The sequence below is a fragment of the Chanos chanos genome, chromosome 5 (genome assembly GCF_902362185.1).
Source record: "Chanos chanos chromosome 5, fChaCha1.1, whole genome shotgun sequence".
NCBI classification, from domain to species: Eukaryota; Metazoa; Chordata; class Actinopteri; order Gonorynchiformes; family Chanidae; genus Chanos; species Chanos chanos.
This window is the reverse complement of record NC_044499.1, coordinates 18,651,744-18,722,640: the sequence shown is the minus strand read 5'-3', so window position 1 is coordinate 18,722,640 and position 70,897 is coordinate 18,651,744. Positions and strand designations below refer to the sequence as shown.

At 40.5% G+C, this 70,897-nt stretch overlaps 6 protein-coding genes across 8 annotated transcripts in view; 3 read left to right on the top strand and 3 right to left on the bottom strand.

Moving 5' to 3' along the window:
* artnb (artemin b) overlaps positions 1–7,983 on the top strand; it is an 11,984-nt gene extending 4,001 nt beyond the window's left edge. The window contains exons 2-4 of the mRNA XM_030773585.1: positions 6,899–6,990; positions 7,192–7,387; positions 7,550–7,983. Of these exons, the coding sequence (XP_030629445.1) occupies positions 6,899–6,990; positions 7,192–7,387; positions 7,550–7,983 (722 nt within the window). The remainder of the gene's footprint in view (positions 1–6,898; positions 6,991–7,191; positions 7,388–7,549) is intronic.
* A 4,440-nt stretch (positions 7,984–12,423) lies between these two features.
* On the bottom strand, positions 12,424–13,962 carry ptger4c (prostaglandin E receptor 4 (subtype EP4) c). Its single transcript, XM_030774743.1, has 2 exons — positions 13,126–13,962; positions 12,424–13,026 (listed from the first exon to the last, which is right to left on the bottom strand). The coding sequence occupies exons 1-2, from the start codon at positions 13,960–13,962 to the stop codon at positions 12,424–12,426; spliced, it is 1,440 nt and encodes a 479-aa protein (XP_030630603.1).
* Positions 13,963–27,479: 13,517 nt separating this feature from the next.
* pif1 (PIF1 5'-to-3' DNA helicase homolog (S. cerevisiae)) lies at positions 27,480–35,828 on the top strand. The gene is made up of 12 exons (XM_030774741.1): positions 27,480–28,040; positions 28,386–28,515; positions 28,645–28,770; positions 29,447–29,600; positions 30,599–30,713; positions 30,982–31,088; positions 31,501–31,640; positions 32,033–32,139; positions 32,223–32,310; positions 32,816–32,961; positions 35,015–35,206; positions 35,772–35,828. Exons 1-12 carry the CDS (start codon positions 27,480–27,482, stop codon positions 35,826–35,828), a joined length of 1,923 nt encoding a protein of 640 aa, XP_030630601.1.
* A 1,670-nt stretch (positions 35,829–37,498) lies between these two features.
* Positions 37,499–40,730, bottom strand: LOC115811772 (cytochrome b-c1 complex subunit 6, mitochondrial). Of its 2 annotated transcripts, none has more exons than XM_030774123.1 (4): positions 40,590–40,730; positions 39,438–39,539; positions 38,710–38,871; positions 37,499–38,269 (listed from the first exon to the last, which is right to left on the bottom strand). In XM_030774123.1, exons 1-4 carry the CDS (start codon positions 40,641–40,643, stop codon positions 38,237–38,239), a joined length of 351 nt encoding a protein of 116 aa, XP_030629983.1. In that variant the 5' UTR covers positions 40,644–40,730; the 3' UTR covers positions 37,499–38,236. The 2 variants fall into 2 exon arrangements, with proteins under 2 accessions (XP_030629983.1, XP_030629984.1); XM_030774124.1 differs by having other exon boundaries at positions 39,438–39,470.
* A 622-nt stretch (positions 40,731–41,352) lies between these two features.
* On the top strand, positions 41,353–44,334 carry nsun4 (NOP2/Sun RNA methyltransferase 4). The gene is made up of 6 exons (XM_030775720.1): positions 41,353–41,445; positions 41,653–42,020; positions 42,120–42,274; positions 42,461–42,621; positions 43,139–43,263; positions 43,953–44,334. The coding sequence occupies exons 1-6, from the start codon at positions 41,353–41,355 to the stop codon at positions 44,227–44,229; spliced, it is 1,179 nt and encodes a 392-aa protein (XP_030631580.1). The 3' UTR covers positions 44,230–44,334.
* A 7,279-nt stretch (positions 44,335–51,613) lies between these two features.
* On the bottom strand, positions 51,614–53,361 carry dmbx1a (diencephalon/mesencephalon homeobox 1a). Of its 2 annotated transcripts, none has more exons than XM_030775826.1 (4): positions 53,208–53,361; positions 52,879–53,057; positions 52,286–52,694; positions 51,614–52,029 (listed from the first exon to the last, which is right to left on the bottom strand). In XM_030775826.1, the coding sequence occupies exons 1-4, from the start codon at positions 53,359–53,361 to the stop codon at positions 51,614–51,616; spliced, it is 1,158 nt and encodes a 385-aa protein (XP_030631686.1). The 2 variants fall into 2 exon arrangements, with proteins under 2 accessions (XP_030631686.1, XP_030631685.1); XM_030775825.1 differs by having other exon boundaries at positions 52,879–53,074; positions 53,210–53,361.
* Between the last annotated feature and the right edge of the window lie 17,536 nt (positions 53,362–70,897).

The window sequence follows — 70,897 nt, the reverse complement described above, 5'->3', positions numbered from 1 at the left end:
ATGGGTTCATTTATGAACTTATATAAGCACTCTGTGAATCAGTACCCACATATTCATTTGTTTATTTTATATCAAACTGTCAGTCTGAAGACCATAGCAAACCATCTCTGTTCACACTCTCAGCGTAACAGTTCTACTGCTCATGTTAGTGTTACTCTGTGTTACTCTGTGTGTGTCTGTCTGTGTGTGTGGTGTGTGGTGTGTGGTGTGTGGTGTGTGTGTGTGCGTGTGCGCGTGCGCGTGTGTGTGTATGTCTGTGTGTCTGTGTTTGGCTGTCTGTGTGGTCTGAGGCTAGACTCTTGGATAGGACAGTGGTAAGCTACCAGACTCTGTCGTGAGGCAGCGGCGTGTTGAGGAATGCAAACAGTGGCCACTTGATTTGGAAAGCAAAAATAAAGAGTGCAGACCAGCATGCTTCTCTTGTCAAGGCCCAGAGCTCATGCCTCGTACATTTCTTGATTTCAATGCTGATGTACCGTGCACAAAGGAATTTGAGCTTCTTTTTTTTCTGTTAGTTCGAATGGTTTGAATCATGTATCATCTCTCCATTAACATGTCTTACAGATCTGTAATAACTGAAAATGATTTTGTTATTCAGCATGGTCCTCTTGACTCACTTGGTCTAATGACATTCTCTATCACATCACAGTATATTAAAGTTAAAAGTGAGGGTACACCTGGTCCCTCCTCTGCATCATGCTGGCTATTGTTTTTTCCTTTCAGCGTCTGTTTGTTTGTTGGTATGTTGCCTGAAACTGCTAGTCTAAACAGACCACACAGAAATGAGAGATGGATGGAACAGTAAAGATATATTAATTATCTTGTGGATAGTTGTCAAAGGGGCTGCTAGGGCAGGATTCCAGTGAAATTGTAACCACATGTAGAACTACTGTACAATGTAATATTTAAGTTTTCTTGCCTTTTTTTGACAAACAGGTGCAAATCTGGTCTTTCTGGGTCATATTGTTTCAATCATACTTTGCATATGTCTGTCTTCCTCGTGTTGCAGAGCTTAAGGATCACATATTTAATGTTAATGTGCAGATTTAAAACAGATGACAAAGTGAAATAATGCATACTCCGCCTTTCCCAGAATATGTCAACAACCACAGCAGACATTAGAGTGTAGAACATTGACATTCCCATTTTGACAGGGTAATTTTAGCCCTTTGACTTTATAATTTGATTGTTTTCAATATCAAAGCCATGTTGTGCATATGTGAGGCTGATAACAGAATAGGTCACATTTGTGCAGATCTTAGAAATCTAATGATCTGTATTAATCAGTATTAATCAGACAGGTGAAAAAGCAGAAAACAAGTTGCAGTTTCATGTAGACCATTGTGGTTTCACAAGGCTGGAAACTGAGAAAGGTTGGGTCTGGGTTTGCCAAGCCAGTCTTTTGTCAGATCTCACCGCTTTTCCAATCCTCCAGTGACCAGATCCTGACAGTAATGAGAACTTACATTCTGCCCGAACGGGATTATAGAATCATATGCTCAGATTTCATGTACTCAGGCATTCAGTGGATGGATATGAATCATAGAACTAATGTATTATTAGATTGTTGTGAAGCTAACATTCAGAGTGTATTTCAGCATTTCCATTTTTACTTTAATCAGTTTAACTACCGTGCAGAAATAAAAGATGCCTTTGAGGAATTATGGGAGTGCTTTGTGAGAGCGTGGAGTGAGAGTGTATATGACTCTGAAGTCGTATGCGTGATTTGAGAGTTTCAGATGAAGCATTGATAGATATATTGTAAGCTGTTTGTTGGACCTGAGCTCACACTCCCAGATAAAAAGCAGGTCTGGTAATGATCAGGCAGACCAGGCCGGTGGAGTGTACTCTGTCGCCCCGTTTTCACCAGGTGTCTTTTATTGCCCTGCTGATTTAGTGTGGCCTGTCCAGCCACGCTGTAGCTCATCATTAATGACAGCTAGACCTGGCACATGAAACACCTCTAATGGCTTTGGTTGAGCCAGGGCAGGCTAGGGGGGAATGGACAGTGATGTAACACAGGACCCACTCTGTTCACCACGGCAACCAATCAGTGTGGAGACCTTTAGTCAAAACCAGCCAATACCACATCCTCACTTAGAAGTCACAAGTAAAACCTGATGTTTCGTCTCTATCATCTGATTTTCAGTATCTTTGCTTAGTATTTTTTTTAGCTTACTCACATCTTGTAATAGCTAGAAATTCACTCCATATAGATGTTTGCCACACACCTCAGAAGAAGAGAGTAGCCAGGTGGCTTAATAAGAACGCTTGAACAGCATTCTTTCTGTTTGAACGTTTTTTGTTACTTCTTTAGTTTTGTTTGTTTGTTTGTTTGTTTGTTTGTCTGTCTGTGTTCTTTTTTTTAACACTTTTTACTCCTTTAAGTAAGGTAAATTTTTACAGCTAGAAATTTGAATTAACAGCTGAGTATTAAGAACTTCTGACCACTGTTGTGTAAAGCTTTCTTTGAGTTGGAGAACAGTATTTGTTAACTCCAGCAGACACAATAAAATTTGAAATTTGAATGAAAGATCACAGTTGAGGAATTTAGACGTGTCATATCTTTTCGTTTAATGTTTATAAACTCATATTTACATGAAGTCTTCACTCACCATTATTAATTTATACCATATAAACTTTTTCAAAAATTAGATTTAAATTACTCTGAGAAAATGAGGGACTGCTTCAAGGAGATAAATATTTGTCCCTCAAAGTTTGGAAAGTCCTGATATAAGTATCTTATTATTTTTGCGGAGAACACATCTGCGTGATGGTATCGGAATCTGTCTGACATAATTGGCGAAGTTTAGTCTAAGTTGACATCAGGCCTGAGCTAGTTTCCCAAATTGTACTGTATCCCTAAGTGAACATCAGGGATCAACAACACAATGAATATGGCTGACAACATGGTCAGACAAACAATCTGAAAGGGTTAATAATCCGAGAGCTAACAACACACCACACTTCTCACATCAGTGAAGCATTGCTTGTAACTGCCATTCTGATTTTTACTCTTCTCACTCTAAGTATTCTCCAGAGAAACACTGGTCACCTCCATAGGGCCGACAAACAGGGGGGTGTTCCAGAGAGCGGGTCTGGTGAAAATTCAGAGTTCGTTAACCCGGAGGAAGTAGTAAACTTCCTAAAAAACAAAGCCATAGGGCTCTTCTATTAGGAGGTTTACTACTTGCTCTGAGTTAACTAACTCAGTGTTTTCAATAAACCTGCTTTCTGGAATACCCCCCTGATGTCTCTGACATTTTTGTCTAAAGTTCACACTTTACATCAGGTGTGAGAAATTACTGTGAACATGTTTATTACATTACACTGTCAGTACACATGAGTTTTCAAGAGATACTTTAAATCTGTTTTTGATTGATCAAGGTTAAACTGAAGAATGTTGTGCTATACCATGTGTTTCCTCAGGTTCACAGAATCTGAGTTAGAGAAGTACATGTAATATTTTAAGAGTTACTCAATAAGGATGCAGCTCTTAAAGTAGAGTATTGACCAATTTTTTTTTTCTTTTTTAGTAATCTGCATTTGCTCATTCCCATTCAGACAACAACATAGTAAATTATATCTACAGGTAGTTGTTTTGTCCCAGATGTCAAGAGCATGTGCAGGTATATCTGTTGTCACGCTCAGTTAATTTGCATTTAGCAGTGTGATTCAGCTCCTCTTGCACTCCTGCAAGCTCTCTGGTGTTATCCAATGGCAGAGAATTCCACTCTGTGAGCGTGCCTAAGGGCAGAGGTGACTGTGAATGTGAAAAATGCCTTTAATCAGTTGGGCAGGCTCTGAAGCCCAGCCAGACCAATCAGCACACCTAGCTCTGCAGCTCCTCACGGGCAACGCGGGCTCGCTCGACCCCACAGGCTCCGACAGCATCTCACGGATGTAAACAGCCCTGATTCAGAAGAAATGAAGCGACAGGCCCACATAGACACCGCTAAAGACATTTAAACGCAACCAGCTGTAGTGCCAAGAAGTCTCTTTCTCATTCTCCTTCTCCTCACTCTTTTTCTGTTTCTCTCCGCTCTCTGTGGTGGGCACGAATAATTTTCAGATTAGCTGAAGGGATTATGCACAGTGTTTCTTCATGCTTAGGAATTCTCTTCGTTGTGATGACATTTTTATCTTTGATGTGTGAGTTATTTGCTTGTGCATATCTTTCTCTTTCCCTCTCTCTCTCTCTCTCTTTCTCTCTCTCTCTTCAGTTTCACCGTGTCGACCATGCCTTGTAATATCAAGAGAGTTAATGACACACATTTATACACATTTATTCCCAGTGTCTCTTTAATATTTGTTTAAGGGGTTGAAAGGCTTTGTGCAAACTGATAAAGTTTTCACATCATGAAAGCTTACTGGAACTCTCCTTGCACAATAGTAATTGGTGCTATACTCAATCTTATGTGCTTTTTAATGCTGTTTCTTGCCTTTGTGAGGCAGAAGTATTCCCATCCGGTTGATGCGAGTTGATGAAACGCCTGTTTGGCCAAAAGAACTTTTTTTCTATGTGATTCCTAATCTATATCGATTGACTGATGGCTGATTTATTACTGATTGAGGGTTTTAGACAAGTCACCTACGTGTCTTGTGGTGAGCTTGGTAAGCAGAGAAGAGTTTTATCATAACCTGTGGTGAACTTCTCAGCATGACGGCTCAGCTAACAGGAAACAGCCTGACAGCTGTTAGCCAGAGACAAGAGGCCAGGAGAGTTTATTTAGGATACAGATAGCAAAGAGCAAGCAACAGAACACCCAAACCAACACAGAACATCATACCAACATCAAATCTTGGCCAGAATATTTATGTGTCCCTTACATAGACGGACCCCTTATCATCAGCAAATAGTCCAATGAGTCTTCTCAAGCATATCTGATCAATTTATTTGTAGCGCTCATTGGCGCTGGTTTGCTGTGTAAGATTTAGGTGCTCCATAGAGTTTGGCAGGGAGCCTCAGTGTTAGAACAGCAGTCTGCCAGAGGCTTCAGAGTTTTCTTGGCAAGACACACAGATGTGTGTATTCACAAGCAAAATGTCTCATGTACATTCATGCCTACAAGAACATATACACAAACAAAAAGTCCCACAGAATTGAATAACATATTGTTTTCAGACTGGTCTCAATCAAAGGTGGCACGCACTGACCTTTCACATGATGTGCGAGTTTGTGTTTATAGAGTGATACATGTTTTCTGACTCACCAAAAGAATGAACTATATGATGTGATAAATTGTTTACATCCAAACCTTAACATGTGTGGGCTTTGGCCCCCAAAATACACAGTGTTGTCCTGCACACATTCCTCAAGTAACAATAACTCATACTTGCATATGTGCAGACAAAAACTTTGCATTCTACGCAGTTTACATATGTACAGTCTTTGACTTAAAAACTATACGGCACATGAAATCACGCGTCACACTCAAAGTGGAACATACATATATATTTGTCTGTGTCTTGTGCTGTAATGAGACAGTGTACAGTTCTTTAGAGTGTGGAGTGTGTCTTTTCACTGCAGACTTTTCTCCTTTGAAATTTGGCTGCTGACCGTCTCTCCCACAGCCATATTCTTCTTCTAGAGATGCCATAAATATGTCCTGAAAAGGTGAAAAAACATTGTTTGCCTGTATTTGGAAGATAGAATCAGGAAGGGACGGATGGGGAGAAGGGAAAGATGGGATAGCACAAATGAAAGGCAGCCCAACCAAAGCTTTTTTTTCTTTTTTTCTTTTTTACTTTTCACAGACCATTAACCACATATGTACCAGAGAGTTGACAAAAATATGACAGTGATATTCGTGAGGTTTGTGAATTATTGATATTTCACATCTGCCCCTCTGAGAATCAGCCCATAAGTAATCGCTCTGAATATCAAGGGGGGTGGTGCATGAAATTATATTATATTGACGTGAACACTGAGAATAGTTGGAGTTTGCGAGATGATGGTTGTTTCTAAAGCAACATAGGGCATTCGGGCTTGACATAATGCCCTCTGCTGGCTGGGTTTGGAAGTGCAAAAGAATAACAATATACAGTTTGCCCTCAGTTGCACATCTAGGACCTCAGAAAAAAATTCTGGCAAGGTCAAAATTTATCGGTGGTGTTGCTCCAGCTTTCCCACAGCGCTACCCAAGTTTTGTGTGGGAGGGTGTAATTTATCTCCCCGAAACGCAACGTCAAAACAAAACTACCGTCATATCTTAACTTGACAGCTACGCTCAGCAACCAGCTTCACTGTCACTTCTTACAGATCATTAGATCTTCTTCATCAATCATTTTGAGACGTTCACTGTTTGATAGACTCATGCAGTGTGAAGGATGCTAACGGAAACTCACTGCCCTGTCGGCGACCCTTATATAAATCAGCTGCCCTTACTCAGGTTATACAGTCACACACTGCTTTGAGTCAATAAACATGCGCATCGCTCGTCCTTCTTATCAGAATCTCCCAATCTCTGTGGTTTTAGACCCCCTCAGAGCACTGACTCTGCACTGTTTCCCTTTTACAAAGACTTATCTAGGCAGCGTCAAGAATGCTTTTGACTGCACTGTATGCCCTGGCTGTTTATGCAATGAACAACGGTCTGTTTCACTGACTAGCCTTTGTTCACAGACCTGTCGACACTAGCTGCGTTCCTGCGATCACGCTGGCCTTTTTCCTTCACAACAATAAACATGCTTTGGGAAAGCATTGTGCCAATGATTAATGGGACACCTTTTTAGTTTATATATCTTTGTGTGTGTGTGTGTGTGTGTGTGTGTGTGTGTGTGTGTGTGTGTGTACACGTACGTGTCACCCGCATGTTGCCCCTAAAGTTTACAGTACCCCCCCCCCCCCCTTGCGGGAAGGAACAATAAACAGAGCTTTGCCTTGTTCTACGTGCAGGTGGGAAATGGCGGCAAAAAGGTCGGGTCAGACAAGGGGCCACTGCCATGACAACCGTAGCAGGTGCTTCATGCCAACCAAGGGAATGGAAGGTATGTGTAATTAACTTCTCTTATGATTCTCTAATTTAAGACTAGTGTTATTTGAAGACTAGTTTGTGTGCATGCGTGCATGCGTGCGTGCGTGCATGCGTGCGTGCGTGTGTGTATGGTTTGTGTGTGTGTTCATGCCGTTTAGTGCTTTAGGTAAAAGGGAAATGTGTTGTCTTTCTAACTGTCTGTTCATTTTTTCAGGTGGTTCTGTGGGTCGTTGTATCTTTACTTCCTCTTGTGACTGGTGACAGGAATGTGTTAAGGGCAGACCCACAGGCAGATGTGGATTTGGACGGTGTCCTGGTTGACAAGCAGCATTTAATAGAGACTCTGGCAAAAGTGGAAGATGAGTTGGAGGAGAGGAGTGACAGCCACTCTCCATGGCACAACCTGTTTGGTGAGTGTATTTCTGAAGAAATGGTCTTGCGGGCACTTTGCATCACACTCCTCTCAACGGACTTTTGCACAAGGAAGACACGTAGTTTCTCTACCAATTCTCTCTCTCTCTCTCTCTCTCTCTCTCTCTCTCCCTTTTCTTTTCTCTCGGTTTATCTCTCAGAGCCCTCTGTGGTGGTGGAGGACGAAGACCAGCAGCGTGCCCGGTGGGAGCGCTCGCTCCATTCCTCAGACCGCTCCCAAAAAGGCGCTCGCAAGAAAAAGAAGAAGAAGAAAGAGAAGGGCCAGAGCAGCCACGACTGCCGCATGGAGAAGAAGGAGATACGAGTGCGCGACCTGGGCCTGGGTTTCGACTCGGACGAGATCATCCTCTTTAAGTACTGCGTGGGCACCTGCCAGAGGGCCCGCGGTAATTACGACCTGGCCGTACGCGCCATGCTGGCCAACGGCAGCGTGCCCAAACGGACGGCCAGGAAAATTAGCGCCCACCCCTGCTGTCGACCGACGCGCTATGAGCCCGTGTCCTTCATGGACACCTTCACCTCCTGGAACACCATCGAGGCTCTCTCTGCTGCAGACTGTCAATGCGTAGGCTGAGAGAGGCTGAAGGAAGGAGGTGGTGTGATCATCCCACTCCTCGTGGAGAAAAAAAATAAAAATAAAGCAAAACAAGAACGTGAGCCAAACAGATAGAGGAGGGATCTGAGTGAACATCCTCCAAAGTGCTGGTCCAAGAAAAAGAGAATGGTTTAGAAGCATCTCTAAAAGTTGAGAGAGAGGGCAAGAGAGAGAGAGAGAGAGAGAGAGAGAGAGAGATGAAAGGTCAACATGTTTTAGACTACCACGTCACAGTACGGTAGAGCAGAGGGAATGGTGTAAGGTCGGGAGAAACTCTTACAGAGATGCTTCCCAGGATCTGTTGAGGAGTTACAGATATAGATATTGCAGAACGCACCAGGGATGGACACGTGATGGGATTTTTCTGCAAAAATCTCAATGTGACCAACGTGAAATCACACTCTGACTCTCTTTTTTGTGTGTATCTTTATTCCATTTGTTAATACAGGATCTAAGACATCCTAATCCTTCTTACTCTATCATATGCAATTCAAACCATGTCGGAGATCAGCCATATCAGATATCAACACCACAGATAGTTAAAAAAAAAAAACATATCAGAGATCAGCCATATCAGATATCAACACCACAGATGGTGTAACAACAACAACAAAAAAACACAGCAGAGATCAGCCATATCAGATATCAGCTGATCAGACATCAGCACCACAGAGAGTGTAAAAAAAAAAAAACACAGCAGAGATCAGCCATATCAGATATCAGCTGATCAGAGATCAACACCACAGAGAGTATAAAAAAAAACATGTCTGAGATCAGCCATATCAGATATCTACACCAGAGATAGTGTAAAAAAAATCAAATTTGTATATCTTCACTGATAGTTTCTGTCACTGAGGTAAAGAAATTGGTAGCATTTTAAAGTAGCGGTGTTTTAATACTCAGTTTTGTGTGTGTGTGTGTGTGTGTGTGTGTGTGTGTGGTTGTGTGTGTGTCTGTGTGTGTTTTAATCAGTGTAACTAAAGGGTGTCTACTATAATAGGTATAGAGTATCAAGACTAAGAGTTTTCCTTTGTTACATGTTATAAAGAAGAGGCTCTGCTATCAGTCACAATATTCACTTTCACCCCACATCACTTGTCATAATTGGATTACAACTGTCCATTATGACGTAACTGTGTAGGATATGTGTGTGAAATATACATGAAGAGTAATAAGTATTGTTTTTTTATGACTCACCTTCTTAGTGCAGATCTAGAAAGTATTTGTGGTTTCCTTAATTTTTCAGAGTTCCTGGGGTAACTTACTCATTTATTTGACCATGAATTACAGGATAGTTATGTGAACTCGTGACTGCATCTAGAAGGGTATATTTTCCGTTTGCTGACATGCTAACAGCAAGGTCACATATCACTCTGCTGAAGTAGAATAGGACTCCATGTATGTAAGTTCAATGTTAAACAGAAAAGTTATTCCAGAAACATTCCACTTGACCTGTGTATTGTATTTTGTTACACAAGTAGATTGTACTACATACAAGTGTATGCTTTTTCTCAATTCGTAATCTGTTTCATTTTCATTTTACCTGAAAGATCAGTGCAGTGTGTCTGTCATTCAGGTGGAGGACAGGATAAGCAGAGATTTTTTTTAAAACTTTTGTTTAAATCCAGTTTTGTCACGTAAATTATATGCACACACATACACACACACACAGACACACACATGTACACACACACACAAAACAATCCCACCCACACACACAGAGATAAAAACTGATGCGACACACTGGCACGCAATGTACAGAACTGTAAGTTTACACAGGCCATGACAACAGTCTTTGGAGGAAAACATGTCACTCTAATGCATGCTGAGGTTATCTACTACAATAGGAATCTTTGGAATAATAGGGTCTTTTGAGTGTGACATCTGAGTCACTGGCATATTTTGTCATGGCCTGAGATAATAATCACTATGTGTTATGTCATGGTTGTCTTATCTCCACCAAAATGGATGCCATGCATCTCTCTGCATTTACAGGATGTTGTATAGGTAGTATATTTATTTTTCCATTTTTAAGTTATTTATTTATTATCATGTATATAGACGTGTCTTTCTGACATTTTATACATATTTATTAATTTGTATCCTACATTTTTTGTACATTAATCATTATTACTGTGTTCATTGGTGAGCAAGCAGCTGGTTACAGGACAGTAGATGACAAGTGAGCGACAGAGGTTCACCTCCAGACCTATGTTGCTGGAGTTTTTTGTTTGTTTGTTTGTTTGTTTGTTTGTTTGTTTGTTTCAGCTCATTTGAATCGAGTTATCTACCATGGAAACCTCATACTCATGACTCAACACCAGCTGCCTTGCTGCATCACACAATTCTCATGTGAAAAGCTGCTTTAAACAAAACGTTCAATCATCTGCCATACCAACATGTAACAGTGATCATGTTTGTATTTCAGTATTTTCAGATTATATTATTATTATTATTATTATTATTATTATTATTATTATTATTATTATTGTTGCAAAGGTTGTTTATTTTTATACACCTATATTTTTTCTATATATGAATAAATGTTTTTTTTTATAGAAAATGAGTTCATAGTTGTTTGAATTTTTTCTCATGCTGCTTGCAACTAGGCAGAGCATTTCATTTGTAGCTGATGGCATTTTGTATTTTGTTTACACAATTCTAAATTTAAGAGTATGGTTCATGCATAATCATCTATGCCATTTTGAATGATGGGCCAGTCACTTACTGAACGTATTTCATTCTGCTTGGTAATGTTTTTACATCAAATTTTCAGAAGAATAAAAGGACTTCATTTCGTGGATTTAATCCATTTGTTGAAAAGCACTGAGAACGCAACGCAACATGTAAAAATGCCTAATGCATTCATAATAAATGTAGACATGCTGATTCTTTGTAAGAGTAGGTGATGTATACATTAGTTACATATTAAGACAGAAAGCAGACATTTTAAGTTAACAGTTGTCTTTCCTATTGACCTTTAACCTTTGTTTGGCTAATGGAAGTCAGGCTTACAGCCTTCATCACTGTGTGAAAGAAGTGTTAAGAGTTCAAAAGAAACTCAGGACCTTATACGTGCCTCTCATCTACTTCAGCACAAAGAATGTTACCTCCTGTTTTGAGGCTTTTAATAAGCATCTGGCAAACACACACACTCACACAGACACACAGACACACAAACACACACGCACCCTGACACACACACACACACACACAGACACACACGCACACACAAAGAGAGAGAGGGGGAGAGAGGCCTGTCTCTAGCTCAGGGGCTTCTGTACACTGTGTGCACCTCACTCTCAGTATGTGAGGGTAATTAACGGTAAGGGAGAGGATGGGGATAATTACGGTATAGGAAACAGATGCAGACAGTGAACCGGTTTGTCACACAGTTGTTTACCGAAGGTAGATTCCAGGGTGAAGAAAGGCAATTTTTCATCTCATTAAACTGTGTTTTCAAAAAGTTTATGTAAATGTCCAATGAAATATGTTTTTTGGTTGCCAGATGCACTATACTGAAGGTATACTGAGAATAACTGTAAAACGTTTAATAGAATGTATGCATAAAGGAAATATATGTATAAATATCATCTAAACTATGAGTTACAGGGTCCTCTGCCACTGTCTGTACCTGCATTTCTCACAACAGATGCGTGATATGAAAAACAGAGCTGTTACTGTAGCGCTGCATTAGTTGTCTGTGAAACTTTGGTTAAGAAAAAGAAAAAAGAAGAAAGTGTAGAATCATCAGGAGCTCATGTGTTGTGTTGTGTTGTGTTGTGTTGTGTTGTGTTGCGTAGATCAGCCTTTGTAGCAACATGCTGAATGGTTTCGTGGTTTCTTTCTAGTCCTATACTACCCTCTTCTGGCTGTAATAGCGAGATGTCGAAAAATTCTCACCGCTTTCCACACAGAGTAAGGATGCACTGAGTCTCAGAGCAGGTACTTTTAATTAAAGAAAGAACGAAAGAAAGTCACAGCTACGTCACAGTTTTGCCGCCGTTGTTCACATTTAAGTAAAAGCCAGCATGCAACACCGGCATAATACAGGAAAAAGCAACATTTAATCTGAAAAACATCTCCAGAACAAAACAGAAACTGTGGACGTGTTCCATCTTAAAGTGCACAAAGACACCACTTTAAATGGAGTCATTTCTTATAAAATATCATTTGACCCAATAAAACGGATCGTTACCAAGCCTTCGAAAATTCACAGAATTCATGTAACAAACAAATGAAATGCGTATGATACAACATACATGACATGTCAACGCTTCCTCAGGGATTTTCTTTTTAAAATAGCCAACTTGTTAGCTCCGTAATCCCATGATATTACAATAGCCTACTACAGTTAGCTAACAGACAATCTTTTCAAAATTCATAACAATGAGGAACAATTTAATATCGGTCTTCTCATTATCCAAGGCACTTTTCGGATATGCAGGAACTGGGTGTGCTAAAAGTGCACGTGACGATCTCAACTTTGTTTTCTTGAACGGTATCTTGAGCGCAAATTGGTGGTAGCGGGTCAACGCATCTCATGGATTTTGTTAATTCGGAGCGCGATTCTATCTCACCGTCAAAACCGATTACTGTGCCCTGCTCAACGCTAAATGGATGGAAATTTGCAAGCGCCGTGTCAAATTCCCATGCGTGCCGAAGCGTAAAGTCCACAAAAGACTTTGTTTTGTTTGCTGCCCGTTTTTCTAAGTCATTCTTGTAAGTTCCCGCGCGTAAAGATGCGTAGCTGGTTTCGTTGCTGTGCACTAATGATGGAGGTGAGTGCCGACCTACCCAACCCAAATTGCGCGCATGGTTTCCCTTTCTCTGTCCAGCTGTGCGCTTGAACCGGTCACAACCTTTAGTCAACAGGTTCTTTCTACACAAGATGTAAACCCATGGGTCCAGTATTGGGTTGAAAGAGGCGAATCGGATGGCAAGGAGATCACTCCGATAATCTGGCTTTCCCCCAGCAGAAATGTGGGCAGGACCATACAGTTGATTCACAAAGATCCGCACCTGTAAAGTTAAACATGAAGATACTTAAGTCAATGACGACATTTATTTGGTAATTGGTTTGTTATGTTAGGCATGATGAATTTACTTTGAAATACTTACCACCAAAGGGATGGAACAGACAAGGAACACGATGGTCATGAGAATTAACAGCCAGAACATTTGGATCTCTGCCGCAGACGCAACTGACGGTAACTTTGGGAATCTGCGTTTCGACCCTGCTTGGCCGGATAACTCAGCTCGTACGATGCGTGTCCTCTGATTCATCACCACAAGTGACCGGCAAACAGCGAAATTGCACAGGACAGTCACGGCAATGAGCATTAACATGAATCCTCCGTATAAGAACGAATAAGATGCTCCGAGTGAATTTCTCGCCCGCCAATCTAAAAAACACCAAGTTCCAGGGAAGTGTCTAACGTGTTCGCCGAAACCAAAGCTAGGCATAATGCAAAGCACTATGTTCGCGAGATAAGTGGCCATAAGAGCGAAACGGGCCATCGTTCTGTCCACATACTGTGAGTAGAAGTAAGCGTGGTTAATGGCAAGATATCGCTCCACCGACATGGCACACAATATAGACATTCCAGCGGATCCGAAAAACAACATGGAAAAGGAGAAGAAATGGCACAATAGTGCACCGCCCGGCCACCTGCCTGCAACGTATGTTGCGATTACAACTGGACTTGTGAAACAGGTTCCCAAAAGGTCCGTGATGGCCATGCCACATACCAAAGTATAAAAAGTAGTTTCCTTTTGTTCCTTCTTCGAGATACAGAGAACCACAATCGCTACGAGGTTTCCAAGGACGCCAACAGCAAACATTGTGGCAGATGTGATGAGCGACCTAGAGTCGAGACGAAGTTGACGCGTAGTGCTGTTGTCAGAGGTCAGACTTTGTAGTAGCTCTGTCATGTTCACGTCGATAGAATCATTCATAGCTGCAGTTCTGATAATATATTGAGTAGTGACTACAAACTTTGTACTGCACTCGGTCACATTTTCCAGGTAAATGAAGTGGCCTTGAGTGTCTGTCCCTTCTTAAGTACACAAATAAAAATTGTCCTTGGTAAACTGAATAAAGAAAAGCAAAGAGCTTGATATAAGTGATGCGCCCTTATCTCTCCCTCCCTTTGGAAGAGACTACTCGGCCTTGATCGGACTAGTGATCGCCTCTGCTGGTATTTAAACTCATGGAGCGTTTAGACGCTCTGATGTCATCAGAGAACGTTGACGCCACACGCTGGAGGGAATTTACTCCCACTCCGCCCAATTTTGTAAGGTAAAATTATTCCTCGTCATTGAACAAAAGAAAAAGAATTAAATTACAACTTATGTAATATTTATAACGTTTTTATGTAAATTTTAAGATGCTGTACTATTCATATTTTTTCTTACAATATTTCTTAATGTCAAACTATTGGTAAGAGTCATGTTTACAGACCCTTATAGTCATATAATTGTCATAGCTCGAGAGCGGTATGCACGACTTAATGGCTGTCATTCTATTTTTAGATTTACCCATTAACATCAATTAATTTAATATTTGGAGAGATTATTCTTCCACTCAAGGTTCATCTGTAGACACAAGTGAATAACTGTGCAGGGATGTTCTTTCTTTCTTTCTTTCTTTCTTTCTTTCTTTCTTTCTTCCTTATGTGTGTACGGCACCAAGAGAGTCAATATTTGTGTCATAATTATTGCATTCCGTGTAAGTCTTCCTTTTCCAGTAAACCTTACTTTAAAAACAGTTTCTTTGGGTGAGGACAATGTGATCAGTAAATATGGTCTTATTTCCATAAAGTCTTGTTGAAATGGTAGACCTTGAAACATTACACATCAGTTTAATATTGTGATGTGTAATGTTAAAATAATGACATGTGACACTAAGCAGCGATTTTCTAAAATCCTCCACAGCATTTCTTACTGTTTTTGTGACACGCATATCGTGTTTATGTGTAAACATATAGCTTTTGTTTTATGTACATTGAGGATCAAAGTCTCAGATTTCTTACGGGAACAGTACTTTTCACCTGCTTCATTTTGGCAAGACACCAAAGTCTGGCCAACATCTGCCCCCCCCCCCCCATCTCCTCCTGTCTTACTGATGTTTCAAATCGGATTTTCTCAAGGCTTCTTAGCTTTTTTTTCCTGTACATGAGTCAACCAAGGTATTGTAGGTGCATGCAATTGTATGAAACAATGCAGCTCATTTTGAGTGAGTGTGAGCTGACAACCCAATGGTAAAGGAGTCTCTATTGTCTGAAGATGGCATTGCTGAGGACTACAACTGAGCCTGATCCTGAATCTGGTTACTGTAGAAACGACAGAACAAAAGCATCAATAGTCATTCTTGATTAAAAGACCTTTCCTCTAAATCAATAAAAACAATGTTATGAAAGTACAAGTCATGTGAAATGTTGCCAGTAGCTGTGCCACAAATATGCAACCAGACATTTGAAAAAGTATCTAGACCCCTTGGAAGCACAGAGCAGATGAGAGATATTGAACCTTCTATGCACTGAATTAATGTTGGGAGACATCCTTTGAGCCTGGTGGGAGATTGCAGGAACAAAAGGTGTTAAGGCCAATATGAGGGGATTCTGCTGTACTAGGACAGCATAGATGACAGTACATCCAGGGCAACACTGATATGCTGTAGGGAGTTGGCTACACTGGCTGTGCTGCCATCTACTTAAGGTATGTACCGTAGTCTTATATAGTCTAAAACGTGTGTGTGTGTGTGTGTGTGTGTATATATATATATATATATATATACTGTAAATATATACAGAGAGAGAGAAAAAGATTTCAACACACCGCAGGGGAGATAATATTGTTGAAATGTGGAATGAGGTGAGGCTTGGGCTGCTCAGTCTCTGTCCATGTAAGTAGATTTCAACCCCCACACATGGACGACTCTGGAGTGAATTCCTCTAGGCAATTGTTTGCTGCAGCCACCGCTATGTAAGCTTTATTATATCCCTCTGTAATCACCTTCCATTCTCCCAGACTTTGTAAAGTTGACATATACGTCATAACCTGAGAGGAGGTCACTGCTACATAGCAGAAGAATCTGGTCACTCCCCTCCCCTCCCCAACACTCCATTACACTCTACCCTCACACTCATTCCAAAAATCAGAATCATAGTATCTTATGATTTAAAAAAAAAAAACCCTCTTACCACTGTGTTTTCTTTGTCTCTCTCACAGACCTCCTGACATAGAGAGTTCACGAACTGAGATGGAACCTGCGTGGGTGTGTGTTTGTGTGTGTGTTTATACAGGAAAGCAAACATTTCATTTCATGTAAATATTTCCTGGGAGAACAAAGAAAGGCTACAACTGAAATACAGGATAATTTATTTCAGTTTTCAGAGCTTTTCGTGGACAGACTACGTGTGTTGACTAGGGAAACCACACATCAGAGGCTGCTCTATTTGACATAAAATGGTGTATATTCATTAACGTTTCCTTTTGAGTAACGGTCATACATAGAATGTTGTTTAGACATATAGATTATCAACATTGGGTTTATGCTCCCTCAGTAGGAAGAGATTCTGACACAGATTAATATGAAACAGATGGATGGTTAATCTCTTGATATATTTTTTTTAAATACACCATTACTGTCAAGATCATCAGGCACATGCATAGCCAGTTCAACTTTCATCTCGCAGCACATCTGCAAGTGAAATACATCAATAAACTAATCAGGAGCGTTGTGGACTGAGCGCTGTTGTGTGAGAGGTAGGTGGTCTTTCTCATCTGGAGAAAATGGACATGGGCATGATTCTCTAACGGGAGAGTCAAATCCAACATGACTGAAGATGAACGTATTTCTTCAAGCCACAATGAGACTCTCGGTTTCTGAGTGAAGATGGTGATAGTTTGGACTGTCACAGAAAAATGAAAAACTTTATACCGTTAAAAAAAAAAATCGTGGGTGAATTCTTTTATTCCTTTTCTTTTCTTTTCCTTTTCTTTATTTTGTTATCTCGAAAACCCAAGGGACTGAGAGATAATCGTGCCATTATGATACCTGTTCCTGTCCGCCCTGGTTGCCTCTTTCCCTTCTCCCCATGAGCTCATTAACTGAAATAAGTTCTTAACAAATGCCAGCCTGCATTTGCCGTTTGAATTCAATATCCCCTAAACATTTTGGTATGTCAGATCGTCATGAATTTTTATTATTCTATTACGATATCTCAATATTTTACTGCATTCATTAGCCTGGATTTTTAACAGCAGTAGTAGTTACAGTGCTATCACATGCCCTCTGCAACTGCAACAGCGAAGACACTGTGACTGCATGTTCAAGTTTCTATTCTTGTTGGTTTAGCTAAGTTGAACTACTGTTTTCCAGCATATTATCACAGATACTTACTATAAATGTTTATTTGTTGTTTTGTTTTTTGTTCTTGTAACTTCAGCTTGATACGTCTCACACTTGATGAATCCTGGAGCGACCAAATGGTTCAACTAATTTTTATTAGAGTTATAAACCAAACATTCATTATATGCGGGTGAGTTGCTGTGACGGGTAGCTGGAAAGTACACAGTACTAACAGTGCTGATGAAAACTGTGACAGGAAATATCTGTCTAATCTTTTCTCTCTCACTCTCTCTCTCTCTCTCTCTCTCTCTCAAGCTGTTTGGTGTCAAACTGGTGCAATTATTTCTGAAGGAATCATCTCCAAGGTGACTTTTTCTCTTCAGCATACGTAATTGTTTGAAAGTTCTTTGAAATAAACGTCATTTTGTATTCTCTGAATTGCTGACATTGTTCCAAATGAAACTACTTTCTTTCCACTGAGCAATCAGTCAGTTCTTTCTAAAATTTCACAGTCTGAATTCTGATCGTGGACTTTACTTAAGTGGATATATCATTTGCACCCTGGAAGGAATGAAAAGATATTTGTTAGATGTTTCAAGAACTTGGGCGGACAAACCCCATCTTAGAGATTTACTAAATTCCAGGTTTTTTGTTTCGAACCCTAATCTCATTCACCTACCTCTATTGTCAAGTCTCTCAGTAGCCCAAGCAGGTGTGACAGATAAAGTCTAAAGGAAAGTAGTGGAAGGTCAGCGAGTGGAGGCTTGGCAGGAGCTCCGGCCATGGTTCGTCAATTCATCAGTTCTTCACAAGGCTTCATCCTGCTACCAGTGATCACACTGGAATATTAAACCCATGCCGTTGTAATTTCAGCAAAGATTTAAGTCATAAACATTTAAGGCAACTTTATAATGAGCATCCAACTCATCAGAGGAGCATTAGTGAAAAATAGCAATATGACTCACAGGCTTGATGGGAAGATCAATGGCAGCAATAAAACACAGAACCTAAACCACCTCATTAGATGTTAACTTTAATATGGGGCTCTCTGGAATGCAGATTGCAGTCAGAGGACTATATGTCATCTCTGTCCATGAAGACCAAGCCCCACATCTGTTGGCATTCCCATGGGTGTTGTTTTCTCCTGTCGATAAGTGACAGACTGTAAGGTCAGACGTTAAGTAGATTTGGTGGGTTGGTGGAACTGGCACACCCGCAGAGGAAAGACCTATGAAACTGGGTGAGCGAACACTGTGACTAAAACTGTGACGAATGAGGAATAAGAAAAAAAAAAATATGTATCTCTGTGCTGTTTTGTGTCCTTTCTTCTGCTGAGACCTTAGAGACAGACAAATGTTTACAAACAATTTTAACAGACAGCATGGGTGTCGGTGCTATAACTATGATCAATACTGCTTACACTGTTATAGCCCTCAGACTCCACAAAAATGTGCTTATACACACACACACACACACACACACACACACACACACACACCCCTCACCTGCGACTTGTGATTGAAGACACAATTGATGTCAAGCTATCAGTGGGTGTGAGACATCAGGCAGCGTGCGGCTCTGGCGTAGAGCAGGGCTGGGGGGAGTTCGCCCAGCTCCATTTCCAGAGCAGTGACGTACGAGTCTTGTGACGCCCTAATGATCCTTCAGCGTGCGTTCACACATCACTGCAGGGAAAACTGATGCTCACTGTTGCTCACTGCTCTCTATACCTCCCACCCATTTACAGTACTCATTATATCAGAACCTCTCTCTCTATTTCTCTGTTTCTCTTTTTCTGTCTCTCCCCTCACTTCTCCTGCTCCCTCCTCTTACATTTAGGTGATTTCCTCTGAATTTAGCAATCTGCACCCTGCCAAGGCACATCCATCTTTGCAATGTTTATCCCACAGCGTAGGGAAATACTTATTGATCCACTTACAAAAACCTAAGGCCGTTTCCCAAATGGTAATCACTTCATAAATGAGTTTTATAGACGCTTTATTATGGAGAAGCGGCAGAGAGAGACAAAATAATGTGTGTTATTCTGTTAGGCATTAAATGAGTTGTGGACAAACGAAACAGCATGAAGATGTCTGGCTCAATTTAACCAATTTAATGTCTCAGGAATTTATTTGCTGGAAACCCGCTGCATTAGACACATGTAGCACACATTTGTAAATATTTGATAGCTCTGGGCTTAATATGGAGGTCTTAGGGAATTCACCCACTCACGGTGCAGATTTTGACATAACTTCATTGAGCCTCCTACACTCTCTCAGCCCGTAGAGTCAGACATTAACTGACATTTTGCTGTTAAGTCCAATGATTCTGAATGTTCATCCACGGCGGAGCTCAGAGAACAGGATTCACGCTGTTTTCATTGAAGACTGAGCTGTTTTTTGGTTTTTAGTGGAGTGCTATCACTAATTGTCACCATGTCTTTTAAACCTTCATTTCAGAACAAGGTCCCCCTTCACCATGTTTGTATCCGAGTTGCAGAGTGTCAGGCAAAGAGAAAATGACCGCTCCAGTTCCCTCATGAACACGGAGGCAATGACTTGGCCACCATGGATGACTGAAATCAGCCATTTGGCATGATAGCTACTTTAAAGGTTTCATTGTGAGTGCAGCAGGTGGTGAGAAGGATATTGAAAATATTCATCATGCAGCACCAGTGTCACACACGTGAAATGAACGTCGCTGTTCAAACATGGCCGACAGCTGCAGCAAAAGGCGAAAGCCCTGAATAAAACATGGGATTCATCAGAAGAAGAGTTTCAATAAGGAGCTGACTAGTTTGTAAATTGGCAGTGCTCATTTAAACACGGCGCTGACGGTGCAGTGATGGTGTTTGGTGTCATAACCAGGATAATGAGTACAGCAGTGTCATAAATGGTGTACAATAACTCTGCTGTTGGAGGACGGGAGGGAGACATTTAGCTTTGTGAGTGGTCTCTTTAATAGGCTCATTTTTCTGTGTGTGTTCAGGGATGTGCGTGTGTGTGTGCATGTGCATGTGCGTACGTGCGTGTGTGCCTGCGTGTGTGTGTGTGTGTGTTTGCAGAGTGGCTAGCACTAATTAAATCATATTGTCTCAAAACGTTTCCACTCTGAAGCATAAAAATGAAATCTAGTCCCTGGTGAAATAATGAAGCCCTACGGAAGAAAAAAAAATTGCATTATTGTCAGACGTTTGATTAAACATTACATAGATATGAGGAAGATCTCTTCAGTTGTTGCAAGGAAATTACTGAGTTGAAATGTCACACTATTTATGTGTACAAAATCCAATTATTGGACAGAGTCTTTCCCAGTTTTTAATAAAAAGAAAATGGATTACATAGGTGGCAGTAATAATGTATTTCTATCATCTATTTGTGATGCATCTTTGCACATATGTGTGTATGTGTGTGTGCGAGAGAGAGAGAGAGAGAGAGAGAGGGAGAGAGAGAGGGAGAATGCTTTAAAGGAGCCATGAGGTTAACTGCCTGTAGAGTGAGAGTAAACGATAAGATCTAAGGCTTTTATCTACAATGTCTTTTTTTTTTAGCACCACACCATGGAATGAGTACTTTTTTAGTGCATTAAGTAATCCCCTCTCTCTCTCTCTCTCTCTCTCTCTCTCTTTCTTTCTACTCATTCTATGGCTTTTGGAAATGTACCAAGGTTAAGAATGCTCCCCAGTACTCCACATCAATAAAGTCTACCTCTACTTGGAGAATGCTCTTCACCAACAAATAATGGCACATTAAAGAGAAGGCAATTAGCCAGCACTCTGTGACACAGCTGCTGAGTGCAGCGGGAGAAGGGAGATAACTTTACGTAAACCGCCTCAGGCTCAGGAATGAAAGAGGACAGTGAGAGGCGATGCCCCTGCTACATCCAGAAATATCCAGTTTTACAATTACATGGACTTGATCTCTCTCTCTCCCTTTCTCTCCCTATCTCTTTCTATCTTGCCCTAACACACGTAGGCTACACACACTAAATGGATGGTCAATGGCACATATGGGAATTGAAAGATCTATGTGTTGAAAGATGGCACACTATGAAAGGTTTTATCCAAACGACAGACTCAGCCACGGGGCGAACAAGTTCATAAATGAAGAACAAATACACACACACACACACACACTGTATGAACACTATTTTCAACCTCATCTCACTCTAGATCAAGGTAAACCAATCAGCAAGTATGTTTTGTTCTCTAAGTGTTATAAAGTCCACTTTCAAAAGCTGGCTTCACTCACTGCTGAACCAGTTAAGTTATTACGGCGTAGAGTGTTTTAGTGGTTGTCATCAAAGACATTGTTGGTGGGGTGGGGGGTTCACTGCTGCGTCTAATATTCTGGTCACTAAGGAACTGCAGCTGACACTTTCTCCCTCAGGCACTTACAGTCTTGCATTGTATTAAAAAGCAATGCCCTCAATTCCCTGTCTCTGATGTAAATAGAGGTTAATAATGAAAATAGGGGCTGCAAAGGTGGCTACAGCAAATGTTTGATTTGAGAAATAGCTGCAACTAAATAAGAAGTCAAAGCAGCCAACTGATAGGGAAAAACATTTCATTCCTTAACTAATGCTGTAAGTGCTGCATCGCTCAACTGAGTCATGCGAGAAAACGACATATTGATGTTGATGCTGGGGAACGTCTTCTTAGATTGCTTTTGAATCCTGTATGGTTGGGCTAACCAGACACAAGCTGAAATGACGAGTTTCATTTGGAATACTTTTCATGTGGTGCAGCTGAAACCTCTCATTTTGGCTCCGGCTGATCTGGTCTCAGCTCCTCTACTTCTTTGCCCTCATCTGCACACCCCTGAGCGACCCTCTGCGGTGGGAACAAATTAACCAGCTGGTCAGTTCTGTCTGTACAGAGCCAGTGCGATTGGTCAAGACCATGTTCATGAAGCAACAAACTGAGGCACATGGGAGCTTGGACAACCATTTATCAGTGCAGGGCAGGTACGGCAGTAAAAAAAAAATGAAATGAAGGTTTGCTTTTGAGTTGTGGTTCTGCTTTAGCCCTGATATCTCACATATGCTTTCCCTGTCTTCTAACATTTCTGCTTTATCAGATTTCTCTATTATCTTAGCACTCTTTGTACCTGTTGAAAGGGGAAAAATCAACACTGAGACTTGTTGACAACACCGTTGGAGGCAGAAACAGGACTTATGGTGTTTCATTTACACAGAGCATTGTGTTCAGACACTGCACACTGCTTTCAGACTGTTTGTATGCACACATCACATACAGGTCAACTTAAACAAACAGAATAACAGAAACTCTTCTGTCTAAATGAGGTATATGACTTATCTTGAAATTAGGTGTCTGCATATAGACGTGATTTCTGGCTCCTGATGTGATTCCTCATCAAACCTGATGTGATTCCTTTTTTTTCTTTTTTTGTCCACAGGATCTCAGCGATTTGGTATGGGGCATTATTGTTGGGGCATGTTTCATAGGACTTTCACAACGGACCTGCGTTGCGAACTGGCAGGTTTTGGGATTAAAATCCCAAGCATGACAGCTGACCACTCATAAAAACTTGAGCAAGGCACTTAACTTTAACGTTGTGCCAGGTTTATGTGGCCTCATACACAAGAGAGTAAGCGTCGTCTGTTGTGATAGGTATATAAACTTGCAACTACAAATAATTACATCACTTAAAAAATCTATTCTGTTTTATAAATACTAAAAAAGTTAAGGAAACCGATGTATGTTTGGATTTTGCAATGTACAACACAATGATCAAAAATAATTCTGTTAAAATTATTTACTGATGTTATACTAAAACAAACTTTTGCCCAAATACAAAACAAATGCTTTCAAGCTGTTCACAGGAGGGCAGAGAACATATCTAAATGTAAGTGCATCAGCACAGACTTGGCAGAAATTGTGGTAATGGCTGTCACGACCCTTCTTGGTTTTTACTGACAATTGAATCGCTCAAGTTAGGCTTTGCTGGTAATTGGGAAATGCCTGTCACATTTCCTGTAGTACATCTTGGCAAGACTGTTATTGCACAGTGGTTCTTGCCATGACTCAGTGAACCAAATCTGACTGACTGTTTGCACATCCCAGCGCGGTAACACACCTGTCTCGGCTCATCGGTCACTGGCAGTTTGTTGACCGAAAGGGATTCATTGCTTGTGTGCGGTTTGTACTGATCTATGACTCTGTGACATTGAGATTATCGCTGAATGAACGGCCCTGGGACGGTCACCCTTAACACCCTTATGAGAATCAGTGAAAACCCAGATGCTTTCTGAAATGGTTCACTCCTGACAACAACATGTGTTTTAAAATAAAACTCCCACTATGCAGTTCAAATGAGTGCACAAGAAAACACAGTCCATGCAGAACACCGTATATACATTCCTGTATATTTCTCATATATTACAGATTTCATATATCAGATCTGGATTGTGTATAAACAGTGTATTGTGAAATGAAACACCCTGCTTTTTTTCTGTGATTATACATACATGTTTGGTTTATGTTCTTTTCATATGGCCGAAGGAGAAGACCTTTCCACACATTCATATCTCTTATTCCACGTTAGAGTTCCTGTGTTTCCAGCCCCTCTGATTCAGCATGGTAAACATGTGACCTTTTACACAAAGGCTCTCTCTCTCTCTCTCTCTCTCTCTCTCTCTCTCTCTCCAAAAACAATAAATCTTAATATTACTGTACATTGACCAGCTCCTCACCAAATGTTTTCTTTCCATGAAATGGAATTGTTTTGTTTTTATTCTTCTCTCTCTCTCTCTCTCTCTCTCTCTCTCTCTTTTTTTTTTGAATTGCTTTTAGAATCTATCACAATATAGAAATGTTTGAATTGTGTCCCATTATCACATGTTTACAATATTGCACAACAGGTATTTTCTATCACTGAGGTAACTGCTGAAGTATAGTAAGTATTTTGTTCTCTTTTAGTCTATTTGAAAATAACAGGATGAATATTTGAAAGATTATCAGGTAGAAATGTGGGAGTGAGGAGAACTTTTTCTCTCTCCTGCTCATTAGTTTGTGTGGACTGACTGTCACCGCCTGCCCTTTCCTCTGACAGAGAACACGAAGGCTTATTTTGTCCACATTTTAATACACTCAATTATGAAAGAAAAAGGATTGAGCGCCTCTGGATCTTTTTTCAGTGACTCAGACCTGTTAAAGCATGTTATGCTTTCGTAGTCGTGCCATTTAAATGAACACGAAAATGAAAGAGATTTGAAATGCTTTGACTGAAAGTTGTTCAAAATGCTTTGGCATGTACTGATTTTGCAGATGCACCAAGAGACTGTACATGGTTTGCATATTAACTATGTGTATTTTTTCATGGTTCAGATACAAGTAACATTTGTCCAATCGCTTGTGTGGGAGCAGCACACCTATTCAAGGTACTAAACAGTTCACTGATACCAGAGAAGTAGGTTTGGTCGAAGTGAAATATAGATCGGAAAGGTAAAGGATGAATATTATTTTGCAGCTGAGGGTGTAAAAGCATCCAGAGTCATTTGAATTTTTGTTCCATTCACGGACCTCTTATGTTTGTTCAGCTGTGTGCCTCAGTTCAGTAAAAGCACAGGGATCGTCATGCTAATGTCCATCTAATTCAGCGGGTTCTTAGAAGAACAACCCTTCATTTCACCATAAGTAACATTTTGCCTTCACAACGGGATGTAAATTATAAGTGCACTTATAATCGTACCATTAAAATGCACAGTGTCCCGATACATTATTACTTGTCCCTCCACAAGAATTCTTTCCCTACAGATTTTTGCTGCTAATGTCCTGGGGGTGCCATTGTGTTTATGTAAAGCAATGAGTGTTTTTGAGAACATTCTGCCCAGATGGGTCCACAGTATGACGAGACAGTAATTATGTTTGTATATACTGGTTAGCACTGGGTTGATTCATGACCCCAGCATCAAGGATTCAATGTGTGTAAGTCACATGTTCATTTAGGTCATGTCTTCTCTCAGAGGAAAAGCATGTGGAGGCTTCTGGTTATAGTACGGACACTAAAAGAGCACAGTATATTCAAGCTAAAGCTCATTTTCTGATATAGTAAGTTAAACAAAGAAGCTAACAGCTGAGAAGGCACTGTAAATGACCACTGTTCACTTAAAGGCTAGGAACATAACAGCTTCTGACCGTTATCTGATCAATAGTTAGATCTCAGATCTGCAGAGAAAACAGAACCCATGCATATGTAAATGCAGACTATTCTTAGTAAAACTCTCTCTCTCTCTCTCTCTCTCTCTCTCTCTCTCTCTCACACACACACACACACACACACACATACACTCTCCCTCCTTCCTTAACTACAGGCCACTTCAATGAGCTGTGAAGAGCGAGAATGAAAGCGTAAGCCACATCTCTGATTGATGACTAGATGCCATCAGCCTTTTCCCAAACACAGTCATAATTCACTTCACTGTTGCTAAGCCAAGTAAATGTACCATGGTTAATGGTATTTGACAGTCACCTATTCCTGGAAATTTCTCATTCTGCATGTACAGTTCTCATTCAGCTTTACGGAAAAGTGCGTCAACAAAAGATCAATGGTATACTGGGCACACGGGATTAAGAAAGCCTAAATCATGAGAGAGACAGTTTCACAGATCAAACAGAAGATTGGTGATAAAGCTATTCAGCTCAAGTCTCAGGTAAATCAGTGGTTAATCAATTATTCATTGACATATTGGACTTGATTGTGAAGACCTGGCATGTTAGCTGATAGATCATTGTGGCACAAAAGCTGTTGTGTATTAGTTCAGTTTAAAGCCCTGGTGATAGGAATCAGGCAGTGCGTGGTGAACATATATTGGGCAACTCTGTATGTTGGTCATTTGTGCATAAATAACTGTGTTAATCCTTGGCTGAAGTGTCTGGTGTCTGTAGAAAGATATGTAATCAATTAGCATTCAGTAGAGCTCATTCACACTAGATTATCACTTTGCATTATCATATTGATGCCTGTTTCTCAAATTTGAATCCCTCTCAGGGATTCATGACGTTTAACCTCCTTATTTATGTATAGCAGGGACCCTACTATTTAGCAGACTAAACAACAGAGAAAGCAATGACTTTGCCATCCAAAAAAACCCCCCAAAACTTAAATCTTTTATGTTCCTTGAGTAATGATTATCCTGCTTCTTGTGTAAGATGACTTTCTGTATTTAATATTTATTTTCCCTTAGGGGACAGGGGATTCTGTCTCTAAAAAATGAATCATGCTGTGTCATCAGAGGCATGTATACTTCAACGAGTGAGGTGATTCATATAGCTAAGTCTACTAAAGTCCTAAATTGGCGCCCTGTAAAGTATATTTTGCAGTACAAAATTTCAAATAAGCGTTGATTACAACGTTGGAGATTTAACTTATCGATCTCGCGTATTCTAATCAAAGTTTATTTTTTAGATTTTCATAACCATGCCTTGGCAGTAGGCGTTGAGGATAACATTTGCTTTTGCATAGATGACGGGTTGCAGTTTTAGCATGTCTCAATAATTGTTGTTAGCCATTCGCTCAGCTTTGTGATTGGCTCTGTTATAGGCGCAGGCTTGAGGAAGCGAAGCGCCCATTGCTTATCGCTTTAAATGTCCCAGATCTCATTGGCTAAGAGTTTGTCTTCCTTCTATTGGCTGGTGTTCCTCCACCAGATACATTTGAAAACCGGCGTGAGTACAAAGCTGTAGGAGTTGCCCTTGAGCTTGTTGTGATATTGAGAGATAAGTAAGAAAAACTGTTTTTAAATTTTAAAAACCTGATCAATTACCGACTTGTTCCCAACTTTAGATCACTTAGTTTTTTAATCATTCACAAGCGCTAACAGTTCAGGGTGTACTATAGTTCCGGTGAATGAGTAACCAAATGATTCTTGACTAACTACAAAGTGTTTTACCAAATTTTAGATTAAGTGCTACAAGTATTGCGACAAATGTCTGCTTTAAGTACGATTAAGTCTTAATTAGTAGCCGGATCTGTATCTGTGTATTACGTTTGGCTGCACTGATATGGGCAGTGATCGTATGATTCTTGGTGCGAAATGCGATGCGTTTTGATATGTTTTGCACTCTTCGTTTATGTTTATTACAGGTTACAAACAGAAAATGTTGCAAGGAGATGAGGCAGGCCAACTTCACTGCGGCGTTGCAGTTGAACGCTTAAACTCGTCAGGTCAAGCTATGAAACGCCAGGTCTTTCGAAAGGCATCTGTAACGTTGGGACGCAATGAGTTTCAGGACATTGTTCTCCGAGTTCATGACGGCAAAGTGCCGCAGAATTTCATGCTCCGTGATTTCCAGCTGTTCACTCGCTTTGCCAAAGATGGAAAATGTACCATCAAACTCATACCCGACAACACCCAGGTTTTGATCTCGGACTGTCCGCCTGATCGTTTGAACATATTCCTCAAGACTCTGAGTATTAAACATCAGGCCTGGCAGACGAACAAGCCCCTCAGCGACAGGGAGAGGTTACGTGCCGGGCTGCCGCGCAGCTTCGACACTATCAGCCCCTTGCAACAGAAGGATGTGCAAAAAGCCAACGAGCTCAGGAGCAAAGTTAACGCACCATTATCTTTCAGAGGCCTGAGCGAGAGATCTGGAAATAACATGGTCGCGGGCCGACAGCAAGTTAAAAGACCAAGAATAGACTGTGAAACCAGTCCAGTACGTTCATATCCACAGTCGTGAATGTAAAACTTGTTTTCTTTCGTGTTTAAAACTATTGTAGTGGAAGACAAATAGAATATAAATGATCTAAGGATGGTCATACATTATAGCACCTTATCTTGTTTAGATGATTTGCTGCTCAAGTACTGAAATCCATCCAGACAAAAAAAGCCATCAAAAAAACAGTAGAATAGCATGACAAAGTTCTCACTGAATACTTGCAGTCCTCCCAGGTGCGTCTTAAACTTTGCCATATATGGTATCATAACCTCAGTCTGTGAGAACGATCGTGAAATGAGTCCTATTGGAGATTGTGATTGCTGATAACTTTGCTTTACCCAGGTCAAAGCTCTCCATCCGAGTAAGAGGCCAGTGCTTTCCCTTCCGGTCACTCGTAAATTAAGCAAAGAACAGACTGCTGTTCTCAACGCTGTCCTCGGGGGCAAAAACGTGTTCTTCACAGGCAGTGCAGGTAACCAACACTTTATGCAGATTATTCATTCAATGCAAGCATTGTAGATTTTTTTCAAAAAATATGTAATACTGTCTGTTGCAAATTTTATCCCAGTTCTTATATAGTGCTCCTCTTTTTCTTGTTTAGGAACTGGGAAGTCATTCTTGCTGAAGAGGATTGTGGGTTCTTTGCCTCCCAAAAGCACATTTGCTACTGCTAGCACAGGAGTGGCTGCATGTCACATTGGAGGGACCACATTACATAACTTTGCAGGTTAGAGGTATTTATGTACTGCGGTGAAAACTCAGAATTCACAGGTTATGATGTGTCTCAACTCTGTTCCAAAAAAAAAAAAGACAGAATCAGCCTTACAGTTGGCAGACCTGCTTCAGCTCATCGTCCTTTCAGCATGAAGAATGTATGCAAGTGAGAACAGCATTGTTCAGGGAAAGGAGGACCTGCAGGGGTTGTTTTTAGAACTGTCTATCATTTTGATGGAGAGCTCTCTTCTCATTTTGGGGTTTTTGATGCAGTCACAAAAATGCAAATGGAGATGAGGGTGCTGCATTAATCCAATCTAAGGTGTTTTGCATACCATCTCATAGACGAACAGAAAACATCTGCAGCAGTGGTCATATGATGATTTTGCAATGATGTATTTAATGTTCTAGCTCCCTCATAAGGAAGGCAACACATCTCTGTTAATGTGTCCTCATATATTATTGATACACAGCTTTTTTTTCTTTTTTTTTACTTTGAGAGAGCAAACACACACAAGGTGGACAGATTGCCTGTACGGAACACACATGACACCACGCCGTCAGGGTCACTTTAATTAAACCATTTGGACATGAGAAGAATGTAAACGCCCTTAACGTAGTCTGAATTTTGTACTGAATGAAGCACACTCTCTCCCTTTTTTTCTATTTCTTTTTTTTTTTTACACCAGGCATCGGGTCTGGTTCCGCCCCACTGGAGCAGTGTCTGGAGCTCGCCCAACGCCCTGGAGTCCTGCGACACTGGACCAGCTGCAAACACCTCATCATTGATGAGATCTCTATGGTGGAGGCTCAGTTCTTTGACAAACTGGAGGCCATAGCCCGGTAAACAGATGTTTTTTTTTGTTTGTTTGTTTTATTTTGCACATTTATTGCTGGAAACCATTGTTATTGCTACAGAGCAGTAAGGCTTTGGAGAACCATGTGATCCTTGAGATATGAGCACAAAGAAATCATCCAGATCACTGCCATAACAGCAGAGTTTATTACAAATATGCAAAAAGGATCAAATTAACAAGCAAGCGATTGAGTCAGTTTTTACCTGCAGCTCAACCAAACAGATCAACAAAGCATTCCGATTTATTCCCTGAAAATGTAACACAAATGTTAAGATCAGGTTTTCTATAGCTTACGCAAGTGACACCAGTGTCTTCCTCCTAAACATTCATCTACAAGGGCTCTATAGCCTCCAGTTAAAGTTAACACCACAGAGAAGAAATGAAGTCTTCTTGACTGTAACCGTGACCTTGGACTGACCTGTGAATAAGCATTGCACAAGGATCTCAGAAGAATATCATATGAGCAAGACTGAGGCCTCTTGAATTACTGCTGATATTTTCTTACATCAGTAAGTACGTGGGCGCAGTCACTGTAGCTGTAAATAAATATGAAACCACATTTTCTATCCTGTATCATTGCCATTACCAGGATATCAAGACATTTAATAACCATTCAGTTCTCAATAGTTGTTGAAATTCTGTTATGTCTGAATACTAGCAGAGGTTTTATGTAATACTCATACCACTGAGTCAATATTTCAGCAGCTCTCTTTGATCTCAGTGCTTTAATTTGAATGGTAAATCAGGATATTGACTTATTGACTCGGTGTCTGACATGCAGTTGGCTGGGAACTTGATATAGGTAGTGCATCCCCTTGTGGCCCAGGGGTAGTTTGCTTAATCAATTCCTCCCCGTTATATTAACAGCATAAGGAAAAATCTAAAACAAAAGTCCACAGTCGTGAACCTAATTTGGTGAGGAAGACTAACAGAGCAATGGCAGATGGTTCAATGCGTCGGCTGTGTTTTCTTTGGTTGCTTTAGATCCATCAGAAGATCCACAGAGCCCTTTGGAGGGATTCAGCTTATAGTTTGTGGAGACTTTCTCCAGCTTCCACCTGTAACCAAGGGAAAGGACAAACCCAACTTCTGCTTCCAGGTTATTTTTTTTAAGTTGTGCTTTTAATTTAAACAAATCCCTTTTTTAACAGAATAAACATGCAACTGCCTGTACAGTGTGCTTCCTTCACCTGTCATCTAAATCAAATATCTCACATTCACTGAATTTTGCCTCAAGCTTATTTTCCGGTTTCTACCCTGAACTAGACCTTAAGCATGATAAATGGAGGCACTGAACCCAGAATGGACACATTTGTTGCTTGAAGCTGGCTGTTGCTTAACTGTGTGTGGGTTTGGGCCCCCTCCAGGCAAGAAGCTGGCGGAAGTGCATCCACCTGAACATGGAGCTGACGGAGGTACGGAGGCAGACTGACCGGACCTTTATTTCTATTCTGCAGTCTGTGAGAGTGGGCAGGTATGCTGCTGTGAGACCATACTGTCCACACTGTTTAATACTTTACATCACTGTGTGAATTCAAACACCTTTGAGGTCACCACTGCTCACAACCCCATTATCTGCTAATGACAGTGTGGTGTGAGTGTCATTATAATCGCCTCATATTTCTCTCCATCCAATTATCTGTAAGCACATTTGTCTCTTTACGTCTCAGTTCTTTTGCCGTAGGATGCTAGACGTGTTTGTTTTGAATGTGTAACGGGGAGAATTTTTAATTTGTATGGGGATCTGCTTGGGTTCTGTTTTATATTATTAGGGAGAGGACCAATTAGCCTTATGTTTGCTTAACCTATGACCTCAGCTTGGACGATCGGGGACTAATTTAGAGCAACCCAACCTTGACATGACCTTTTAACATATGAAACCTTAGAGTCACCGAGGAAGTCACGGCCCAGTTGCTGAAAAGCGCCAGCCACAGTATTGAGAGAGATGGTATCCTAGCAACCAGACTGTGCACACACAAGGATGATGTGGAGCTCACTAATGAGAATAAACTGAACCAGTTACCAGGTTTGTTCTTTTTTTTTTTTCCAGCGTTATTTTATAATCATCTCCAGCTGTGCATACAAACAAAGCCAAGGTTGAGGTGTTGATAAGTGTTGTAACTTGTGTAGAATCATCATACCGGATCCTATAGATTCCTGCAGTTTTTCCAGAGAACAAACTGAATCATGTTGTGATTTTCAGGATTACCACTCTTCAGTCAAGCCCAGTGGGATTGTAGAGTTTGTTTGTGTTCTGACTGGTGTACTATGGGAGCAGAATTTTTCATTTGACAGGGTAACATTGGGCCGGTTGGATTTATAGCTTAATGCTTCCTAGCCAGCTTAATGAACCCTTGCCTCTTTGAAGACTCTTAAATTAAAACTAAAGTGAAAAATTTGTTACTTCCCGTTTCACAGGTGCTGTCCGTGTATTTGAGGCTGTGGACAGTGACCCCCAGCTGGTTAAGATAATTGATTCCCATAGTCCAGTGGGGCAACAGCTACAGCTGAAAGTGGGAGCTCAGGTAAGAGCGGCCCTTGTCTACCAGCACTCAGCCTCAGTTAACATTAATGAATAGGACTAAGGTGTCTTTCCCTGGATGTCTAGGTCATGCTGACAAAGAATCTGGATGTCCAGAGAGGTCTGGTCAACGGCGCAAGAGGAGTAGTTGTTGATTTCCAGCCTGACAGCCAAGGTATCAGAGACCAGCCATCACCCCAGTGAAATGTTGTGTACGTTTAAATACAGATGCCAAGAGTTGACTTTAAATTTTGTGACAGCTTTTTAATTATTAACACCACCCTCTGTGGTTAAAAGATCTTGCAAAAGTGCGATTGTATTTTAGAAAGTGAGGTCACTGGTTTCCTGGTGCATTCAGGTTTTGTGCATTCAGTTGTTGGTTGCACTAAGGATCCATGCCATTTCATGTGGTATTGGTTTGTGAACTTCCGTTTCCGTTGTTTTTTATGACCTGCTGTTTTGTAACAATGCACTGCAACACCTGATTTACTAGACCTGCTCACATCTTGGTCTGAGAGGCTTAACTGGGTTGTAATACAAAATGTCTGTAAGGCTTAATTGGGTTGTAATACAAAATGTCTGAGATGTAACCCTCAGTTGGACAGATGATTTGGAGGAGGGTGGGGGGTGGTTTTTTTTTTGTTTTTTTCTTCCCCTTATTGTTCCACTCTCTACCCCAGGATTCCCTCGTGTTCGTTTCCTTTGTGGAGCTGTGGAGGTGATAAAACGGGAGCGGTGGATGTTTAAGGCAGGTGGGGGGGTGTACCTCAGTCGCCAGCAGCTTCCCCTCAAACTTGCATGGGCCATTTCCATCCACAAGAGCCAGGTGAGCGTGATGTTCTTCTTCCCACGTAATTGCAATGAGCCATCCTGTTGTTTTATTGGAGGCATCAAAGAAGTACAATGACAAGACCTTGCAAATATGAGTCAAATATGTAGTCTACTGAAACAGAAACTCAAAGCCCACACCCTGTTTAGACAGTGAGTGTGGGTGAAGAGCCAGTGAAACACCAAGCGTGGCTGTGAAAACAGGGACTTTGAAAGCTAATTAGTATTTTGATGAGATTGGACAAGACCTTAGACAACCTTACAGCTCCCATCTATGATCTGGCATGTCCCCAGAATTCAGCATCCCCCTTTTGTGACTTGCTCTATTAACATAAAAATCTTTGTGTGTGTATATATATAAAATAGTCATGTGCCATATAACGAGGTTTCAGTGTCATCGACGGTGGTCCCATAAGATTATAATGGAGCCGAAAAATTCCTATTGCCTAGTGACGCCGTAACGTTGTAGCACAACGCATTGCTCACGTGTTTGTGGTGATGTTGGTGTAAACAAACCCACTGTGCTGCCAGTCATATGAGAGGATAGCCCATACAATTATGTACAGTATATAATACTTGATAATAATAATAAACAACTATGTTACTGGTTTATGTATTTACTATATTGTACTTTTTATTGTTATTTTAGAGTGTACTCTTTGTAAAAGTTTTCTGTAAAACAGTATGCAGTGTTATGCCAGCAGAAGCCTCATACATCTTGTGTTTACCGCATCTCAGTACAGGTTTGTAGTCTAGGAGCAATAGGTTATACCATATAGCCTAGGTGTGTAGTCAGCTACACCATCTAGGTTTGTGTAAGCACACACTATGATTTCGCACAACGATAAAATCGCCTAACAATACTTTTCTCAGAACGTCGTGTGTGTGTGTGTACAGTAGATGTATTTATGTACAATTCATCTTAGGTAGATGTAAAATATATGCAATGTAGCTGTGTACATGTATGTATCAGCTTTCTTTGATTTTCACATTAGTGACACATATTTACTCCATCAAAATTTCAAACTCGATCTGTTCCATTACATATATCTCAACCCATCCCATGTTTCATCTTTTTTTCCATACCAGCATTACACACTGACAGTCAAATGGCATACACACAGAGTCTCTCTCTTAATGGTACCAGCTGAGTCCTCCCGGCACCATGACTACAGCCAGATAAAGACACACACAAACTTCAGCCACTCATTAATGCAAGTCAGCAGAATGTTAATGCAGTTCTCTTTAGTCTGACTGATACCTTCCTTGTCTGGCCTTTTCATTTTGGTTTAGAAAAAAATTGAGTTAAATGTTCCAAGAGACAATTGTTCAGTTGTTCCATTTCCTCTACTTTTCGATTAAGAAACAATGTCCGTTTCAGCAGTGTTTCCTCAATCCATTCCTTAAATGGGCACCATCCCGAACTTTTCGTTATCTGGTCTAGAGAACATCTAATTACAGCCAAAAAAAAAAAAAAAAGAAGAGCAAGTCAAGAAAATGAGAAGTAATGGATTGACAGACAGTTCTGTCGAAAAGCATGGTGTGCTGCACAGTAGCAGCTGCTAGATGGATTTTTTTTTTCTCAATAAAATCGCCCAGTATGTACCAGTTGGTCTGCACTCCAGTGTAAATTCGCCACAGTGTTAGATATCACACAGTGCTTGTCTCAGGATAATTGAATTCAGCAGCTACCAGGCAGAGGCTAATGTCTCACTTGTGCTGTAGTTAACCTGTGTGTAACCTTTTAGCCATCATTAAAGCAAACACTTGAGAGAGAACGCTTTGAAGATAAACGACCTTGGTCACATTTCACTCAACTTCAAATGATCTTTGAATCGAAAGTATTTGAGCCAAAAAGATGTGTTTTGTGCATATCAGTTCAATTACACTCTGTGATTTTGAGTTAAAAAAAACAAAACAAAAAAACTTGAGTCAGAAGTGTCACATCACTAATTGTGTGTTTGTGTGTGTTGGATGAATCTGTGTTAGCCTGAGTGGGCATTCTGATCTTACATTCATGTGTGTGTCTGTGTGTGTGCGTGTGTTTTAAGGGTATGACACTGGACTGTGTGGAGATCTCCCTGGCACGGGTGTTCGAGTGCGGCCAGGCTTACGTGGCCTTATCTCGGGCTCGGAGCCTGGACGGACTGCGTGTGATGGATTTCGACCCTCATGTGGTCCAGGCTAACCCAGATGTACTGCTCTTCTACAAAAAGCTGAGGAAGGAGAGACTACTCATGCAGGTCAGTGTGACCCTGCTCTCCGTCTGTCTGGTCACCCTTACCCCCTCCCCTTTCTCCAGTTTCAGCTCTCAGACTAATCTCCTTCAATGTTCCGGACTAAAGATTGCTTCAGTTTGGGAAATGAATCCATTTTATTTTAGATTGGCTGCAAAAAGTATCCCAGAAACATAAAGTGTCATGCCAGGCTAACATGGAGGTTTCTGCCTCGTGTTGCGTCTTTGTGAGAAAGCATAAAGTTGGATATCAAAGTGCCCTATGGTGTGATATCACAAAGAAACTCAGTTTTCGGGATGATGTTGTAAGTGCACCAAACATGGGTAGTTTAGACAACATCATTACGAGTTGAAGAATCAAATTAATATGAATTTCATGACTCAAATCGGGTGAGTTCACTGGAACATTGAAGTAAAAATGTCCAACAAATGTAACATTTTTCTGATGGGATTTTTTTTGGTTTGTGTTCTTTCTCAGCAAGTATAAAACGCTTTAGACTGAATTGGTGTTTTTGATTTCTGGCAGCAGAATTTAATTTGACTTGTGTGTTCCATGTTTTTTTGTCTTACAGTCCACCATAAGTGAATTTGTGAGGAGAAGCAACAAAGAGAATGAGCTGTACCAATAAGGCTGTCATGAATGCCAAATTAATGTGCACTGTGTGCATAATCATGAGTCAATTCCTTTGGTTTTTTTTATTGTATCTATTTAACTTATTACTCGTTCCTGTGAGAGGTTCCGCCACATCAATCAGTGACTGCCATTATTACAGTACAGATGTTTAGGGCTTGCCATGAATGTACTGGTCTTTCACATTTATATTTTTTACCTTTTCTTTTTGTTTTTAAATTGAATAAAACTCCGTTTTTTTATATGCAGTCTGAGTCATAAAATGATTTTACATCTTGAATTTGTAGGAAGCACTACCACATATTCCTCAGAGTATACAGTTATGATTGCCTGTAGTTGTTTTCTGCAAACTCTTGCCTTTATTCCTGTATGTACCCATGATGGCATTCTTGAGTTGGGTTCAGAATATCTACTGCTGTGTTAAAGATTTTAAGTCAAAGGCTTTTATCCTGTGGCTCAGTACACTGTTTGAAAAATTGACTCTATATTCATTTTCATAAAGACTGGAAAACATACAGGAAGCAGGGAGTAGTGAAAATAAAGGAAGTGCTGTGGGGGGGGGGGGCACTTAAAACTGTACCAGAAAATCCAAAGCAGCTACACAGAGAAGTCATTCATATGAAACTGAAAACAGATTTCAAGCGTGCCGGTTTAATAAAAAAAAAAAAAAAAGCACTTGACAGGCAGTACTTTGATGTTAAGTTCCTCAAAGAAAATGAGTATTTTCACAGATTAAAAGATGCAAGTGAGTCAGTGCTTGAATTGCAGGTGCACCTGCCAGATTACTTAAATGGGAAAGGGGAACAGTGTCAGAAAGCATGACACTGTACAACAACAAAAAAGACCCTGCATCACACGTGGCCATATTACCGGCTGTTAAATGTCATGGCTGGGCAGCCAGCCTCTGCTGAGTCCATTGATTCACATGGTAAAATAACAGCCAAGGGATATAAAGCCATTTCAGATGACCACATGCATACAAACGACTCAGTGTTCTCCCAATTTGTTTCCAGGATCATATTATACCAGGATTACAACGCTGGTATAACTATTATTAACATAAGTAATATAACTATAATTGTAACAGTTCTTCACATGTTGCAACACTAATTCAAGGGTTGTTTATGAATATTAGGACAAAGTATGCCTGGCTTCTTAAAGATTTTGAGCCTTTATGGAAAGAGACGCAGAACAGAGCACATCCTGTCTCCCTCATCTGTCAAGCCTTCCTCCTTGAAGAAAGATCTAATTCCCTCCAGCCATATTTCAGTCATATTTGTATTACAGCCTTCTAAGAGGACTTTTCTAAAGGGTAACCTAAGCACTTATTAGATACTAGATACTGATTCATTTGATGTTTACACTGTTTTGCACCCCTCTCCTCTTACTGTACAGCTTAAAACCTTAAGCGTTACTGCCACCGAGTGGCATTTCTGTGCTACTGCAGTGAGGAATACAAAGACTGTACAGTGTTAACTGGGCCCTTATTCTCCACATCTGCCTATTTATGAGGTACGTGATTAAAGACAGCACATGAAACATAATCTTAAGCCAAATGCACAAACCACTTACATCCACATGATTCAAACCTGAAGTATATGCATCCAAAGATTTAGTCAACTTCTAATGGAGCGAACAAGGGTGACGGTATTACCAGATATATTTTTGCACTTTGACCTTAAGTCGGCCTGAAGACATGTCCGTTTATTCAACTGCAAAACACAGTTTTTCTGGCCACTTTCAATACAAGAGCATGCATTTTCTGGTAATTACTCTGAGGATAAAGGTTCAATATGCTTTACATTTTGAGACATAAAAACACAGTCATTTAGAGCCATGAACAGATTTGACAAAATAAAACAACACATTCACAGAGTAAAGTATCCTACAGAAACGGAAGAATGAGGTTAAAACACAAAAACTCCATCAGCAGACTTTGATCACCAGTCCTGGCTACGAATAAACTGATCTCCATGAGCACTATTGTCCTTTAGATCTTCTGGCACAGTCACTCTCTGGTGCAGATATTCGGAGCAAAAGCTTGTCTCCTGGGTTATACTGTGGCTATCTGCGCAACTGTACGTTTATGGAAGACCATTATCATTTGACCTGATAAAGTACCAAAATCTTTTCAACATTTAAAACCATTCCTTGAATAACCTACCATGAAAATCCATAGGAGAAACGTTCACAGTGATTTGCATCGAAATAAGTAGTAAAAAAAAAAAAAATCAAACAAAGGCTTATTAAAGCATACTTATATGAATTTATTCACATTGACACATACATGATAAACTATGCTTTCAAGTCTCTAAATGTTGCCTGGCCCATAGGATTAGCGTTTAAATACACATCTCATCATTGTGATACACCACTGGAATCGAGGGAAAAAAATGAGGTAGGGATTCATTTCACTGAATTGAAGACCTTGTGTGCAACCTGAAAGACAGGAGAAAACAACATGGGTAAGTAAGGCAGAATGATTTTATTCTATCACAAACGCACTGAAATCTTAATTATCGAGACTGTAAAGCTATCATGGCTGATGAAGCCAACAGGTTCTAACACAGATCTAGCCAGCTCTCTAAACCATCTCTGAATACCCTCCATTTTAAAAATACCTGATCTAACATAAGCTAATGAAACCGCTCTGCCAAAAACAGCTGCATCTGAGACACAAACATCCAGTGATATTGCTACACAAACTCTTTTATCCGCATGTGATGCGCTAAAAAAGACCTTCTGAAGGTCAAAGTACCAATCAGTTTAGCAGAATCAGTCATGATAGCTTCAACTTTGAGAACGGCATAAATTACAAATGATTGTGAGTCAAATGGTGATTGTCTTAAGCACCACAGGGTATTTCTCCCGTTACTTACACAGTGGTCCCGTGCATGTAGAAAGTCGAAGAGCTCTTCTGTGCAGTCTTCCTCAGTGTTTGACCGTGAGCCCACCCTGGCTTCACACGCTTCCAGTCTTTGCCGCGCATGTACGCAATGTTCTGACTGCTCACACTTCTGTCGCACTGTTTCTAAGGGGTCCTGCAAAGGTCAAAAAGAACCAAGATCTCTTGAACACAAACCATGGTTTATCTTACAGTCACTTGGAGTTTATCAAATCACTCTCCGTTTATGTTGCACGTCTCATATTTAACACTTTACAGCTTGTGCTAAACTTGACAGCCATGATTGACATCCAAGAATGAATATCCCTTGACCAATATTTTTTAATTATCAAGAATCAAAACTGAGCTACACAGCGACTGGAACTGACGCTACAGATTTTTGCGAGGACGATTACAGTAGTTACAAATGCAATCCGGACTTAGCTGGCCTGTGAGGGACAGAACTACCTTTTAAGCAACCACATTTTCATCCAGATTTACATACTTTACATTAACAAAAGTTATAACAAGTCACTGAATTGAAAAGAGGAACTCTTGCTGCAGTAAAACAGATGATGGTCCAAATCTCTCCCTCACACACACACACACACACACACACCAGTGAAAGTTGCTCCCCTCTGCAAGAGCAAAGTGTACATGTGGATGTGACATGTTAGAAGGCTGTGGAATTCAGCTTAATTGATCCCCATATGATAAACTCACCACCATGTCCTCCTCTTCCTCTTCTTCTTCTTCCTCCTCATCTCCATCACCTCCTGCCTCTTCTTCCTCTGCTGCCTCCTCTTCCTCCTCTGCTGGGGCCTCCTCCTTTACCAAGAAAAAAGCAAGGTGTTTTTGTTTATAAATGTTTATTGATTGGGGTCTTGTGAAAGATGACAATTTTCCTTAAACCATCTAGCTTTAAATCAGTCACTGGCTTTTATTCCTGTCTATGCATACTTGAAATGGGCTGTAACCTCAGGTCCCTTGATTCCATTCCCTAAAACCGCGGGTTTGCACATCTTCTAGGTTAATTCAGCTCTAACGCATTTTATTCAAATTAAACAGCGGCACAGTCATTAAGTAACTAATTTAAAAAAGAAATACGATGCGTAACTTTGCTAGGACAGCATGGATCCCTAAATGTATTAGTAACGAACCTTGATTTACAGAGTGGTGGTTCCAAACCAAGTCTAATGTTTTCTGATGGCATACTTCTAAGAACACTGAAAGACAAAATATAATATCCATTGGATACTTCCTACATGAACGTACACTACGCAATTCGATGCCGCATTTCGACTGATTACTAGTTACTAAATTACTAGTACTTATCCCAGTGTGTTCCAGCAGGCTTACTTACGACAGCTCTTTCAACTGCCCTTACTGGACCCCCGTGTCATTAACTTATGTTGCCTTACATCAGATATCAAGACTCATGTATCAGCGGTATGGCGCTTGCCTGTCCTGCCAAGGCAAACGACCCATGATGCCAAGCCACAAACTGTCCTGAGCTATGAAGTACATCAAGCTGGTTGTGTGCGACCACCACATAGCGGAATGGCAGCCTTCCACTGACTTAGCTAATATTAGCTTACATATCGTTGGATTCTATGGCAGAGCTGATCTTTAGAAGGTTAATCTAGATTAATTCACAAAATACTATCAAACATTCTACCTGTTCTGAGATACCCGACTGTCACATGAAACTCTTGTCGTGGCTCCCAAAACCAGAGTCGGAGCCAGATAACCGAGTTTACTGTTCAAACTAGCTGGGTTGTGTTAGCTCAGCTCTGTCCTATGATGACAAAAGTTGCATAACTCCACCAGGATTAACAGTCGATTTCGAACAATAAAATGCTTTCTCAAAAATACCTCTTCATCATCGTCAGGTTCTCCGTACGTGATCATCTTCTTTTCAAATACCATGATTGCCCCCCTAAGTTTTCAACACCACTACTCCGTCTAAAAGCCACAAGCTCGCCGCTTAGCCAGCTATAGGTTAAGTATGGGATTCGTACAATGTGGAGGACGCTTTAGGTCACATGCAGGAAATTGCTAGAAACTTACCGGAAGTGTATGGCAATTGCATAAAGAATCTGTAAGACCTTGCTTGACGTACTTATCTCTAATACTACTTGTGGCGAATTGAATCTAATGTCATCTGAATAACTCTTTTTTAGTTAAAGTGTATAACAGCTCCATAGGAAAGATAGTGATAAGAGGAGTACAAACAATACCGTTTATTAGAAAGCCTGAAAACTTGCTCAAAGTCTTGCGAATTAATATTATAAAACAACACCGCGAAACTAGATCCATATATGTCCATATACTTTCTTCATCGCGTTCACTCGTTACATATAATTTGTTCTCGGCGTTTGTCATAGAAAGAAAAGACAAAGGCCGTGTAGGACAGTTTTGCTTTGCACAAGGTCATGGATAGATTTGCACATTAGATACAAATTTTCACATGACATTTCTTGACAAGTGTCCAATCAGATGTCAGATCAGATAGACGAGTTTATTGTAATTACTGAGACGAGAAATGCTTGTGCTTTGTGAAAAGTGAGAAAAATACAATGATAAGCGGAACATATATTGAACGGAAAAATACGGACATAATCAGTGGAACACAAAGATGGCGGCGGCCATAAACACGAGATTTATGTTAATAGTGCTAAAAAATTCAGTCTGTTTCACTCAGCGACGGTTTCGCGTGAAAACAAAATGGGTAAGGAGATCTTCCAACGTTCTCACAATATATTCGATAACGAAGTCTACACGCATCCTGTTGCCTAGTTCATGTTGACTTTGCACTGCGTAAGGGTTAGCTGTCAAATGAAGAAGTCAAATTCTCATCCAGTTGTCTGTGAAATGAAAGGAATGAACAAATATGTAATTGCTACTGTCAAAGTGATAGAGTTTTCTCTCTCAATAGGCGGGTACACGGCCCAAATTCCCTGCCACAGACCTTGCCCTGCAAAACTTTGATGCAACCTACAGCATCCAGCTCGGGGATCTGTGGCCGTCCGTTCGCGCGGCAATGCTCTCCGAACAAAAATACGGGGCTTTGGTAAATAATTTCTCCTCAACAGCCGATCTGATAACAGACTTTCAATCTCAAGGCTGCATAGATTTTACCGGTGTCAGATGTTCCCCGGGTGAGCAGACAGGCTCGCAAACTGACAGCGCCTTAATTACAACGTCAAAGACACCCGAAACGGAGCCCGTACGCCCAGATCTAAGCTCCAGTATAAATTGCTTCGTTTACCCCCGGGGTGATATCTCTCGGTTCAAGCCCGCCAGGTGATTTTTGTTTTAAGTTTTTATCAGGCATTATTTCTTTGTAAAATGACATCAGCTTGACTTTGAATGGCCGTATATCGCTCCCTTTATTTCTCTCAGACCGGACAGTAATGGGATATTGGGCTATTATCTTTTGGACGCAGCGTCCGTTCTGCCTGTGTTAGCTCTGGATATCCAGCAGGGACATACAGCGCTGGACCTCTGTGCTGCCCCTGGAGGGAAAACCCTAGCTCTTCTTCAGACTCAGCGTCTCAGTAAGGAATCTTTCCCATGGCATTTTCCTTAACTGCTTGTGTGGCTTTTTGAGAGGAGGTCTTCAAAGCATAGACCCTGCCTCTTAGGCCTACTAAGTTGATTTTCTGGTTTATTTGTTTTGTCCTTCAGTTGAGAGGAGATAATCAGTGAAGCTAATTTTTGTCTCTTCCTGTGTTTTTCCTCAGGGTTTCTCTGGGCCAATGATTCCTCAGGGTCCCGTATAACACGCCTGCACAGAATGCTCCAGAGTTACATTCCTAAAGAGTACAGGACAGAAGACAGGGTTCGCATCACCTCCTTAGATGGCAGAAAGTTTAGTGAAATGGAGGACCAGACATTTGATAGAGTGAGTATTGAGTTTTATCTGTCATGTTCATGGAAGGAAAAAAAATTCCCTTTTTTTTGCGGGTATATATCGTACATGTATATATCAGGTTTATTTTTACAGTTGTTTGTATCTTACTGGTTTGCTTTACTACAAAGTTGCATCCTCTCTTAATATAAGTAAAAAGCTTGTTAGCTACATATCTTAGACTAATCTGTATTCTGCTTTGTGGTCAGTCAAAGAGCAACCTGTAACTAGCTAACCTAATGCTATCAATGATTTTACAATAATGTGTTATTATTTATCACAGCATGTGGGGTCCTGTTTATTACTATATTTATTTAGTGTTCCATGAACTGTTTCGTAACTGCCACGTGGATCATGTGTGACTGTATTTCTGAATGTGTGGCCCTGGATCCCTGCCCAGGACAGTCATAGCACTCTTCAGCGTTTTAGAAACCTGATCATGCTATGTCTGTGTTAAGCTATGCTAGGCATTGTGCCATGACCTCAGCTTCACTGGCTCTCTCCCATGTAGGTCCTGGTGGATGTACCCTGCACCACAGACAGACACTCCCTCATGGAAGAGGATAATAATATCTTTAAGAGGTCCAGGACCAAGGAGAGACAGAGACTTCCCTTATTACAGACTGAACTCCTAGTGTGAGTGTGGCTGGATTGCTCAAAAACAAAACAAAAAAAATCTAAAGGGCAGCTCAGTGAAGGAGGGGATTTTTCCCCTTTTTAACATCGGTTCAGTGCTGAGGTTGTCTATATTTGACATTTATTCTAATGCAGTGGTTCTCAACTCCAGTCCTGAGGGCCCCCTGTCCTGCACATCTCCTGCACAACTCTCCTGAGCTCAGGACTGACACACCTGATTCTGTTAATCAATTAATCATCAATCCCTTGATTAGCTCAGTTGACTGTGATAATGAAGAGTTAAGGGGAAGTTAAAACTTGCAGGACAGGGGGCCCTCAGTACTGGAGTTGAGAACCACTGTCCTAATGTCCCTGAGTAACCAAAAAAAACTTGCTATGGCAGGTCATGTGTTACTCATGACCTTCAACCTAGGGTAAACTCAAAACCCAAGATCATTTTTCTAATTATCCATTCAAAATATTCCAGTGTATAACTCTTAACTGCTATTTCAACACCTTTAAAACCATTCAAGCATTTCAGCACTAACCAAACACACCATTTCAGATATCAGTGACAGTCTTTGTATGCTTAAAATTGTAAGCAGAAGACTTTATAACTTCATTTCTGACCTTGAGGTTAGGTTGGCAAAATATATTGCTGGCGCTAACACGTGGTCAGTTTATCAAAATGGATTACATCTTTTCTCCAGGGCTGGTATTCAGGCAGCACGACTGGGAGGTGAGGTGCTGTACTCGACTTGCTCCCTGTCCCAGCTTCAGAACGAGTATGTGGTGCAGCAGGCAGTAAACATTGCCCAAGAGGAATTTGGCATCACAGTGGAGATTCAAGACCTCCTATGGCTCACACACCACTTTCAGGAAACTTTCCACTTTGCCCCCAATTTGTCTGTGGGAGAGCTCGTCTTACCCCACTTGTGTGCGAACTTTGGGCCTATTTACATGTGTAAATTACGACGAGTCAGGTAGTAATTTTGAATGTCACCAGATGTCAACAAGAATATCAAAATGTCTGTATTGTTTTGAAAAGTTCAACAATTAAGGCTGTCACACAAAGCTTGTTTTTAGGTAAGGTTCACCATTGTGTAATTTATATTTGACTGATTGCCTTGTTCTGTTTTTTGACATTTTATGTTATAAAATTTTACGTGTTTGATGGGAGAAGCATTTAATTTCTTTCATCTAGTATTTTTTTTTTTTTTTTGCCTGTGAGTTCAAGGCATTGAAGCATTTATGAACAGGGTGCTTCAGTCTTGTTCATTTAAAAATCTTCTAATACATGTTTTATTTAAAAGCTTCTGACACAAGGAAACTCTTACCTGCACAGTAGTCAAGGGAATTTCAGCACTGTATCATATTGATTGACAAGCCAGTCATCTCAAGAGTTACTCGCAGCTTTTTACGATACAGTTGCTCACAACTGTGCTGCCCTTTTATCTGGCAAGCTGTGACATTCTTGCGTTTCATATCTTGGCCTATAGATGGCGCCAGTATACTAGCAACCAGTAAATGCAAAACGCAAATTTTGAGAGGAACAAACAGGGAGACGGCCTAAATTGCTGCCATTAGACTTACTGAGAGAGGTGTTGGCCAGTGCTTGGGCGTTATCGTTTGTCATGGTGTCATGAGATGTATGATATGTATATTGTAAATATGAACAGAAGTAATGTAATCACTAATAAAAAAAAATCCATCATAAACAATTTGTAATGGTGTACAGGCTATCAGGCCACGTCCAGCGATTTGTTGAACAGTTGACAGAAGGTGGAGATGACTTTCTTTTTATAGTTGCAATACATTTGAATACGAGATTAATAGTTATTTGAAGACTTAGCTTTTGTAGCCAAAATGCATCTCAGTTGAAACCTTAAGTCTCATAAAAGCTGCTTTTAGACTTGGATTGCTGGGTTGCATGAACGGAAAACTTTGACAGCCTTTTTATCCATGTGGAAAGGATTTATTTGTTTTTATAAGTGAGGAGCCTAGGTTGTTTGTGTTAATCTGTGAAAAACTTTGTTTTTTCCTGTTTTGGCTTTCAAATGGCCGATTAGTGTCAGATTAATAACCTATGTGCAAATTTACATAATGAAAAGAATGATTACAATTTCAGAACAGAACTGAAATAATGGAACGGTACATTATGAGTCCATCAAGCGAAATAAGTCAATTAAACCGTGAATAATGTGGGACTGTTCAAACACCTAATTAATACTACACTGAAAACACAACTAATTCGCATTACGGTCAGCCGTCACTGATGCCGTTAATGTAGGTGTTCCGTTTTCATTTGAAGTTTCAGGTCTGTCATCAGAGGTTTGTTTTTGTTTTCAGAGAGCGTACAAGCTCAATTTCCCTTGTGTTTTCCATGAACCTTACGTCTATTCCAGGCAATGTAGCATGAAAAGGTGTGCGCACTTCACGAACGGGGTCTGACGAGAGCTATCGACTCCCCGCTGTCATTAAGCTGCTCGAAAACAGTGTTCCATCGCTGGCCGAATCGAGATTGGCAGAGCAATCGTTTACTCGCCGGCTTCTCGTTGAACATTAAGGACGCAAGAGGATACAAAAATGGGATGTTTTCCCATCGTTTCCCCCTTCGCCTTTTATTCCACAGATGAGTGCAGATAATTTTCTGTGCGATTGTGAGTGATTACTGTATTACCGCGGTAATATAGGGTTATTTGGGAATGCAAAGGGAATTAATGATACATAAAAACTATTTTTGCATTGGCTGCGTCTTTCGACTGAGATAGTTCTCCATGCCTGCATCTTGTGATTACCTAAACGTATTGTAAATATGTGTTTCCTATGGGCTTTTACATAAATTTACATTTTTTAACACTCAGGAGACGGAGGACCATTAGGGACCATAAGTTATTTTCATCTGTACTCCTTTGTTCATTATTGAATTTGACTGTGAGTGTCGGCATCTGATCATGTTCTCACCACACTGTCAATGAGGTAAATCTTCCTAATGACGGAAGTGTTGCGAATTGTCCCTGGACCCAGAGGCCTTGTGACCTTCAAGTGAGGAGATCCAAGACATCATCTACAGTCTCTCTTACACCTGTCTTTAATATATACCTTTAATATAAACGTCTCTCTGCTTTGAACACCCAGAGTGTCATAACTGCAGTCATTTGAGGAACACAACGACGGCTGTAGGTACAATGTCTGATATTTTTTATCTAAAGTAACTTTTGGCATAACTTGTAGGTTTGTATTGTAGGCTATTGGTTCTCCGTGCCTTTAGGGGGCGCCCTTTCCCCTTAAAGTTGGAATCCTGTTCCCTCTCTCTTTTTAACTGCCACCTCACTTATGAGACCTATGGAAAGTGATCGTTCTTTCTTACCCTGCAACATGCTTATGATTCCTCCATTAATCACCAATCACCACTCTCAGACTCCAAGTGAAGATAAAATTAAACCGACACAGGCTCCTCTTTATGCAGTGAACTTGGCCTCAGTGAATTCTCTAAATTCAGAAGTCACAGGTAACCACCCTTTCACTATTTGTAAATTAGACCATGGCGTGCACAACCCACACAAATTTGTCTGTGATCTGCCCCCCTGAGTCTTAGATGAATTCCAACAGTGTAATGTATGATTTTTTTTTTTTTTAATGCCCTGGTATAGGACTATTTGAGTTTCATGTTATCCACTTTTCCCAGACTGATGTAAAGCTGGTTTAAAAGTACCAGTAGAGTTGCTTGCTAGTATCTAGTGGGCACTGAGATTAGTCCGTATGACTGTGTCCTGCATTCACTCAAGCACTAAGCGTTCACTTCACCAAGCCAGAGTGCAGCCTACTCTTTTAAAAGGTGTATGTTGTGTGGCATTGATGTGTATAATTACGTGTGACTGAAACAGCGTCTGGGTGACAGGCACTGGAGAGCCGCTGCTGGCTTAGGTTAGCTCATGCCAGAAAAGAAGAGTTTTCTTTAGCCTTAAGAGGATTAAGTGGGGTTGCGATAACAGAAGGATAAAAAAAAAAAAAAGCAGTGAGAATTGAATCAGAAAAGGAAGAGGAACCAAAGAGAAGGACCTTAGCAACTGAGTTCAAACACCTGTTGTCATCCTGCTTTTTCCAACACTTTCTTTCTCACCATGTCATACTTGCCACTCCTTTGTCATTGTTTTCCCCCTCTTGTTCAGGGTCTTTTCTGTCTTTGTGATGGAGGCGCTTTAGCTCACTGAAACATTAACTTATTTTAAGAAAACAGTGTATATGTGGGTAGGAATGAGTAGGGGTTTTTTGCTATTGATTAGCACAGTGGCTAATTTCTAAGACTGGGCATGGTGTACTTTGTGCAAGCTTTTGAAAGTAAGCTTCCGTTGGTTTCCAGGAGTACTTTGATGTGTATCTGGGCTATGTGCTATTAGAGGGATTTACTCCAGTTGACAGCTTGGAGAATATGTGGCGAAATTGCAATGCCAGCGGGCTAAAAGAATGCTGGAAACAGGATTAGGATCATATTCTGGCACTGCCTGTCACTTTCTCAATGGACTGGGGTTCCTTATGGTGGCAGCTTTCATTCTCTGTGCAGCTAAAACCTTTAGCCCAACCATAAAGGGGTGCAGAAGAAAAAAAAGTCCTGATTGAATGGTACACTGTGATTTCTGTGCTGGGCATGCTCAAGGGCATTGTGTGTGTGTGCGTGCGTGTGTGTGCGTGTGTGTGTGTGTGAGAGAGAGCAAGAGAGAGAGAGAGAGAGAGTTTGTTTGTTTGTTTAAGAGTAGTCCACTAAGCTAATGAGTCAATCCTCTTGTCAAAATAAAAGCTGATTGATAAGTTAAGAGACTCAATATCTTAATGTTTTGCAAAGTTTTATTAAAAACCGGAGATCGACAGGGTGACAAGGTGTCAGTTTGTCCACAGATTTCAGAAGTCAATAAACATTTTATAGTTGATCCCTTTTGGCATACACAAATGTACAGTTGACTCTACAAATGAAACGAGGGTTTATTATCTCATAACACGTGGGGTTTTAAAATAGATTTTGACGTTTGAATAACCCATTGGTTTGGATATTCTGGAATCCTATTGTTGTTACTTGGTGAATTCTGACTTTTAAGTAATGGAATGTTCTTTTAGTGAATGACACAAAGGCCTACAGGCTTCCGCAGTCTATGCTCATTATACCTCCTGTTTTTAGAGCACTGTATCACAGCATGGATTTCATTCAGGTCTTTTGCACATGCCCAGTTTGCAACACAAACAATATACAGTCAATAAGTCCTACTTTTCTCTCAGGTATGTATCTTGCACAAGTAAAATGTTGTAATATTGTAGTAAAATGTTTGTTTTCCATCAACTGCACACATGTTTTGTTCACCTGCTCTTAGACTACCTAATTCTGAAACAGTAAATAGTGTAGTGCACCTTGCACTGAACTTGACCTTGCTGCATTGCAATCTACATCAATGGCCTTGAGGCATTTTGTATGTTTGCTCTTTTTTTTGTTTAGTGAAGACATGAATATTTTTGTACATATTCAGAGGGAAGAGGTAAGACACACAAGCATATAGAATTTTTTTTGGAGAATTTGTCAGTAACACTTCTAGTTTATACTAAAATTCAAGGTTAGAAATACTTTTTTTTTTTTTTGCAAACCTGAAAAGACACACTCAGGGATTTATTTGAACAGATGCCAGGGAGTGCGTTTGATTTCGCCGGATGTTTCGGAGTATTCAAGATCATTTCAATCCGCTGTATTTAAAAATGCCACAGAGCCCTTTTAAAACAGCAGTTGGCAGCTCGACCAAGGGCACAGTTACCATAACATTGGTGGCGGTGGCATCCAGCCTGTGGTAAAATGCAAACCAAGGGGAGACCCTCTTTATGTGAGCAAAGGGCTTATGCATTTTGACAAACCACGCTGTTTAAGATATAATAGCAGCATAATCACAGCCCCAGGCTGTCATTCTTCAGCATAATGGCCTGCTTATTCATCTGGGGATGGCTTATGTCCCCACACAGAGTTTCAGATTTTATTTCACAAGATTACGTAGCTCACACTCTCTTCTTACCTTCACTGCCCCCCCCCCACCTCTTTCTCTCTCTCTCTCTCTCTCTCTCTCTCTCTCTCTCTCCTCTTGTAAACTCTATCTCTCCATTTTACTCTTGGTGAGTCTCCCTATCTGTCTCCTCCCTCCATTGTTTAGCAGCATTCATTTTAATTTGTCCTTTTTTCCTCATTAATTTTAATTTAATCGTACTGTTCTTCATTTGTCTACCTCTCTTACATTTGTCACAATGTACTGCTTATATATTGCTTTCAGTAATACATAAGCAGAATAAATAAGGATAATTTGTGTACGAAATATCTCCATGAAAACTAGGTTTGGCTTTGTTTGAGGTCCCAAACATCCAGTTTGACCCTTCATATACTGACAATCATCACACTATTCATTGTGCTGAATCACCATACAAAGGTTGATTTTGTAATTGGAGGTACAGGCCTCTGTGGTGCTGGACTATAGTTTTCCCTGTTAGAGGAACATTTGCTGCTTTCATAGCCATTGTTACGCTGTAAACTCTTTAAGCAAAGGTTAATGTTTTTTGTCATTCTCTCAATATGGCAAACAGTTTTACATGTGTTGCATTTACCTGCCACTGAAGGCTTCCATTACCTGGCAGAGCTACACCTCTGTTGCCCTAACATACCATACAAACACTAAACTTTGAGTTAAATTCTCAAGAATAAATATTGTTCTAGCAATGAAAAGCTCAACCACACTCTAAAAAGAGGGATAGATAACTACATACATTTCTCATTGAGTTGTTGAAACATTGTCACGTCATCTAAAACAGACGACGTCATCTACAGATCCTGAGTAGATTAAAAAAAAAAAAAAGGACATGAAGACCCCAATGTATAAAGATCTCCAAGCATTGTTTTATTGAGGATCAATTTTACATCAGTTTTCGAAACCTACAGTTTCAACAGAGAAATATGTGCATGTTTGGATCACTCGCCACCAATATAAGCTACAATTTCACTTCGTGAAGTGACTATAACTTAATGATCACAGCAACAATGGAAATCAACTGGGGTACATACACGATTAGACTGTATTAGGTTAGATAATCGTGGTGGGAAGATTCAGGCAGGCTATGGCCCGCTCAGTACAATCTTACAACGGACAGCTACAAGAATCGCCACAGCGGCTTTTGATTCTTTTCAGTCTAAAACATATAACCTTTACATTTGCCTTACCAGTACACATTTATAGATAAAGACTTTTTTTTTGTAATTTACATATTAAAATAGTTTACAAACACAATGGGATCTCAGCACAGAGAACATGGAGGGGGAAAAAAAAAGCCAAACAAACAAATGTATCAGAATTAGCAGAAAGGGAGGAGCTGCCATTCAGGGAAGTGCTTCTTTTGAAGAAGGAAGTGCTGTATATTCTACCAACCCCTGATCTCCACAAGTTCTTAGGACTGCATACAAACAGCAAAGAGCGGTAAATAATCCAATGTTTGTCTAACGGGTATTTTGGCTATTGCTGTGGCAGCTAAAAACATGGTGAACCTCTAACTTTCACAGCTATTATTGTACTGTTTCACCCATTAGTTCTTTTTGTTTCTTTAGCATATTAACATGCTCTTTAAAAGGAAAGAAAGCAATACTTTTCTTCTGGTTCTGATTATTTTCCCTTTGAGTATTAGATATGCAGTGATCTCAAATGATATGCATGGTTTGTAATTGCATTTCTCCCTCTGCCCAAGGCTAAATGTAATTAAAGACTTTGAATATATAGTCACTGAAATCATTTTCTCATTACCGACCCATTCTCCATTCCAAGTGGTTTAATCCTGGCCATTAAACAGGTAAATTAGTCACTTTTAATTAAACAATTGCGTAGTACAATGGTGGTGTTTAAATTTATGTATTGAAATTATGTAATATTAGCTTTGAGTGCTACCCTAATTGAATTAGACACAGTCCTAGGTGTTGGGAGCAGGAACCGCATTAGTGCACACACAGGACTGAGAACTCTATTCTGAAAGTGCCTTAACTATTTAGATATATTCATCAAACACTGTCTCGGTGAAAGCTATTTCTATATTTTACGGGCCAGGCTGACATGAGAGACTTTAAATGGAAAGCACAAATCCAAAGTAATTCCGGGAAGAGCAACAGACATGTCTAATGGTGGTAAATGTTGGCACCCCCAAACGAGGTAAACCTAGACAATTTTTTTTGTAGGCAGGAAATATTTCACCCATTTCCTTGGGGGGTGTAATTGGTTTTCGTAGCGTCCTGGTTTGATGGGCTTAGCGACAGCTTGGTATGGTCAAGACTGCAGGTCAGAGGAGACAGCGAGACTCCCGAGAGTTCTGCTCAGTTCGGAAGCGTGTCCAGACCCAGCGACGCCGCGTGCTGCTTGGCTCGGAGCCGCAGGTTCTCGATGCTGGTGGTCTTGCTGTTGTGGCTGGGGAGAGCTCCAGCCTGGAGCAGAGGGCTGTTCCAGACCTGCTGAGCATGATGCGACAACGACTGATAATACGACTGGCACGGCAGTGAACCAAGAGGGGCCGGCATGTTGACATTCATACCCAGGTACGGTATGGAGGAGGGTGTCGCCATGTCGAAAGATGGATAGTGCACCAGGTTGTTAGTGGCGGCCATATGCTGGCGGAACTGCTCCTGCAGACGGAAGAGACTGAGCGGGGAGGAGGAGTAAGAGTGACTCTGAGAGATCCCACTGCTAACACCACTAGAGGAGGATGCAATCACTGGAGAGCCAAGGGGAGAATCTGTGAAAGCAAGAAAGAATATCTGTATTCAGAAGGGAATCAAGAACAGGAAGGTTGTGTGCAATTTATTTGGGACAATTACTATTACCAGAGTCCCTCAGAAAAACGACAAGCATCTTAAAGTACTGAAATTTTGTTATGATTCATTTAATTACCTCAAATGAAAAAATTGTACACAGGGTGGGAATTATCAGGGAAGATATCCGGAAGGTCATTTGTAAAGCTTGTTTCCAATTTTGAAACAGATTTTATGTACCTGGTTTTGGGCTGAGACGTTTGCAAGGAGGAGAAAGGTGATCAGGAGCTAGAACCTTCTCAGATTTTAGTTCCTCCCTCTGCTGCTTAACCTCCTCTTCCTTGTCTGTTGTGTTGTCCTCTGTCGCCGACTCACTTCCAGACTGCTCCGGTGAGGTGACATTCAATTCAACACTTAACTCTGAAGTCAATCCGTGGGGAGGTACTTCTGCCTCGACGGCAGAGGAAGAGGAAGAGGAGGAAGACGAGGGAGGTAGTTGGCTCTCGGAGGTTATTGTCGATGGAGGTTCATCCTTGTCGCTTGTCGCCATGGTCCCCTCCGTCGTCACCTCCTTTTGCTTCTGCAGTTGTTCTTTCTGCAAGCTGCGCTGCTTCTTGCGAAACTTAGCACGGCGGTTTTTGAACCATACCTAAAGTGCCAAAAAAATAAACAAAGAGCATATTAAGCAAGCACAGATTTTAAAGAAAGAAAGAAAGAAAAGGGCTACTCCTGCAATATGAGGCTTCACAAAGCAGATAACCTTTTGACTACCAGTAGACAAGACAGCAGTTACACTGTGCCCTTGACTTGTGCCTGCCCAACACTTTTCTCACCTGAACGCGTGCTTCGGGGAGGTTGGTGCACATGGCCAGACGTTCCCGCATAACCACATCAGGGTAGTGGGTCTTCTGAAAAGTCTTCTCCAGAGCCTCCAGCTGCTGAGCCGTGAAAGCGGTGCGACTCCGGCGCTGCTTTCGGTGCTGAGAGCCATAGCGAGCTTCAAGAATGATGTCTTGAAATGTACAGCCGTTGGAAAAGAAATAAAAAATGGCAAATTTAATTCATTGGATCAGCAAGGTTATCTGAATATTCGACGGTCAAAATGTGCTCGCGGACATGTATGCGTGTGCATCTGTGAAAAGAGAGTGTGAGACGCGCTTACCAGCCAGTCTCTCAGCGAGGGTCAACGCGTGAACAGAGGGACGGTAGTCAGGTGCATGCTGTGCTTGTTGCGCTGCCTGTTGATGTAGGTTATACATGGCGCTTAAGGAGTTCATGGCGTGGAGAGAGTAACCATTTACCCCATAGTGCTGCATGATGGCCAACACCTGTAGGCAGAATCAAAAAGCACTGTAAGGTCCTGCTGATGGGATGTTCAAGGTGGCAGTGACAGGGTTCTAACATGAAATAAGCAGATCTCTTTTTTTCACTGCATCCTTTTTTGGAAAAATCTGACGTTGTTATAACATAGTAGTCACCTACGTCTCATATCAGTGTGACGTGTGACAGTTTTACCAATGCGCGTCCATAGACAACAAAGCACGATAATGAGCTAAGAGAAATACATTTTTGGTGTCAGGATTATTTAACCGTAAAGCCGTTTAGTATCACTTCAATCCCGTGGTAATAAATATCCCATTAAATCGAAAATTAAGTCAACAACACTTTCACTATTAATATCATTTAATTGTTTTGCTCAATTCATTAATCACACAAAAAAGACTTAATTGTCGCAGTTATCACTTGTTCTCCTAATGGACTGTGACTCGTGCATTAATTTAATCTGTCCGTCATGACTGCAGCTAATCCCCTGAAAACAGTCGTCATTATGAGATCATTGATTTTTAAGAAGATCTGTTAGACGAAATGGTCGAGCATCCGTGGAATTCAAGAGAATCACACTCGTAGACTTTGCTGTCTGCACAATTTTGAAATTAGGCAAATTATCTTTTCCTTAAATTTGGTAGTCGAAGCAGGCAAATTATCTTTTCCTTAAATTTGGTAGTCGAAGCAGTTTCAATTTACGGTTTAAAAGTCTAATCCAGTGATATTCCGAAGAAACTTTCGGTTGAAATCATTTTTGATTTATCGTATCAGCTATATGAGCCATGACGACATGGACTATGAAATGATCTAATTTTTTTCCATGAGCTTTCTCCATCCTATTTCATCATTTTTCATAACTGGTTTAAGATTTTCATAGATAAAATGAAGTGCTCCGGGACACGATTAGATATGTATTAGTATCGAGGTCTTTGACAAGAAGGAATATCTTGAAGGCTCGACCAGTTTAGATTATTAAGAGAGACCGCCGAGAAAGTAAATCTTCCCTTGCATGGCAGGTGTCAGGGGACTTGGAGCAAGCCCGTGCTCTCGAACTGAAATTGCTGTTTTTCCTCCGCATTTGAGCTGGCAGTGTTGGCTGCTTATTTCTTCTCATGCAGTTTAATTTTAAACCCCAAAACCCTGTTAAACACTATACGGGGGCAATAAAATGGCCAACGCTATGTGAGATATTTAATCATGGTCATTTAAATTTTATTTTAAGAACGGCAGAAAATACGGCAGTTCATTCATTGCAAACGGTTATTTTCAAGTCCCTTTCAGCCATTGAGAAATGACTTCTACATACCCTTAACCATGGCCATAAAATGTTTGGGACAGACCATAGGGTTGTCGGAATACGTCTGACCTTCGCTTAACTGGATAAACAAAAAAAATCTATCATCGTATCTCAGAAGATACAACGTAGATATTTGGGATACAAATCTCTCTGTTTTAAAATGAATAAACATGAAAAGATCATTCATAGGCTACTGCTACTGCTTAAGTACCGATAATGATGTGTCCTTTTTATTTATTCCAATAACCAGCGGTTCTACACCAAAGTCTAATAATGCTTTAGAATTGAACAGATTAGTTTAATATTGTAGACTTTTTCAATTACAGCGGAATTTAGATTAATTTTACCAAAAAACGTATGCACAAAGCGCAAGTGTACATTTTTATTATTATTATTATTATTATTATTATTATTATTATTGTTATTAATAATAATAATAATAATAATAATAATGATAATAATAGTAATAATAATAATAAATGTTTGCGTTCATGTTTCATCATTTTATGACTGAAATAGTTTAAAGCTTAGTTTTTCCTGTATTAGAGTAACGTAACTCTTTGTTTAATATGACAAACTTTGCAATAACCACGATACATACATCAACCACTATTTAAAGCATGTACGGCATGTGAAAATATACGGCATGTGAAAAATCTGCAAATAATGCACTTTAAATACGTAGACTTTTCAGACAGTGTATCTTACGGGGGAAAAGAGCGGGTATGTTTTGGAAAAACCATAGCCTGCGTAAGGGTAAGATATTTGGCCTTTGAAATTCACTTCCTTTTACGTGTATTCCTCTGTGTGAGAGCTGTTTATGAGTGACACGCACAGTGGCCATTTCCAACCTATTAAGTCACTGCAACGTCTGATGAATGTGATCAGAGGGCAAGAGGGAATAGTTTAATTCGCCTGGACAGAAGGTGCTTTGCTAAACATTTACTTTTCTCCCCCAAGTATTTGAATTGAATGGGGTCCGTTTCTCCCTCCCCTCTCTCGCGGCCCCTTATCCCATCGCCCCGGGGCAACGTTTTGGCTGAGATGTATGGCTTCTCTGCGGGTAAAATATGCATGTTGATCCCCATTTGGGTCTCCGTCTAATGGAAGTGCAAATAGGTTTCGACTGCAGAGGCCTCCATTTATCATCACCGCTGACACGGACGGACGTACAGTGTGTGTGTGTGTGTGTGTGTGTGTGTGTGTGTGTGTGTGCGCATGCAACTGTGTGAGTGTGTGCGTGTGTGTGTGTCTAACTGTGTGAGTGAGTGAGTGCGTGCGTATATGTGCAAGTCTTGAATCTCACTGTTAATTTGGTTTTTAAAATTAGACTAATTTGTGTTAAAACGGTGCGATTGGTCTCTTAAATCACATTAATGTTCATAATCCAGATTTAGGCCCATAATCTCTCATTTTGGAGATTTAGGTTATTTAGCTATTTGGTTGTCGCAAATTAACTTTGTGTTGACCGTCAGACTTTTTTTGTTGGTGGAGGTGGTGGTTTGGTTTGGTTTGATTTTGTTTTGTTTTGTTTTTTGGCCAAAGGCCCACGGATATTTAGCACAAAGGGGATCTTATTTTGATGGTGTGTCTAGCTACCATTGTTGTCTATTCGTCCGCCTGTTATTGCTTCGGGCGTCGTATATGACTGCCCCCGGTTGCAGCTCACCATGCTTCGATTATTAAAACGTCATTATGCAAATTGCCATGTACAGTGTATCTCTTCGATCTGACTAAATTAGGAAAAATGTTAGCGTTAAAAACCCATCAGCCCCGGGCGATTCTTATTGTGCGTTTCATTTGACAATCTGGTCTTTATGTTGTCACTCATTTTGTATTCCAAAGTGTCAGCGCCGCCAGAAATGTATTTGATTGTTGTATCCAGAGGGAACGGTAAACGTGATGTTTATGCTTATCGAACAAATACAAATGGTTATGCAACACCATTTAATTTGTGGTCTAATCCAATTGACTACACTTTTTAAGGTACAGACCTGCTGCGCTGCGTGTATTTCCTAAAAATTGAAAACCAGCATGCAAAACCTGCTAAGAGTTTTGCGTAGAAATGCTTAACTTTATGAGCACGTTAGAGGAGTTCCCAAGCGCAACACGGAGCAGTAACAAAACAAGCGCAATACTTATTTTTCGTCTTTTATCACATCGGTATAATGGTTTAACAACTGTTTGCCGCCTGAATCGCAATATTTTGTTCAGACTAACTTTTGAAACGTATTTAATAGCGCATGCCATCTAGGATGAGGTTATTTCATTATTTCATGTATAACATTTTCTGTTTACTTCGATATCTGTCTAAGACCTAAAATAACTTCTCGATTATTCTAATGAAGCAAACTCTGGATCTCAAATTTTAGATTGATTTTAAATGTAGATAAACAAACAAGCCTCGCCTGACTCATTTATCTACGAAAGAATGTTAGACCACCAATACTCTATTTTAACTGTATCTTGATAGTCTTCTGATATCAAGTTCAGCTTCAAAGAATCCCTAAGTTCTTACCTCAGTGGTGTAGTCTTCAGAATTCGAGCACCGTATCCCGTATCACTTTTTATTCTTGTGGTTTCCTCTGCTTCTGCTTCTTCTTCTCCTTTTTTCTTCTTGAGCTACTTTCCTTTTCTCTTATTTTCACACGTTTCAGAACGTTTCAGTGTCCAGCTACTCAAGAGTCCGCAAAGTTAAACCCGCTCTTCGTTGCTCTCTCAATGTGTGTACCTCTTCAGCGTATTGCATCCGATATAGGAAGCTGCCATCTATCGACACATGTGTTGAGGAGGGATTTTAAAGAGCTCCTCGTGTGGTCGTAAAAGCTTTCTAGTGGTTCACGAAGCTGTCAGTCAAACGATGATGGCATTTTCTCGTTGCTTGTGCTCGTAGAGCCAATGACCTTACTTAAAATTCCTAAATCACCTATTTTAGAGCTCTGATGTCACAAACAACCTTCTTCTAAACAAGGTTTAGCATATGTTTGATAGAGTAAATAAATATTTTGATCATTTTTGAAGATTTGGTCCTTCTAAAGAAGCCCATTATTGCCGCGAGCGAATATAAATTATGCTTTAAAAATACATCTAGCGGCCAGTTTATTTTATATTATTTGATCAATTATCATCAAAGATGATCTTTTAATTGTCCTAAAATATTGAGCATTCAGATGTGACTGAATTATTCGCCATATAATTATATGAGTGATAAATTTCAAATATTATTTTACCAACATGTAGAATGGATTTTAGTGTGTTCATATCGGTGTATATATGGTAGATTGCCATCTAAACAGGACCATTTAGCTGAACCCAACTACATTCGTGCTGAAATATATTTGATTCTGTGCTTTATTCATATTTTCCATTAATTCCAATGGTTATGGTTGCAGTTGTCATATATGTGTTATCATATATATATGTGTGAGTGTGTGTGTGTGTGTGTGTGTGTGTGTGTGTGTGTGTGTGTGTGTGTGTGTGAAATAGTACCACGTAAAACGTTTTCATCGAAGAAGTTTGCGTAGTTTTTGTCGTCTTCACCTAGTGACGTTCCTTCACTATTGGCTAAACAAGTTAGGTCACAGACAACATGAATCTGAGTCCTTGATTTTTCGCCAAACGAATATCTCATGCGTTCGTTTTGTTTGCTTTTCGGCTTTGTCATGCCATTGCAGGAGAGAGCGCAGTGGAGGGACTTTAGGAAGATTCCTAATAGATGCCAGGCTACTGCCTTCTGAATCTCCCCCGGCCTTGCAGGATTTTGGCGAGGATAGGGGAGACAAGACGCTATTTCAGCCTCCAAAAACCTCTGTCTTGAAATGACTGTCGGTAAGAGGATTAAAACAATAATGCCCTTCTCCTCTTGAAGGGTTTTTAGAGAAGATTTCTTCTCCCGCAGCAAAACCGTTTAGGTTGGAATTAAGGGCAGCGCAAAGTAGCCTTTTAATGTAAAGCTTGCATAATTTGTTAAAGATTCTTGGAGAAAGAAGGGCAGGGTGAAAATCCCTAACTGAATTTTATCTCTGACCATGGTTCCCATCTATAGGAATTTGAATCACAGACAAAAAAATCTTATGGAACTGAGGAATTTTGCATTTTTACCCAGGCACATTTCTCTCACGAGTGCCACGTCATGAGATATTTTTTAATATATATATATATATATATATATATATATATATATATATATATATATATATCAAAACTTTGCTCTCTGTGCACTTTTTGGTAGGCTATAGAATCTTTTATTCATATTTAAAAACTTTGTGTGTGTGTGTGTGTGCGTGCGCGCGCTCGTTCAGCTCAGGTGTGAAGTTTTGAAAGCCCCACGCACGGATTACAAAGTAAATTTTGTACTGAAGTTGATTAAGCCTTTTTTGTAATATGACCATGAAAAGGTAAAACAATTTTAAAAGTTTCAAAACGGACAAATTATTAACCTATTTTATTATTACCTGTAAATCCTAATGATTTAGGTAAAGTAACAACTCATAATTAATCCAACAATTATGTGCACGTTGGCGTATTAGCTCAGTTCTTCAGTGTGCAGTTAATATATATTCTATCTGCTGAAGCTCAAATCAGACATTGCATATTGTCGCAAATGCTTGTACTGAATTGTGTAGCAAGTCACAGATGTGTTTGAGCCGAAAAACTCAACGAACTGTGCCTTGGAGCAGTAAACGAAAAAAAGCAAGTGCTTTTGAAACCCCCACTGGACTACTTGAAGTATTAAAGCTTGCATTTTCGTGAAATTATTTCAAAATAATTAAAATGTATATATATTTTTCTTTAAAATTCAGAACAGAAGTATGCTAGCAAGTACAGAAACATCTGAGGTATAGGAACTAATGGAGCGGTTTAACATTATATTGTGATCCAATATTTCAAATAGCTTTTATGTCATTTTCTGTTGGTATTTAGTAAATAATTCTTATTTATGAATGATTTTTATTGATCATTTTACCTCTCTGCAGCCAGACCTGGTTCTCAGCTCATCCCCTCTCTTCACTCGTTTTTTTATGGTCTGAGAAAGAAAGAGGATTAACTTGTGAACCGATGGAAATAAGAACTTAAACGGGAGGTAAATCTGGGCAATGTCTCTTTGTGAGGACCGTTTCTAAAGCAATTAAAGTGAGAAAGAATTCCTCTCAGCGCCTCTTCCTTAAAGCTGCTTTGCGCTGAGCTTAACGGCGACTACTGTCCAGCGCATCTGAAAGGTTTAAAGCGAAGTGTCACGGAGGGTCGTCAGAGGAGCCTACCTTTAGCGATGCCAAAAGTGTTTGCCTTTCGTGGAATAGTCAAAGTCTTGAGGATATCACTATACTCAAAAATAATATTGTTCATATTTGATTCGTGTCTCTTCCGTTTATCATATTTTCGTCTCACGCCATAATTATAAGGACAGTAAAATATATTTATTTATCCATAAAATAATTGTATTTCTCATATGAGGATTTTTTTTTTCATTTAGAAGTCATCATTTGACACCTTCTAATCTAAAGTAGCCGGTATGTGTATTCATTTACATACACCAAAACAAACTAGAGCTCTACAACAAACCAAATGAGGTATTTGTCTCACTATACAGTAACAATTTTATTTACACCTATATGAACTGATACTATTGTGGCATTGGTTAAAAATAAATAAATAAATAACGACATTTCGTAGCGAAACGAGAGCTGGTCACTAATAGCTAATTAATAGTCCTAATGATGTTTCTGCAACTTCATGAATATATTAAGTTTGCAATCCACAAAGCTTTAGCCTCTCAGGCTCCATTCAAGGGTATTTCAGCATCTGTTCTTCCCAGGGCAATTAATCATTTTGATGTATAGTTTAAAATCGACTGCTTCCAGGAGACCTTTTTGACAAGAATAACAAAGCAATTTGCCAGGAGCCATCTCTTAGACACGTTATTAGCAGCACCTTCATCTTAAACCCGTTTTTCCTTGATTTTCCAAATGAGATACCTGTATTAAAGGGGCAGCCCTACTCTTTTTTTTTTAATTTTCCACCTAGCCCCACTGATTCCTCCAGAAATCCCATTATTCATGACAAGATTCCAGGATCTTCTGAACAAATCCCCCTGCTAAAAGTTTTTGACCTGTCAATTTTGTCAAGAGCTGCACCTTCTTTTCTCATTTTCTCCTTTTCCCTCTGTTCTCCCTGCCCCCCCCCATTCCTCCTTGTCTTCCACTCATGTCTTCCCCACATCAAACCCTCTCTCTCCCTCTCTGTCTCTCTCTCTCTCTTACCGTTCCCCATCTCTCTCTCTCTCTCTCTCTCTCTCTCTCTCTTTCTCTCTTTCTCCCTCTCTCTCTTTTTCTTTTTCCCTCCTTCTTTCTCTGTCTTACTTTCTCACTTTGGCCCAGATCCCCAACACAAGGGGCCCCATTGTATAGCCCTAATCCAGAGGCAACACAGCTTTAGCGACATGGAGGGATAAAAGGCCCATCAAGCCCACAACTTTATGGGGGCAAATCTCTACCTAATCCCTCGCTTTATCTAAACAAAAGCTCCTCTCCCTTAATCCACCTTTGCTTCAAAAATAAAAAAGAAAAGGAAAAAACAAGAGGGGCTAAAAAAAAAATCTCACAGTCTTGAACTGTGAGTCGCTAAGAACGACAGGGTTCACCCCAGAGACTAACTATTACTGACAAGTTTTCACTACTGGTGTAAGTACAAATAAAATGTGTAATGAATGAAAGTTTAACTTTCTTTTCCCAAAGAGGTATCATGCTATCTTAGTTCTGAAATGATTGCATGATGGAGTGACCTTTCATGAGATAATATTCTGCTGATAACTCAGATCTGGTATTTTAATGTTTATTTCCATTGTGCAGTAGAACATTTGTTTTCCTTTAAAACCTGTAATAGACAAGTGGGTTTTATGTTCAACCATGTGAATGCTGTGGATTTGTAATGTAAGACCAGATATTACATTGATTAATACTCAATTGATTAATACTCAACATTCTGATTGTCCTCATAATTTAGTTATTTGCTTTCAACACTGGGATGATGTTGTTCTGCAGGCACAAATGCTGTCATTTATGGAATTTAGGCAAAACCGGTAGCTACGCAAATCTTTCACTTCTACTTAAATAAAAAAATGGGATGCACATGTTTCAACTTAGAAATGGCATATACAGAAGGTCTGTCTGCTTTGACCTAACAGTTATGTCAAGTCATGGTAGTTTTTAAAGGCAGTTAAGAATGTTCAGAGTGATACCACTTCGGAGGATGTTAAATGCACTGTGTGTGTGTGTGTGTGTGAATGTGTGTGTGTGTGTGTGTGTTCGTGCGTGTGTGTGTGTGTGTGTATACATACGCATACATATCTGTGCCCAAGAGGGAGAGAAGTGCACTACTGTATTAGAATCGTACTATCTGATTGGAACAGAAAATCTACAGCTCTTCCTGATGTGTTACAAATTGATTAGTTAGGTCTATCTCAAGAATGTTCATTCTGAAAGTGATTCAAGCTCCCACAGGTGGCCACTGAAGGATTCTGCAGCTCAGATTGACTTGATTATGGTGGACTGAACACCATATATAATTATTACTATAGCATATATTAATATTGCGATTACAGTCAGTTTTGCTTTTCAGATTATTCATTTAATGCCAACTCATTTTTTAGACAGTACCTTCATGTAATTTAAGACTGTTTTGAAAATACTTGTTATCTGTCTGTAAATGTATTTTTAGAACACTGAAGATATTTGGGTCATTCATCTCACTTTTTCTCATTCATTTTTGCACTTTATCCATCTGTACTTTTTATCAGCCGAGTTCTCTGTCCCACTTCTTTTGCCACCAACTGCTCCACTGACAATCTCTCTGTTAAACCTAATAGCATTTTTACCCAGAGAAAGCCTCCACTGACCTGATGAAGAGAGCTGGTACCTCCAGCATGGTAGAATTCATGGGTGTATATGTGTATGTGTGTGTGTGCGTGCGTGCGTGCGTGCGTGTGTGTGTGTGTGTGTATGGATTCGGCCGCATTCACAGATCACCTCAGATAATGTGAGATTAGTTGATTGTCGACTGCTGCTACAAAAGGATTGCCCCACGCTCTAATACAAGCGAATACCGCTCTCCGCTAAAAGGCAGGGTTCACATAGACAAATCTATCCATCAAAACAATACGTTTTCCTGTTAACTCCTTGCCCTAAAGTCTGGATTGTCCCTCCATCGCACGTCTACAACATCTGTCTTTACTGCTCCAAATCCCACTGTATCAGCTCTTCTTTGTAATATCAGTGAGTAATCTGGCTCTCCCGCCATCCAGAGCACAGAAGCTCTTCCAAAGAAGGCTTTAAAAACTCACAGGGAGGATGATGGGATATAAGAACACTTCTTGCACCAGATTGAAATTTTCATCATTCTCCAAATGACAGGCATTAAGAGGATACCTGTGAAGACACAATGTTGGCACTCCTGCCAGAAGCAGTCACATTGGACCCGGAGCCATGGTTTTCATCCCGTAAGAAACGACGCGACAGTCACACATCGCCTCTTCCATCGCGCCTCCGTTCTTATCATCGCCGATTAATGAAAAGTATTCTAACTGCTGAGATGCTGATGTGTATTTTGGTTTCACATGACTTATGTTAGCATGCCTCTGACCGTGTAAATAGATGGTGTATATAAATTGTTTTCTTGCCGTGCTGCGATATTCATTACATTAGGCACTGGGGTGTCTGGGAGGAGAAAAAAGCAGAATGACACACAGAATATGTCAGTCCTTGAGTGGAGTTTGGTCCAGCTGTGAGAGTGACTGTAAGTACAATGGAATTTGATGCAGATGGGCCCTCCGCTGAGACATTTTCAGTGCTGTTTTTCTTTGGCTCACCTCCCTTAATGGAGCTTAAGTGCTATCTCAATAGAGTAAACGGAGAAGACAATTGACTCATTAGGCTCAATTAAGTCAATCCAATTCAATCCTGGAAAAATCTCAAGAGAGCAGCTCCTGTTTTAAACAGCTCTTAGAAAGCCTAGATCGGACTCCGATTTGTTTGGTTTTGGGGGGGAAGATCCTCTTTTCATGCTCAAACAGCTGTCTAACCCACCTCCAAAGGGATTACCTGGCCTCATAGCAGTATGTTTTCCCCATACCATTCTCTAATACTCAGCATCCACAATGAGAATTGAATCCTCCTCTTCTATGAGTATTACAGGAATGAGCATAAGGGATTGTGTTATTGTTGACCCTGTAAGCTGGTTTAAACTTCTTGTTTTACAAATGGGCCCTTTTGAAAAGCTTTTGGGCTGCTCTTGTCACCATAAAAGCCACTTTTTTTTTTTTTTTGCATTACCAAGCATTCTTGTCGCTGTCTTATAGCTTTATTGTGTGTTGGCCAGGATACATTTTAGAAAATGAAAGATATGAAATAAGGCCATTAGTATTTATGAGACAACCGTATGATCTCAGAGATATCTCTTCCTGTCTTTGAAAAAAAAAACAGCTATTCTCCCCAAATGAACTGCATAGACACAGCAAGTATACACCTATTGTCAGATATCTGACTTCAAATTCATTGTTCATCATCATTTGCAACAGGTAGAGTAAAACCAGTCATGTTTCAGCCTTTTTAAAACTTTCTTTCAATAGTGTGAAGAGCTTTCCCTTAGAGAGCTATTGACTCTAAAGCTATTGTGCCATAATCAAGATGCAGTTTGAAAGGCTTTCAAGGGAAACAGAGCAGGAAAACCCTCTACCTCTTCCTCAATGAAGGGAAATTTTACCCACTTGATGTACTTACTGGATTTCAAAAAGTAACCAACAAAAACACTGGTAAATAGTGGTCTGCTGAAACAACTTATGAGATAAATTGCATTGATGATTTCGTTACAAGCAGTTTCAGATTATAATGGGACCAAACGTGAAAAAAAAGGTGAACCTCACCTTTAAGGTGAATTAACAAAAACAATTGAATGGACCAACGCTTGACACAGAATACTCTAAATTGGTCTGGTGAATTAGTGTTAATAAGAGTCACTGATGGGTGGAATAGGTGAATTAGGCTGTTTATTTCTCTGCTAATTGTTGATTTTCACTCTCAGTCTGTTTTTTTAAAAATAAGGTTTAATTGCTGCTCATTTTCACCACTGGGAGAAGCTGTGAAACTATAGCATAAACACTGTGTTTGGCATGCGTATCTCATTTAAGAGTGTACCAATAACATGTTATTTCATATAATATTGTAGAGTGTATTAAAGTCATGTGATGTCATTTAAAATCATTTTGACAGTGACCTTGACTACATATGCTCTACATACTTAACTGTGTTTAATTTGAATTTGAATTGGATTGAATTGCAGTTATTAACTGGTATGTGTCACTGGTCTTTGACCACATGTGATCAGGCACTGGAAGACTGACATTGAGAGCAGTGTGCCTCACTGTCTAATTCATAACCAGTGAACTCTGCTCCACAGACACACTGGATGAGGAGGGGGCCAGACAACACATCTGTTTCTTTCACATGGGATCCTCCATATATTTTCTGTCTGTCTTTCAATCTCTCTGTCTCTCTGTCTCTGTCTCTCTCTCTCTCTCTCTCTCTCTCTCTCTCTCTCTCGCTCTCTTTCTATCTATCTCTGTTCCTCTGTGGCTTGCTGCCTCTCTTCTTCTCCTCACTCCTGCTGATGAAAGGAGTCTTGCTGAGACCAACTGCCCGTGTAAAGAGGAGGGCAGGTCCGTCCCAGTGGGTTGTGAGAGGAGAGACACCCCCCCTCTCCCAGAGCTATTGAGAACTAACATGAGGGTCTTGTTAGGCTCTCTCTCTCCCTCCTTTGCTCCCCTCCACTTCTTTACTCCTGGTAATCCTCCAACACTCTTCCTCAGCAGGGAGGAGACAGAGGAGGCAGTGGGAGGGCCAGAATTAATGGACATGTTTGTTTACCTATTTGTCTTTGACATGATCAATTGATCAGCAGGCTAATTCACTGCCACCATGGGGTCATTAAATTTCCATTTAAATTGCAAATGGATTGTTCCCCACCCTCCCAACCACCACTGTCTCTATTTATGTGTACACACACATATGCACACACACATGCTCACACACACGCTCACACACACACACACACACACACACACACACACACACACACTTCCATATACAAATGGCTTTTTTGAGCAATTATTGTGGACAGGGGGAGAACTCTGCCTTATGTCTGATATATGAAATGAATTATTTTAAATTAGCATAGTTTTTTGTTTTTACAGATATTTAAGTTTCAAGCGAATGTTTTTTTTTTAAATGTCCATACTGTCAGCTTTGAAGCTGATTGTTCATTTAAGTATTAACTTTGTCTACATATCTGTCACTTGGTTAATTTCTCTTTCAACTTGGCATGACAGTAATTTCTGTCATTACCAGTGCGGCAGTAAAGGTGACCAACTAAACATACTATTTAAAGATAAGCACATTAGCTACAACAGCCCTGCAGCCCTACGTGTGTGTGTGTGTGTGTGTGTGTGTGTGTGTTGTCACAGCAGGGGCTGGGCTTTGTACAGGAGAAATCACCTCTCCATCTTCATTTAGTGGAACCGAGCAGCCATGCTCTCCCCATTTGAGATCATCACTGCTGATAATTACCCGTATCATGGAGATGTCACTTGTCTAGCTCTGGTACTTCAAATCCTATTCAGCTATCACCCTTACACACACACCTGCACGCGCACGCATGCACAAACACACGCGCGCGCACACACACACACATGCACACACACACGCACATGCACACACGTACACACATGCACACACACACACATGCACATGTCCAGAGTCCTTTGAGGGAGAAATGAGATGGTTTCTGAATAGAAAAGCCGGGTGATTAAAGTGCTCTGTAGAGATTACAATACATGATTAAAAATTTGTAATTTCATCTCTGGGAAACTAAAGCCTACACGGGGATTAATGTCTGCTGGGATATGAGAGCAAGAAAACTGTGTTTGGTTGTTAATTGATGTCTGTACTGATTCGTTTCTTCAGATTTGGTTTTAAACTGATTATGTTTTTTTATTGTTTGTTTTTTTCAAAATAATAAGTGCAGTGACGCATTTACCCACCCTAAATCAAGATGTCATAGATCTGAAAACCTTTTGTTAACTTGGAAAATGGAAAAATCCATTATTCAGCAAAATCATAGTGGTCAGCATTGTAAAAAATGATCAGGCCTTGGAATGTTCTGAAATCATATTAATATTCGTCAGTGAACAATTTTTCTCTTCAATCCATCAGAACATTTTCTCTGCAGTCTGGGGTGTACATCCTGTCTTTCTGTCCTCATATAGACAAAACCCATCATTCATCTATCTCCAGGTCTGTACTGTACTGCCTCTCCACTTCTGTGCTGCTGCTGCAGCTACTGCTGGTCTCATGGTCTCCTGATCTCCTGGTCTCCTGGTCTCCTGGTCTCCTGGTCACCACACTCAGGTCAGTCCAGCCCCCAGCATCAATGGAATCATTAGCTCTCTGTAGGAGAGATTGAAGGAAAAGCAACCTGCAGCAATCAGCAGGGTTGTGTCAGCTGGTTTTTGTGTGTGTGTGTGTGTGTGTGTGTGTGTGTGTGTGTGTGTGTGTGTGTGTGTGTGTGTGTGTGTGACACTGTTATTTCCTCTCTCTCTGACATGTGTTGGCCCTGAGCCAGATAAAGCCGTCCCTCCTGGGCTCTAATGGGGCTGATCTGATAACCCTTCCAACTCTCTGTGATATCCCCTCATACACACACACAAACACACGCGTACACACGCACACACACATATAAACCCTGCCACGATCGATGCCTTTAAATTTGATCTCTATTCAGCCTGCCACTAGGCCGGGCCAAGCCTTTTTCCTCCTCTGAGGTCCAGTCTCCGGACCCCCGTGACATATCAGTCAAGGACCCCGTTGACCTTTGACCTCACCCACTTGGCCCCGTTATTGATTTCTTTTTTTCCACCGCCTCATCGTGCTCGATCCGGATGAAGGAGGCAAAAGGGAGAATTAGTGAGTCGGACAGGAGGGACCGCAAGGATGCGGGGCAATCGATGTGGAGTGATTTTTGAGCTTACAACAGCAAAAAAAAATGTAGACAGGAAAAAAAGGCTGGAGGCCTGAAAGTTAAGCATTAATGGAAAGAGCACAATTTGAAACTTGATGTGACATCTTAGGAAAGGTTCATGATAGTCTGAGCTTCTGTAATCATATTTTCCTTCAGCAGAAATTAGGTTATAAAAGTTGAAAAAAAACCCCTTGAAAATATCAGTATGTTATTAGATTAACTTTGATAAACAAAGAAACAAAGAAACAAACAAATCAATAAATGTTATTCACAAACTCCTCTGACTGCTTTTGCTCTCAACAGACTTGTTGCGTCACAGCCTACTCCCTTTTTTGTGTCACGTGGCCAGATTGGTTGCGGTACCTGCTCTGCTAAATACATTTTGTCATGCCCCCCATTGGCTCTTCTCCTATGAGAGCGTGCGCTTGGTTGGGGGCATTTGCTTAGGAAATGCACCACGGAAGCTGATTAGTGTCATACCGCACTTTCACAGAGCTTATATTTATGGGCTCTCCAGAACGGGCAGCCGTCTCACTACGTAGGCCAACCGTGTCTGGAAATAAGAGCCACACACACACACACACACACACACACACACACACAGACTGCGTGCATCAAAGTTCCTCATACAGAATCTTGCTTGACAACACCATCTCTTTTGTTTTTGTGCTTTTTTTTATTGAATGGATATTTGTAAAATGTGACGTGGGTGTGTTTTACGCTTTTGGGGGGGGGGGGATGTTTCTGACCAACCAGAGGTCTTCTCGAATGGGGTGAAGAATAATCCACTTCTGGTTCTCTCACACTAGATCAGGTTGAGGATTTGGCTGAAATGTTCAGCGGTGAGTCAGATACATATAATCGCTTTATTTAAAAAAAAAATCTCTCCCTGCATTGCTCACAACGATTCTGCTCCTGTCATTTAAGATACTGCAAAATACTGCTTTGGCCTCCATAATCTTACCCTATTTTTCTTAGATTTAAAAAAAAGCTCTAAATATCTCTAAGGAGATTTCTTCATTCATAATTGATTGAGTACCATTTTGCCACTGTGCCACTTCAAAGTGGCTGAATTAAGGATGGAGGATGAAGATTGGAGCACTTAGGGATGGGTGCAGGTTTCAGGGAGGGTGGTAGGATGCAGGGTTCAGAGGACAAGCCCCCACGTGGGCAAATGAGAAGGAAGCATGAGGCTGATCCTGAAATGGTGGATAATTGGCTCTCTTAAAGCGTCTTGGTGAAGATGAAACAGCAAGCCAATGGTGAGTCTCCCTCAATACTTGGAGGTGGGACATTTATATATATATATATGTATTCAGCTTAGGTCAAGGGTGCTGACTGGAGACATTTTATATTTTAGGAGTAGTTAAACTACTTTCCAGATGTGTCACTGATTAGGGCTGATGTTTGATACCTTTAGAGATTTCCTCTTCCTCTGGAAGTTGACTGTAGTTTCATCCAACCACTGCGCCACTGACTGGCAACTTACTCATCATCAGTGCAGCATTAGGGTCCCTGGAATGTAATAGAGAATGATTTGGTTTGGTCTTTTAAAGAAAAAAAAAAGCCCCTTGAAAATAGAAAGGCGTTGTTGAACTTCAGGTGACAAAGGGTATGTTCCAATTTACCAAAGCATAACATTTGAACTCCAGTTGTACCTGAAAAAAGAAAAATCTGAATAATGCTAGACATGCTCAGCAGGGAACGTAATACATCCAAATCCCTGACTGTGCATTAATGGAGCAATTTAGTGTGTGAAGGCTCCTGGGTTGGGCTTATAAAGCACAGCTCACACCTCCACAGTCATCAGAACCAGCAACTGGATCCCACAATCTCTCCCACACAGAGCTGTGGATTAAGGGGTGCTGGATTTTGCCCCCCAATCCAACAGAAGCATCAGTGGAGTAAAGGGACCCCCACTGCCATCTCATCGCCCCTCAATACTGATATCAATACGGCCTCCATCCCCTTGGTCCTCATTAGGGTTAAACAGAGAGGGGCTATTGGGGGTAAAAATCCCACAAGCCATGAATGCTAAACAGCATATAGCAGTGATCGGTACTGAGTCTATGGGTCCTGACAGTGAGGAGGATCCTGGACCACTATCAGGCATGGCCCAGTACGGATCATAATCCTCTTAGCTCACTGCCTTATTAACCAATCGTAGCAATAGACATGAAAGGGGGTAAATCCTTCCCCTTGCCAAAAAAAAAAAAAAAATCAAGTCAGTACCATCCCTTCTCATATGGGACGTTTGTATTCCACATATTGAGTTTTATGGTTTTATGACAAGTGCGTCTAAATCGGTTGGTTTCCAGGGAGAGGACATCAACAGCTGTAAGCCTTTTCCAAATCACTCTCTTCTGAAATCCTCTGATTAATTGAATACTTATTAAGACATTTTTCTCTTTGAGGCTAGAATTCATGAGTAAGATCTTCTGTTAGAAGTTAGAAGATCATAACTCTATGCACAGATTTTTATTTAGAGTACACCAGAAGAATCCGTAGTGATAAAATATTTATTGGCTACAAGCAGAAAGTGACAAATGATTGTTTTAAATGACAGTGTTGTCTCCTCCCCAAATGTTCCCGGTGGCCTCGTCATCTCCTCCCCAAGCCCTCCCTCTCTGTTCCTTGGTGGTTCCCCACTCTCTATGCCTCTCAGGGGGCAGATTAACCCCAATCCCTCAGTTCCTCATTAATTGATTTATGTAATGGTGGCAGTGCTTGGTTTCCAACCTTTCCCTAGGAGAGCTGAACTCTCTCTCTCTCTCTCATGCACACATAGAGTGTCCCCTGAGCTCCCTGCCTTTCTTCTCTCTAAAGGTTTGAGAACCAAAGGAATGCCACAGTAGACCTGGATTTAGACTGCTTCTCTGGTCACAAGAACACCCAACTCATTTACATTTATTACACGTGTTCACCTGTAAAGCTATGAGTTGACTGGTCAAACTGGTGATGGCTTTAGAAAAGACACCTTTTGACTAGTGCATCTGTCATGGCTTTCCAGTCTATGAGTAAAAGAAGTATTTTAGCTCTTCCGTGCTGGCCTCCAACGATGGCTGTGTCTGTTCATTAGGTTCTGGCATCCCACTGATTTATTACTGTCATCCATAAATGCAAGTGCATTCAGTTATGTTTTTAGCATCGCCTGTATGTTTAGA

Coding starts and splice junctions, on each gene's coding strand:
- pif1 (XM_030774741.1), top strand. CDS start 27,480: ATGTTGCAAGGAGATGAGGCAGGCCAACTTCACTGCGGCGTTGCAGTT. Junction 28,041..28,385: donor TAGACTGTGAAACCAGTCCA/GTACGTTCATAT, acceptor TGCTTTACCCAG/GTCAAAGCTCTCCATCCGAG. Junction 28,771..29,446: donor CACATTACATAACTTTGCAG/GTTAGAGGTATT, acceptor TTTTTACACCAG/GCATCGGGTCTGGTTCCGCC.
- ptger4c (XM_030774743.1), bottom strand. CDS start 13,962: ATGAATGATTCTATCGACGTGAACATGACAGAGCTACTACAAAGTCTG. Junction 13,027..13,125: donor TCTGTTCCATCCCTTTGGTG/GTAAGTATTTCA, acceptor TTAACTTTACAG/GTGCGGATCTTTGTGAATCA.
- LOC115811772 (XM_030774123.1), bottom strand. CDS start 40,643: ATGGTATTTGAAAAGAAGATGATCACGTACGGAGAACCTGACGATGAT. Junction 39,540..40,589: donor AACCTGACGATGATGAAGAG/GTATTTTTGAGA, acceptor TTGGTAAAGGAG/GAGGCCCCAGCAGAGGAGGA. Junction 38,270..38,709: donor TACATGCACGGGACCACTGT/GTAAGTAACGGG, acceptor CCTGTCTTTCAG/GTTGCACACAAGGTCTTCAA.
- dmbx1a (XM_030775825.1), bottom strand. CDS start 53,361: ATGCAGCACTATGGGGTAAATGGTTACTCTCTCCACGCCATGAACTCC. Junction 52,695..52,878: donor TCCCCGAAGCACGCGTTCAG/GTGAGAAAAGTG, acceptor TTGGCACTTTAG/GTATGGTTCAAAAACCGCCG. Junction 52,030..52,285: donor ACGTCTCAGCCCAAAACCAG/GTACATAAAATC, acceptor TTGCTTTCACAG/ATTCTCCCCTTGGCTCTCCA.
- nsun4 (XM_030775720.1), top strand. CDS start 41,353: ATGGCGGCGGCCATAAACACGAGATTTATGTTAATAGTGCTAAAAAAT. Junction 41,446..41,652: donor TTCGCGTGAAAACAAAATGG/GTAAGGAGATCT, acceptor CTCTCTCAATAG/GCGGGTACACGGCCCAAATT. Junction 42,021..42,119: donor TCTCGGTTCAAGCCCGCCAG/GTGATTTTTGTT, acceptor TATTTCTCTCAG/ACCGGACAGTAATGGGATAT.